We start from the raw sequence: 72,089 nt of genomic DNA on the forward strand, positions 1-72,089 counted from the left end.
TGGGTTCCTAAATCAAGAAAGTCTACAGATGCCCCATTCCTAGCCCCAAACTTGTATTTCCCAACAATACCACCTACACCATGGCAAACAAGAGTTTCCCTAACTAACACCTTGTTGAATTCATTATGCCCACACTACAGACATAGAATTCGTAGTCACTTCCTTGTTGGGAAACATGTCTAATAGCAACTTGTAGTCAACAATCACAGAATTAAAGATGGAAAGAGGGGTTTGGGGCATTGCAACCTTAACAAGCTTGTTTTGCAATCATGCCTCTTATAGGAAAAAACAATGCAACAATAATAATTGGTTTAAGTGCACACAAAATCAAGGCAACATAGATATTGAAGTAACAACATAAACTGATATCACAAGTTATGAAATGACCCTCTGTCAAGCTTACACTACACATATCCTACTTGCTCCATGTACGCTACGATTGATATCTTCGATGGTGTAAAACAAAGAATTAAGTTGTTTGGAATAGGTTATAGGCAAAGCATAATGACTAACCTTCAGTGCAAGGCCCCCTTGAGGTGAAGTTAGTTCATCCTTCCTTCTTCATGACACAGTATGCCCGATTCTGTAGTCAATGTGTTTTTCCTCCCATACTACTTGTTTCATACCTTCTTCTCCAATGCCTTCCTTCTTTCTCCAATGTTTCCTTCTTCTCTATCTATGTCCTCCTCATATGAATTCCTTTCCTTTATACTACTCTAATCAATATTTCTTTGTTAGTTAGGGTTCCTAGGTATTTAGGGCCAACCCAACCATCTCACATATAAATCTCGTAGCCAAATGAAGTCTTCAATAGCCAAGTCCAATTATCTTCTTGAAATTTACAATGGTCACACACGTATAGATATATTCATACATTCACATTAGCCAGATAAAATCCAAATGCATTCACATTATCCATGTAGAATCTAAAGTAACCAAATGCATTCACATTATAAAATCTAAAGTAACCAATTTCATACATTTTCTTGAAATAGCCATATAGGGTTTACAAAATCCAAGTACATGCCTTTATATATATTTACATTATTTCCAATTAACCACTACACATCTAAGCATGTTCATACACACATTTATGGATAAGAATGTTTATTATCGTTCCATATGTATACACTAACAACTAAATAATTACAATGACTCTACAAATGCAAGGTGGTTAAAACAATTTTTGCATTATATACATGAATGTACCATGACTAAGACCACTAACACAATCTCTACCTAGTTGCAAGATGACGGGGCTCATTACAACCTCTCCCCCTTGAGTGGAACACTGCCCTCGATGCTCTAATACCATATATAATAAAACAAAACATGCAATGCATTTGTTATAGTTTTATGGAATATTGACAATGTCTTTCACATTTTATTTATCTAACAAATAAAGATGGATAGGTTTCCTGCATTTTCTCAGTGATTTCCCACGTAGCTTCCTCGGGTCTGAAGTGTTTCCAATGTAATTTAACTTTCCCTATTGTTTGGTTCATGAGGGTGAGCTCTCCCTTCTCTAGGATGCGTAATGGCTTGAACTGGAATTCCCCCTCTGATTCCACGTGTAGAACAAACCAATCAATGACATCATTAGTATATCACACATATCTCTTAGGCAAGGACACATGGAAAACATCATGAATCTTTACTGAAGGAGGTAAAGTTAATTCGTATGCCACTGGTTCAATCCTTTCCAATACTTCTAAAGGTCTGCAAAATCATGGTGCCAACCTGGCACATGACCCAATCTTTAGGGATATTTTCTTTGGTTTAATGCATATATATACATGTTCCCCAACTTGTAACTCCTTATGCATTCTATGTTGATCCACGTAACTCTTTTTTTGGTCCTGTGCCACCTTCAAATTTTTCTTAATGGTCTGCATTTCTTGTTCCATTTCTTTCAACCTTTCACGTCCGATTAAGACCCTATTTACTGGATTTCTCCACCTAATAGGAGTGTTACAACACCTCCTCTATATTACCTCAAAATGGATCATCTTCAAGGATTCCTGGTACCCATTATTATATGTGAACTCTACCAATGGTAGGTACTCTTCCAATTTATTTGGCTGATGCATCACATACATCCTCAACATATCCTCGAGGATCCTATTTGTTCTCTCCATTTGTCCATTGGTTTGTAGATGATAAGTTGTACTGAAGGCTAACTCTGTCCCCAGACATGCAGAGAGTTCTTTCCAAAATCTTGAGGTGAACTTAGAACCTGTATTTTAGATGATTTTCTTGGGGATTCAATGCAATCTCATAATCTATCAGATGAATATTTTTGCTACTTCGCTGGATGAATTGGTGGACTTGACTGCTACAAAGTGAGCCACATTTCTCAATTTGTCAATTACCACCATAGTTTCATTGTTTTGTTTGGATGTCCTTAGCAATCTTGTAATAAAATCCATGGATATCACTTCCCATATCAATTTCATAATGGGAATATGCTATAATAATCCTACTAGGGGCTTGAATTCATCCTTTACTTGTTGGAATTCCATACATTTCACAACAAAGTTTGCTACCTCTTTCTTAAAATTAGGCTAGTAGTAAAACATTTTTTATGGTTGTGAGGGTCTTATGATATCCTGGATGGCTGGAATATGCCTTGGCATGGAATTCCTTGAGTATGAGCTCATTCAATTTATTGTTGTTGGGTACATAGATTCTATTTTTGAAGATCAAGCCCTCTTTTATGAGGTGATATTACTCACTCCTTTCCCCCTTGCCCACTTGTTGTAAATTTTCCTTTATCTGTTGATATTGTTTGTCATATTATCTTGCATTTATAATTTTTCTTCCAAATTAGTTTCATAATAACTAATGGTTGTTAGGTGGTTTTCTTGAACTTTTCTGCTAAGGGCATCGACAAAGTTGTTTTCCTTGCCCTTTATATATTTGATCTCAAGTTCAAATTCACTAAGTGTTTCCAACCACCTACCTTTCCTTGCATGCAATTTAGGTTGATCAAGCAAGTATTTCATCCCCCCATGATCTGTCATTAAGGTAAATTTCCTGCCGAGGAGATGGTGCCTCCACTTTTTAATGCATGGATAATGGAAGCTAACTCAAGGTCACGGGTCACATTATTTAGCTCATTCTCATTCAACTTTCGTGGCTCATAACAAACTAATTGACCATCTTGCATTAATACCCCATCGACCCCTTCTTTACAGACATCAATGCACAATACAAAGTCCTTGTATATATTAGTGATCCTTAAAATTGGTATCTTGGTGAGAAACTACTTCAACTGATCAAAACTTGTTGCACATTCAGCCGTCCACTCGAACTTCTTCCCCTTTTTATATAAGGCAGTGATTGGATGGCCTACCTTAGAGAAACTTTTAATAAAGCACCTATATTAGCCAACCAATCCCATGAATGATCTAACCTATAATACATTTTTTGGTATTGGACACTCCCTAATGGATTTGGTATTTTCAGGATCCATAACTATCCCATCTCCGAAACTATGTGTCCTAAATAATGGATCTGGGATTGGAAGAAATCACACTTGCTCAATTTTACATAAATCTTATGTTCCCTTAGTAGTTGTAGTACTTCTGCTAAGTCATATTCATCTTCCTCCTTATTTTTTGAATATTCCAGTATGTTGTTGACAAAGACAATCATAAATTTATCCAGATAAGGACACATCACATTGTTCATTAGGCACATAAAAGTGGTAGGGGCATTCGTAAGCCCGAATGGCACCACCACAAACTCATAATTTTCGTACCTTGTTTGAAAGGATGTCTTATTCTTTGATGCACACCTGATGATATCCTAATGTCAGATCAATTTTGGAGAAGTCTGCCGCTCCTCTCAGCTGATCGAATAAATCATCGATTCATGGAAAGGGGTATATATTTTTGATGGTTACCTTATTTAATTGCATGTAATAAATGCGCAATATAAGCATGCCATCCTTTTTCTTTAAAAATAATACTAGTGCTCCCCACAGAGACACAGTTGGTCTTATATAGCCCTTATAAAGCATCCCCTTTAATCGTAATTTTAGTTCTACCACCTAAGGAGTACTCATCCTATAGGGTTCCTTGGATTTCAGTGTTTTTCTTGGAATTAACTAGCTCAATAGAAAAGTATACCTCCCTATGAGGGGGAAAAATAGGGATGTCTAGAGGAAATACATCCCGATAACAATGTGGAACATGATATCTATCTAGGACTTCAATGTCTTCTTTTCCTTCATTGTTGTTAGCTTTTTCATTACTAGAAATGTGTACTGTAAATAGGGTACACCCTTTTCTGTGGCTATGCTTAGATTTCTTCTCCATGATTGTTCCCACTAAAGTAGGTTTTCATTTGCCTTGTAGTATTCTTCTTTCCCTAGTCTCATTTAGGCATTCACTAGCCTTCTCGTAACAATCCACTTTTGTCTGATGGGCATACAACCAATCCATACCCAGTAGCATATTATATGCACCCAAGGGAAGCATATTAAGTTTTTCTATATTTTCCATTCCATTGACTTCAAATGCACATGATTTTACCCATTGGTTTATTCTTCTTTTAGTCCCAGTGGTTAGTTGGACCAGCCATGATTTTCCATGGGTTTATTTGGCTAGTTGGCAGTGATCTACTAGCTCAGGGCTAATATAACTGTAATTGGAGCCAAGGTCAATTAGAATAGATACATTTTGATTACAAAATTTACCTTCCATTTCAATTATGGATGCCTGTTGGTTAACTTGTTTTTTGTCCACAACGACATATATTCTAGTTATACTGTGGGGTACATCCTCCACAGTGCGAGATTCTTGTATGTTGTAAATTTGTGGGTTGGAATCCTTCCACTATGAGCAATATATCTTATGGTGGTTTCTTCCACATGTCCAATATTGTAATGGTTTCTTATCATCCGATCTATTCAGTCCTCCTATAGGTTGGTCACATGCCCTTTCTCAATTGGTTCGAGCTTTGGTTGAGGTTGTCTTGTATTGGCTGAGGCTAAACCTTCCTTTTTACCTGTGGTTTGCATTTTCCTTCCTTTCTTATGCCATATTTCTTTAATCTTCCTACTATCTTCTGGCTTCCAACCACCCATGGATTCTGACCTACGTTTTGACTACTCAAATCAATGCTTCAATTTTTTGATGGAAACTTCTAATGTCTGAGGCTCGTTAAATTCAATATGATGCTTGAAAGTCTAGGGTAACCCACTGATAAACCTTTGAATTTTTTTTTCTCATCCTTAAGGTAGGGTAGATATCGCAATAGCTCAAGATATTTGGTGAAGTACTCATCATCTATCATTTATCCCATCCTAATATCATAAAATCCCTTAGCTCTGCTATCAAAATATCTCTTTGACATGTAAATTTTCTAAAATAGTTCCTTGAATTCGCCCCAAGTCAAATCGTCTTCCTGTATGTTTTTCACATATTTCATCTCTTCCCACCATATATTAGCCTTTCCCTTTAAGCTAAACGTGGCTACCCTCACCTTCATGTTCTCATAATAATTGTGAATTATGAAGAGCTTCTTCATTCCTAGCAACCAATTTTTTGCATCTTCAGATTTCCTCATTTCTCCGTTGAAGGTAGGGGGTTTAGCCTTCTTGAATTCTTCTAGAACATAACCTTCCTCCTTCCTGTTCTAAGGATGAAACCTTCTAAGGAGGGAATCAAAATGTTGTCTTTGTGTACTATCTCCCTTCTCGGGAGTACTTACTAAAGTATCTCCTCTCATTGTTTCATCACTTTTCAATCTATGTTTCTTCCTGGATTGACTTCCATCTGATCCATTTGTCTCTTCCTCCACTTCCACATGTCTCTATTTATTTATGGGACTGGCTCTCGGTCCATATTTCCCTTGCCTTTGAAATTATGAAAGGAATTGTAGAATAACAACATTGACTTCTACTTGCCTTTCTTTGGCCTTGACCAATCTTTCATTATCAGTTTTGTAGCTTCTCTATTCGACCTTCAGACTCCTCAATGTGTCTACCCAATTACGAGAGCCTCCTTCTCCTTGTTGCTTAGTTGACTTCTTCCATTCAACTGATCCTTCTTCTAGCTCATGTTGGGATCTATTGGAGTTGTACTCAACCATATTTTTTTCCATTCCCTTGTCCCGTTAGTGTCGTGATGTTTTGACATCAAGGCATGCAACTATCAATACATTAGATAGTGGCACATCGTACAACTGCCATAATTGTTAACAAAAAATAACACACACACACATATATTTTAATGCGATAACATATTTATTTATTATTCTCACCCCGAGACCCAGTGTTGGAACCTGGTCTCTAATACCACTTGTAACACACCTACTTACAAGACTAAACAAACATGGTCAATAATGTGATGCTTAGATTAGTTTGAGGCAGTTTAAGATAAGACAAACAAAAAAAATATGCTTGACATATATTAACAGTGGTTCAAGTGACATTAAAAAGCACACTAGTCCAGAACTCTCTCGTCTAGCAGGAGCGTAGAGTTATAGAATTGGGGTTGTAGTTTTATTGAAATAAAAATACACTTAATTTGTGTCATTCTTTGCTTCCACTATTGTTCTGATCTCATCTTGAAAAAAGGTAGGGAGAATGTTCATTCATATAAGCGAAAGGAACAAAATAGGTCTCAGAACTTGAGGAATAGCCCTAGGGTAATTGACTTTAAAATTTTATGTGACAAGACCCTTAAAACTTAGTGACACATGTGGTAAAGGTCACAGAGCCCAAAATATATCTTAGACAAGGATTGCCTAATGCACCAGGCCAAATGTCTATTTAATAAAAATGTTGTAGTCTTTCAAGAAGGCGATATGTACCCATATCACAACCTAGCAAATGTGTTTCTTTATGTGCACATAACCATCTTAACTTCTACTCATAAAGTTTAAAGAGGTAGATACAATTTTTGGGTCTTGGTTGTGTTTGAATTAACAACACATTTTCTAGTAGTATATAACTCTCAAACCATGCATTTAGAGTATGGTTTATGGGATTGTTGGTACACATTATTATATCCATATGCTTGTGATGAGCTTACATTTACAAATAACATTATGTTGTATTATTGTGTCATATTGTGCATTAGGTTGTCCACATGACAACATGTAGTAATAATACATTGTGTTTTTCCAACGAGATTATTCACACATATTGTATGCCTATGCATGGAGACAACACATTGCTAGATTATAAGTAGGTAACAATTCTTACAGTTATATACATCATTCTATATACTGACATTACCATACATCACGAACGAATTTCTTACAGTTATATAGTATTTAACATTCATACAAATATATCTATCTATATCTATATATATGTATGAAAGCTTGAATGAGTATCCACATAAATTATTACGAATAGGGGGAATAGTAGGCCTATGATCACATAGTACCTGTCATGAGTTTAGTTTTGATGTATGAAATAAGAAATGTTAATTAAACTTCCATTGAATAATATATAACATTCCCGTGTTTTATTCAATGGAAATTTTTTAGCTCCTCTAACACCATGATATCATATTGGAGTAATGAAATCATGCAAGTACGGGTCCTTCTAATATGTCAAATCTTCATTGTAATAATGGCCTCAAGGAATATGAAGCTTACATCATGCTTAGGAGTGATATTGTCCATCAATAGGGTCTAAATATATAATGGTTTACTTTTTCCTGGAATAACTACATAGAATTCGTAAAACACATCCATGACTCCATATTGGTATCATTAGAGGTTACACATAACACATCGATATTATGCTCATGCACATGCAAGTAAATTGTGGACAGTCCAAGTGCCCCCACTATATTTCAATCCAAATTTCATATGGCTTAAAACAAGGGATTGAATGCCAAGCAATTACTAAGAAAAAAACTCTTGAATATTTAGTCATTATTGATGGATCAGTTTTAAGACAAACGAAGATCCACATTCTTCATGGTTAACTACAAATAAACATTAGATTAATACTAATCAGAAGCATATAAATTTAGCTTGTCAGTCATGTTTACATGTTCATATTCATTAGTCCATATCATATTGACAAGCTTATATCCATTAGTCTATCAACTTTTACAATGAAATCTAAATTCACACACAACACTACAATCATGTGACCTTGTGCAGACAGGTATACATATATTGTAGGTTTTAACCCCATACAGAAATTACCTGCATATGAATTGTAAAAATAGAAAATAAATAATAGGGAGAGCATAACACATAAAACAAATATAAACAAAGATTTTCCCCTAGATCCAAAACCCAAGACTACCAGATTGATTTTTCATTATTTTCCTTTCAATGTTACAATACATATATATATATACATGCCAAAGCATCCATAAAACCTAATCCATTAAAGAATATAACATAACCCAAGCATATATGAGTATCACAATTAAATACTCAACATAGTGTGACTTAGAAATGGGTATGGAATAAGGCCAGTAATTTTCCTCCCAACCACTAACAATCTTTCAACATGTAGTTTCACCCCCTAGCTTGAAAAAATTGTCTCAATGAACAAACCAAGGAATCCAGAGGTCTATTCCACCTCCACCCTGCATAAAGGTAATCAACTACAAGCTTGTACAGGTACTCCAGAGTTAAACCTCCTACACCCATCCATCGTTAATTGGCTCCAAACGCAAAACCATCCTTCCTTAGGTTTACTGTAGTAGTAACTCCACCCTACATGTAGTAGAAACTCCACCCTACTTGTAGTGTCCAGAGTCTATTGAAGTTTGAGTACTCGTAAAGGAAGGCTAATTCAAGGTAGCCAAAGGCCTCCACCCATTAGCCAACGAGGGTTTCTATAAGTAAGGCCTCCACCCTCAATCACTTCCATGTCTACAAATCCATTGATCATAAGTTAACCAACCCTAGTTCAACAAGTTGTACTCAAACTAGGAGGTGTAGTCACTTTGATAACTAAACATTCACTCCAATAGATATGATAATGAAAATAAATCAAATTTCCTCATTTCAAATCAAAGCACATAGTAATAGCCTAATATCCCAGTTTCTACAGTAAGCATGTTATACAGTTGTCTAGCTCTACAGTTTTGTATTCCAGTGATGCCTTCAAAAGGAAACAAAAACAATGCAATAATAACTAATTTGATTACACACAAAACTAACTTAGGATTTCACATAAATCAAGAAATACTACAAATGCCCCATTCCTAGCCCCAAACTTGTATTGCCCAATAAGGCCACCCACACCATGGAAAACAGGCGCTGCCTTAACTAACACCCTATTGAATTCATTATTCCCACACTCACAGACATGGAAGTCACAATCATTTTCTTGTTGGGAAACATGTAAAATAGCAACTTGCAGACCACAATCACATAATTAAAGATGGAAAGAGGGGTTTGGGGCATTGAAACCCCGACAAGCTTGTTTTTCAATCATGCCTCCTATAGGACAAAGCAATGAAATAATAATAATTTGTTTGCGTGCCCCCAGAATCAAGGCAACATAGAGATTGAAGTAACAACATAAAATGAATCACAAGTTATGAAATGACCTTCTATCAAGCTTACTCCACACATATCCTGCCTACTTGATGCACACTAAAACTGATATCTTCGATGGTGAAGAACAAAGAATTAAGTTGTTTGGCATAGATTACAAGCAAATCATAATGAATAAACTTCAACGCAAGGCCCTGTTGAGGTGAAGCTAGTTCACCCTTCCTTCTCCGTATCATAGTACACCTGATTTTGTTGCCAATGTGTTTTCCCACTTGCACTCCTTGTTTCAATTCTTCTTCTCGAATGCCTTCCTTTTTTCTCCACTGTTTCCTTCTCTCTCTTTTTGTCCTCCTTGTCTAACTTCCTTTCCTTTCTACCAATCGAATCAAAATTTATTGGTTAGTTAAGGTTCCTACGTCGTTACGGCCAACCCAACCATCTCGCATAAAAATCCCATAACCAAATGAAGTCTTCAATAGCTAAGTGCAATTATCTTCTTGAAATTTACAATGGTAACACATGTATAGATATATTCATACATTCACATTAGCCATGTAGAATCTGAAGTAACCAAATGTATTCACATTAGCCACTTGTAAAATCTAAAGTAAACAAATGTATACATTTTCTTGAAATAGACATGTAGGGTTTACAAAATCCATGTACATGCCTTTATATATATTTACATTATTTCCAATTAAAAACTACACATTTAAGCATGTTCACACACACGTATATGGATAGGCATGTTTATTATATTTCCATATGTATACACTGAAAACTAAATAATTACAATGACTCTACAAATGAAACTTCATCAAAACAATATTTGCATTACATACATGAATGTACCATGACTATTACCATTAACACAACCCCTACCTACTTGCAATATGAATGGGGTCATTACGCACACACACACACACACACACACACACACACACACACAGAGTTGGATGGGGTGTTGTTTTGAATGAGAGAGTGAGGGAGAGAGGGAGGGAGAGAGAGAAAGAGTGATAGATAGAAAAAGTTACAAGGGGAGGGGTGAAGAGAATGGGAGATGGGGAGTGAGTGACGGAGAGTGAGAGAGAATAAGTGAGGGAGTGATGATCCTCATCATTGGGTAATTATATGGACCTTAATTCACCTCCTAGCTTAGTCAAACCAATTATTCTCATAACTTATTGCATACTTTTGATTATATTTTGTTTATGAGATGAGCTAGAGTTGGATATTTTGCTTTGTGGTCTAATGTGCATTTAATGCAAGATTAAAGGATAAAAGCAAGGAATTTTTGCAAAGACCATGGTCAAAACTCAAATGGGACAAGGGAGAGGGATTATAGGAGGTAAATCATCCTCATTTACTACCCCTCCATTCAAATATTCCTCCATCAGCTCAGAGTGCAAACAGCCAAATCAAGAGGACTAGAAGGCAGTCGAGCAAGTGAAAGACAAAGCACCAGTTTATCTCGAGTTTGGGAGCCGAGCCTCCCTAATTTTAAGGAATTCATTAGAGACTTCAGATGTATAAGTAGAGAGGCCTAGGACCTCAGTAGGATTCAGATTTTTTATTGTAAATCTCTACTCTATTTTCGAGCTGCAAGACTTGTGACTGTTTTTGATGTAATCCATTGTTTTGGTAATAAGAATGAGTTTTTCTTTGAGCCAACACTGAGTTAACTCAGAGGGCTGAAGCTCTTGGGTTAGGGCCCAACCCTAGCAGCCAAGGCTCCTCTTTATTGTACATGTATGCTAGTATAGATTCATAGTTTAATTGTTCATTTGCTTAGTAGATGCATTTCCATTACAACAGTGTAGATTAGATTGGTTGTGTGATAGTTTTCTTCCATTTGTGCCTTCTTTAAAGTAGCTGGCTAGAAAGGGGGGAAAGGGATCACCATAAGGTTGTCAGTAGGTGTCTCAGCCTCACTTCCTCCCTCTGGTATCATGACTTGAGGAAGGGACCCTTCAACAACCCCAAAAACACAGATTTCTAGTTCTTGCATGAGCTTTGGAGTCCGTTGTCTTTGATTCAGTATTTGGTTCATGTTGCAAGGCACATTTCATTGTCATCTTTTTCCAATCTCCATTTCTACAACAATATCTCACTCGTTCTTTCATCCCCTTCAACAACTTTCTTCATGCATAATATAGGAAATTGATTCATGCTTTTCTAGTTTATGAAAATGTATCTTGTTGCATAGTTCTTGGAAGACACACATGTTTTAAGAAAAGCAGGTACTTCAGGAGGAGACCCAGACTTCATCACCAGCAGCCACCTTCCACTTCATCCACCTTAGCCATCTCTTGTTCCACCATCACCCTCACTAGTTTATTTTTTATCATTTTTCATTGAAATTCCCCTAGATACATTGAGCGAATCTAGCCATCTCTTATCTTGGATATTGACTCCTGAGTGCTCCTAGACTTTCTAACACCCCATTCCACTCATCATACACCTTTCCAAAGCTTCCCAACACCTCCAACACCTCACAATTATCTCTCAGTTGTATCCTGTAGGTTTCTTGTAATTCCTACAGGATCATCTTGTAGGTTTTCCTGAAACGGCCTGTTTTGAGGCCGAATTGATGGGAAACCTCTAGGAAGTCACACAAAGCCTCCTAGGACCCTTCCACACCATCCAACCACTCCATAAACCTTCTAGCCATCCTCCATCACCTTCCATTCACCTATCACATCCACAAGAACAATTAATTTGCATACTATATTTTGCCTAAAAAACAAAAAGGTGAAAACAGATTTAGTTTAGTTTTTTGCTTACACACTAGTATGGTTTGATGCTCTTTACTTCTACAAATTAGATAGTAGCATTTGTTTAGTGTTGATTTAGCAATTCTGCTTAGCATAATTGTTTAAATGGTTAATTAAGATATGGTGTGATTTAGCATTAGTTTTCTTCATTACTGCAGTAGAGTAGCTCTCTTAGAGTAGATTTGTTGTTCTTCCATCAAATAATCAAGCTTCTTCTGACTCTATAGAAGTCTGGCTTGGAACCCCTAGGGTCTCTCGCAAGACGAACAATGATAATAGGTAGGACCTTCACTTTTACTTGTGCATACAACACTGTCACCTCCAAGTTTGTACGAACCCCGGGTTGATAAGTAAAGCTGGTAGCCCAGGAGTTGCAGCATCCTTGCTACAATACTGGCGCTCATAGGAGAGGGAGAGAGAGGAAGAGTGAGAGATAAATAAAGTGACAAGGGAAGGGGTGAATATAATGGGAGATAGGGAGGGAGTGAGGGAGAGTGAGAGAGAAGAAGAGAGGGAGTGAGATAGAGACAGAGATGGGGTAAGAGAGGGAGGTGGGGAGAAAGAGGGGTTGAGGGAGAGAGAGAGAAGGAGAGAAGGAGGGAGATAGAGACAAAGATGGAGGTAGGAGAGATGGAGAGAGACACAGGGGGAGGAGGGAGAGGGGGGGGAGAGAAGGAGAGAGGGAGGGAGATAAATATGGAGTTGGGGGGGAGAGAGAGAAGAAAATAAAAATATAGGGCGAAGAAGAGAGAGATATAGAGTGATGAGAGAGAGGGAGAGGGGGAGAAGGGTTGAGGGTGTATCTCCCTTCACTGCTCTCTCTCTCTCTCACTAAACAAAACCCCCTCTCATCCTCCCTCTCTCTTTTTCTCTCCACACACAAACATTCTTTCTCTTTACCTCTTTATCCCTCTGTCCCTTCCGTGCTCCCCCCTCTCACCTCCCTCCTTCTCTCCCCCTCCATCTCCTTCCACTCTCACTCTCTCTTTATCTCCCTCCCTTTCTCTCTCTCTTTCATGCTTACTAACTATCTCCCCAAACCCCCCCCGCCTCTCTCCATCTACCCCCCCTCTCTCTCCATCTACCCACCTCATCCCCTCCTATCTCTCTCTCTTCCTCACTCTCTCCACCCTTCCTTTATTTCTATATCCCTCCCTCCCTTAGCTACTCATTTATAACAACCATCCTCGAATTTGTCTCTCTCTCCCTCCCTTTCTCACTCTCAAAGATTATAACGATAAGAGAATGCATGTGATTTCAGGAATGTGCGCATCCTTTAAATGTTTGCACACACTTTTCAAAATACATATGCATTCTTGAAAGTGCATCCACACATTTAAAAATGCACACTTGTTCCTAAAAATTCCATTATATTAAGCACATGTGGTGATTCAGGGATCACTAAGGCTATATGATTAGGAATTCATGCACATTTTTAAGAATGCACACTCATTCCTACATTAGCACATTTATGATGGCCCAATTGCCACCTATGAGGCCATCATCATCTTGCAAGTTCCCTACCCATATTCCACTTAAAGGTAAAATATCACATTTCAAAAGGCATATGTGGTGCTTTGAGGTCCTACATTCATGGAATAGATCCTTGAAATATTTATATATGAATTGAGGCCCTTTAATTTCTCCCCTTACAATGGTCAAGACACTGATACCCATCCTTAGTCCACAAAACCTCATAATGGCTTCTATATCCCAATAAGAGGTAAACGATCCCCTAGAAATGGTATCTTTAGTGGTTTAGGGACTCAATCATGACTTCATCTAGGTCATAACACCCTTTAAAATATTTATTTATATTCTACAACCCTTTTTCCCTTCATCCACCATGGTAAAGGCCTCCATACCCATGTTTGGTACGTAAATTATCTTAATGATGCTCATATCCCACCAATAGGCCAATAATATAGGTTTGTGTGGTGACTTTCAAGCCTATTTAAGGAACTGGCACCATTGAAGCTTTATTTTGGGCCAAAATCCTAAGAGCCATCACTTACGTACAAAACATCCTAATGGTACTCATACCCTACTCAAAGAAAAAAATAAAGTTATTAAATGTTTTTTTTTTTTTATGGTGGTTTGTGGAATATTTCATGTTCAATGAGACATATAACATTCATTTATATATTGAGGACTTTATTCCCCCCTCAAATCATGGTTAAGTCCTTGAGACCAATCACTATTGCACAAACACACCTAATGTCACCATTATCCTACTTGTACACAAATGATATCTTTTAGTGGGGCCATGTTGCAATTCAAGGTCTTAAACACTGCATATTAGCCCAATAATATTCATTTAGGATATAATTCCTTAAACTTCTCTTCCATCCATGGTTAAGGCCTTGATACCCATCCTTAGTGCATAAAATGTCATAATGGTACCCATATCTCACTCGAAGGACAATGATTCGCTATAAAGGACATGTAATGTGTTTTATGGGGTTTTGTACTTTCCTTTAACATAAAGGCTTCATATAGGTATAAAGGTCTCATTTTCATCCCTTAACCATGACCAATTCCTTAAGATCCATCTCTAGCATGCAAGGCCTCATAATGGTACCCATGTTCCACTGGGATGCCAAAGATCAACTCTAAAGGTCATATGTTGTGGTTTGAGGCTTTGTTTATCCTTCATGGCTAATCATCCCTAGAAATCCATTTATGATGTAAGGTCCTCCTTTTCCTTCCTTGACTATGGTTAAGGCCTTAAGACCCATACCCACTACACAAAAACTATTGGTCACTTCAATATCCCACCTATATGACATATATCCACTTTAATGAGTCTATGATATGGTTTGAGGCCTTGATCATGGCCCAATAGCTCAATAATATTAATTTAGAGCCTAATCCCCTCAATTTCTCCCAAAACCATGGTTTAAGACCCATCCCTAGAGCATCAAAAGGTCATGTTAACACCCATATCCCACTCTAAGGAAAATGGTCTCCTATATAGGGATTCTTTTGTGGTTTATGACTCTATTCATAGAAATTGGTCCTTAGATTCTCCGTTTAGAACCTAAGGGCCTTACATTTTCTCTTTTGCCTATTAGCAAAGCCTTGATAACCATCCCTACTATCTCAGGAATTAAGAAAACAACCATATTCCACTTGGAGGCAAAATATCCTATTTAGAGGGAATTTGTGGTATTTTGAAGACTTGCTCATGGCCCATGAACCCTAAAATTACAATTAGGGCATAATTCCATTATTTTCCTCCCCTCACAATGGTAAAGTCCCCAAACCCATCCCTCATGAGTGAAACCTCTTAAGAGCACCATATTACCATTAGAGGTCAAGTCTCCTTGTTAGAGGGGCTATGTGGTGGTTAAAGGTATTGATCATGGGCTAGACATAAACAAAAACAAGATCATAACATAAACATTTTAGAGATTAAGTTCTTCACCAAGTAGAACAATTGTTTCATAAAGGCCACAAGGGCTAGCTTCCAACATGTCTTCGGAGACTTGAACCCACTCAGTTGGGTTTTGAAACATGTGTCATACCACTCAAGCTAAGTTCCTATATATTTCTCCCTATGCAAATTCCAAATATATGATTTTAAAATAATAATAATAATAATATTTATTGGTTTTTTTTAAGGAATAAAGTTCTAAAATATTTATAAGTTAAAAGATAAAAAAAGCGAGAAATTTAATATAAAAAAGAAAATCTAATAAAAGAACATTAAGCATTTATTAATATATATACACACCAAGGTAAATTTATATTAACTTAAATCATTTAACATGAAGTTTGTATCTTAATTTCTTTCTTATCTATTTGGATGTTTAATAAATATAGAGTTAATATGAATCTATGCTAATAGGTTAATGGAGAAAAAAATCATTTTAACAACATTCTAATGACATAAACTTACATATGAAAAGATCAAATACAACTGCTCATCCATTGTTAATAATGAAAATTCAATGCTAACCATTAAAACATCAAACATGTATTTCTATATTAAAATTTGTTAAGGCTTCTAATAAAAAGGAAAAATTCATTGCTCCAAAATTCTCCATAAAACAACTCTTCAACTGACCCTTCAATTGAAGGTACCTTATTTTAGCTTCCTTACTATATCCTCCAGTGACAAGGTTATTACTTCTACATAGTTGTTATTTCCCTTTACCCTTTCTAAATTATCCATTACATTTATACAACTATAAATTCTTTTTCTTTGAAGTGTTTTCAAAGTGAAAACAATCTTTGGCAATATATTCAATTCCTGGAATTCCATAATTGTAAATACGGTAAGAGAAGACATTGTTGTGTTCTTTGTTTTTGAAAATTCCTCTAAATTTTGTAATTCAACAAGTGAAAGTATTCCTAATGAAGAGAATGGTCCTTTATCACCAAATTACTCATAGAACTTTCTTAACTTGGAACTTTTAAATATATGTAACTCTCTTAAATGTTTGAGTTTTTTAAAATGTGAAAGTTCTTCTAACATTTCACACTTGAATAATTTAAGAAAAATAATGTTTTGAATTTTACAAAAAGTGTTACCTATTTTGACCAACTGAGAACATTCTAAGGAAAACCTTTTAAACTTTAACATATTTGTCATATCATGTGGGAGACTTTTCATATTTGTGAGTGTCAAGTCCAGGAAGTCCATTTGAGTCATAGCCCCAAGATTCCCTAAGCTTAAGTCATTGTGGATCCTAGAATATTCCAGGAATTTGCAAATGACCCAAGGATGCTCCTGAATATGCCCTCAAGAAAAGTGTCCTCATTGTTTGTTAGCAGTAATTTTTTAAGTTGTTTCAAACTGGCCAAATTGTTAATGGAGGAAATTATTTTGGATATTTTGTTCTCTGTTTCTCTTTTACAGAGAGTTTCACTTCCACACATCAACAAATACTCTCAATAAGTAAGCCTTACTATGGTGCTGTAGATACTGTAAATATTCAAAATGGTTGAGACATAGAAACTTCATGGATCTCAACTTATAAAGGTTAGATGTTAATTCTCTCATGCTAAAAAAACTGAGATCAAGGATCTCTAGGTTTATAAGAGATGTTGGAAGTCTCTTGATGGGCATGTTTCTTAACCTAAGGCATACGAGTTGTTTCAAACACCCCACTCTCTCTGAAATTGACATCATTGACGTACAATGAGAAAATTTTTGGAGCTTTGAATGAGAAAGGAAGTGAACTCACTTGGTTGGTCATCAAGAAAATACAAGTGCACGCAGAGCATTAATTTTTGTTTAAGTCTTTCAAACTAGATCCCACATGACAGTAGAAATTTTCTTCCTCCTCTGCAATTCAGATTCCCATATCATGTAGGACATCATGATTCTTGAACAAGTAGACATGGCCATCAATGTCCCGCCTTATGGGTTCAGTCAAAAAATGATTGGCCAAAAGATAGACATAAATCCTTGCCATCTCAAATGGGTCGTAAGGAATTTGATGGTGACGTTGCATCATGTTCTTGGCAAATAGTATTTATCCTACCCACAAAGGAACCACCCACTCAAGGTGAATAATTTGATATTCTAAGAAGGTTGCAACTATGTAGAGAAAGAAAAATCACATATGAATGTCCTCGTTCTAGAGTGGATCATAACTTAACCTTAGGAAATCATGGACATTGTCAACATTTGGTGGGCTCTGTGTAGCCCATTCCCATTGTTGCTGATAAGTACTACCCGTCGTGGCATTGCCTACAACTTTGATTGCAAGGGGAAGTCCTCCACACTTGTGATAGGAAAACGTGGCCTTTTCCTCATCAATGTTTGAGGGAAAATTCTCATTATTATAGGAAAAATCATGACAAACATCTGTAATATGTAGGGTTGCTACTTAGTACCTACCTCTTATGTAGAAAGTAATTGATAACATAAGTTATTGTAATTAAGATAAAAATAATACTACTATTGGTGCTCATTGTTGGTATTTTAAAGCACTAGTGCATATTAGTACCTTACTCACTTGTGCGTTAATATAAACATAAGTACTACCAATTGAAGCACACTATGGAAAAAACCTCTGCTAGAATTTGCTTAGATTTTCTAGTTATAGTAAAAATCAGTAAAACTTTTAGTATCAATGGTGGGGTTATTTTGGATCATTTTGTCCAATCTTTTAAGAGTATAAATATTTAAAAAAGCCTCTCTTAGAATGTGTTTTCCTTATATTTTTTATTTAATATTTATTATCTCACATAAAGTTTAGAAGGTAAATAAGTGAGATTGAAATTGACAAAATGAACAACATAGCAATAATTATCACCTTCGACACTTTCACTTAATAGCCATGAATTTTTGTGAAGGTCAACTATCTAGATACAACTTTAATTCAAACATGTTTAACCAGAGTGATTTCCCCTAGAGTAAAGTCCTCTGAACTTGTTACCATATTTACAAAACGTTGATAAGTACTATTCCTTGCTATGCTTAGACAACAAAGGCATTTCATAAACAACTCTTCCATATTATAAAAATAAATAACTTTAATAACATACCTACTAAACTAATAAACATTATAAATTAGTATAAGTAATGTTTATAAAAAATGAAAATTTTCATTTATTTTAAATATATATCATTTTTAAAATAAATGCATGTGCCTGTCTATGCAAACAAAATTCTCATTTATTGTGTGTGTGTGTGTATGCAACCAACTCACAAAATAGAAGAAAAGATAGATCAACGAATCAAAAATTAGCCTCTTCGAGGGGGCAACCTCCTTTACGTTACATACATGAAAAATTATTGGATGATAAAAATGATAAGACCTCCTTGGTATTTATAGGAGTCTAATGGGTCACAATATAATCAGAGCCTACCTAACAATAATAACATAAGGCCACAACAATAACAATAATGGGCTTCTATGGGGCACAACAATAACAACATGGGGGATACATGGGAACACCAATAACAATAGGGGGCTACACTAATAATAACAATAAGGGGAATACAATAGTATTATAAGGACCTAAAATTCCCATCTCCTTCAAAAAAGTGTTGTCCTCAACACTTGAGTAGTTTTGGATGCTTTTGTATAAAATTTTCATCCTCATGTGGAATCTTCAGTAGGTAAGTTCTTCCACTTAATGAGACACTCATAAATTATTCGATTACATAGCTGTCAGGTTCTTGTTTTCGTGACTGCTTCAAGCTCAAATATGGCTTTTCCTTCTTTGTCACGTTATGGAAACACACTTTGAACTAAGATCTTGTCACTGATAAACTTCGTTAAACATGAAACATAGAAAACTGGGTGTACTAGCGAAGATGCAGGAAACTCTAATTTGTATGCAATAGTACCAATATTTTGCAACACATTGTAAGGACCATAGTACTTGGGTGATAATTTATTATCCTTCTTAGCGTGCTTGAGGGAAATTTATTTGTATGGTTGTAGCTATAAAAATACCCAGTTGCCTATGTCAAAATTTCTTTCACTACGATGTTGATCTTCTTGTTGTTCCATTCGATTTTGTGCCAAAGTGAGGTTATCCTTTAAGAGTTGGATAACTTGTTGTCGATGCTTGATGTGATCTTCTACTTCTTCAACTATAGAATTTTCTCTTAAATATGATGTGATGGATGGCGGATGATATCCATAAAGTGCCATAAATGGGGTCATTTTTGATGCAGTATGGAAGGAAGTGTTATACCTCCATTCAACTAGAGGTAACCACTCGACCCATTGTGTTTGTTTATAAAATACAAAGCAACGAAGATATCCTTCCAAACATTTGTTCACTATCTCAGTTTTCCCCTGAAATTGAAGATGATAAGATGAGATATGAGCTAATTGAGTACCAAGACAAGAAAATAATTCCATCCAAAAATTTCCAGTGAAAATGGAATCTCCATCACTTACAATTATATTTGGGTTTCCATAGCTTTTTAATTATTTCCATAAATGTAGTAGCAACTGTACTGACTTTAAAAGGACGAGATAATTCACAAAAGTGTGCATACTTGGTAATTCTATCAACTACCACCATGATGCCACTCTTTCCTTCAGACTTGGGTAAACCTTTGATAAAATCCATTGAGACATCCTCCCAACACTAACTTGGAATATCTAAAGTTTGTAACAGGCCTAGGGTTTTGATTGTCTCAACTTTATTTTGTTGGCAAAACAAACATTCTGCCAAAAACTCCTAAATATCATATTTAAGGCCATCCCAAAAAAAATCCTTCTTGACCCTATGGTAAGTTTTAAAAAATCTTGAGTGCCCTCCTAAGGGGGAGGTGTGAAATTCCAAAAGAATCTTTTGCTTGAGTTAGGAATTCTTACAAAGATATAAGCGATATTTGTACCATAATGAATCATTTTTCCAGCTAAATGTATCAGATGTACTACAATCTTTCTGCAACTTTTGAATGAGTGTCCACACTTCTTCATCATTCTTGCATTCATCCCTAGCTTTGGTTATCTAATCAGGTTGGATAATAGAAATGGAAAAAAGAAATGCTTCCACATCCCCATCCTTTCTTGAGAATGCACCTGCAAAAACATTTTGTTTCCCTTCTCTGTAGATGATTTCAAAGTCATAACCCAACATCTTTGTGACCCATTTTTGTTGTTCTTCTAAAGATAATATTTTTTCCAAAAAGTATTTAAGACTATCATGATCTATTTTTACCTTGAAGTTTCTTCCCATTAGGTAAGGTATCCATTTCTTTAGTGCATGTAGTATTTCCGACATTTACTTCTCATAAATAGGTTTGTGTAAATACTTTCCTTTGATTGGATGACTTTCAAAAGAAATGGGTCTTCCTTCTTGCATTAAAAAAACACCAATTCCATTTCTTGAGGAATCACATTTCACTATAAAAGTTTTTGTGAAGTTTGACATAACTAATAATGGTGCTTGGCACATTGCCTCTTTAAGATGTTCAAAGGCCTTAGTTGCTTATGGAGTCTAGGAAAATGCATCTTTCTTCAATAATGTTATTAGAGGTGTTGTTATTCTCCCATAATTCTTAAAAACTTTGTGATAATACCCTATCAACCCAAGAAATCTTCAAAGATGATTTATGGTTGTGGGGATTTTCCATTCTATAATGGCTTTAATTCTGTTAGGGTCTACCTTAACACCCTCATGAGATATAATATGACCCAAATATTCCACCTCCTATACTCCAAAGAAACATTTGGAGGTTTTTGCATATAATTGTTTGTCCTCCAATAGTTTGAGCACCTTGTCAACACGTTGAAGATGATCCTTCCAAGACTCGATGTAGATTAGTATATCATCAAAAAATACTAACACAATTTTTCTAAGTGTTTGAAAATAGAATTCATCAAACCTTGAAATGTGGAAGGTGCATTAGTAAGGCCAAAAGGCATGACCAAGAATTCATAATGACCCCCATGAGTTCTGAATGTTGTTTTCGAAATGTATTCAGTATTCATTCTAATTTGATGATATCCGGAACGAAGATCCAACTTGGTGAAGTAAATTTCTCCATGTAATTCATTAATGACAAGAATGGGAAATTTATCTTTAATAGTGAACTTTTTGAGTTCCCTATAATCCGGACACATACAACTGATATATCCTTTTTGTGCACCAATACTACTGGAGCAGAGAAATAAATTTGACTAGGTTAAATTATACTAGCCTCTAGCATTTCTACAACCATATGTTCAATTTCACGTTTTTTGGCATAGGGATATCTATAAGGTCTGATGTTTGGAGGCACACTTCCTGGATTCAGATGAATAGCATGATCATGATCACAAATAGTGGGAGGCCTTTGGGAGTCTCAAATACCTCTCATGAGCATAATTGTGCAATTATGCCCCATTGTTCTTTCTTCAAAAGATTTTTCATGCTATTAGAGATGATTATATTTCCCGGTTTCCATGCGATACCCAATAATTCAACTTCCTTTCCTTCCCCAAACAATTTCAAGAAAAGTTCTTGAAAATTAAAATCTATCTTCCCCAAATATTGTAACCATTGGATTCTTCATACAACATCAACACCATCCATTAGAATGGAAAGAATTGGACTATTCAATACATATTCCCTCATGGTCAACTTGATATTATGGCACTTTCCAAAGCAATTTATAGTTCCTCCATTTGAAACCATCACTTGACACTCTGGTGCTAGATATAGGAAGAAATTCAATTCCTTGGCTATCTTACAATGAATAAAATTATGGGTACTACCCGATCAATCATCACTATTACCTTTTTATTCTTGATATATCCTTAAATTTTGAGATTTTGAGGAGTGGTAATTCCTACCAATGCATTACACGATATGGTTTGATTCATTTATTTTTTCTTTGGGGTTGCCTCCTAGTGTATATCCTCCTCTTTTGATGTTTCTTGTCCCTTTTCTTCCTCATCTTCACAATCTATGTAGAATAATTTCTTCTCACAACACTTATAACCTTTAGTGTACTTTATATCACAACTGTAACAAAGCCATTTTGCTCCTTTTTCCTCCAATTTTTGTGGTGTTAACGTTGTAGGTTGTTGATCAGGTGCTCAAAATTATGCTAAAAAAAATCAAAGTGTCAGAATCTTTTCAAACTCAGCTTCAGATTGAAGAGCTCGTCATTATGAATCCAACGGTGAAAATGACACTCAAATCCGAGTTTGTATGTAGAAGATAGAGTACGTCAAAGTTCAAGTTTGACATGTCTATGTGGCAGGATTGGAGGACATGGCAAGGGTCCCAGCGAAAGGGGAAGCACCAAGTGGAAGGTTGCCAATGGGTCCCACATATCGCATGTCAGGAAAAAACCAAGGATGCAAGTCAAAGGCGGTCCCGACCCCGACAAGGTTAGGAGATGCAATACGATCGCATATCGTAATCGCCACGACAACAAGAATCGACCTTGACACAGTTTGGTTTCCGAAATGCAATAGACCCCAGACACGATGGTTTTTTATGATACAATTTAATGTACCAACGGTTCCGTCTTATCGCACTAGTTATGTTTCCACAGCCGATTGTCGATTGCAATAAGACCCAGACGTGGGAACTTTATATATCACAATTTATTACCCCTGCAGATCCGCAATACCGCAATCCTAGTGTTTCTATGTTAAAAAAACATTCAACCGTTGAACTTCACCGATTGCGATGAGCGGGAGGTTCCGGATGTGATACTCTTATATGTTGCAGTTTAATACCCCAGTGGGTTCGCAATACCACAATCGCAACATTTTGTTGTGTTGAGAGCCCGCAGAACTTGCCGATTGCGATTGTGATAAGGCCGACAAGATATAGCCCACCGAATGGAAAATTTCTCGCTCCATTAGCGATTTTGGAGCAGAAATGGGGTTTTTGGTCGGTTTTAGAGCAATTTGTGGAACAAATAGTGGAGGAACTGGGAGAAGTCATAACTTCTTCAGTTATTATCCAAATTGGATGCAAAAAGAGGCTAGATGGCCATTTTGGGCATTCTGAACTCATTCAGACAGGTTTCAGAGGCATTTGAGCATTGTAAACACACTTTTGTTGTAATTTGAGCATAATAGGGAGGCCCAAGCCATTGGAAGTTGGACCAAGGAGATGTAGCCCAAGAGGGTGAACTCCTTTATCATGTGCTTGTTGTGTGTTATATTTTGATGTTCTTTGTTGTTATTTTGCTGCTATTCAGTATATATTTTTATGTTAAATTGTTTATAACATTTACATAAGAAACTATCATGGGAATCAGTTAACTAAGAAAAAATATTGAATCCTAAAGCACTTTATAAGAAAATGATAAGAATATTGGGTTTTATTCTAAATGGGGAATTAGCACAACATTACTAATTTTCTCCATTTCATATCAAGTTCGTATCATAGCAGTAGTTTTTGCTTATTAGATTTTCTTAGTGAAAGAAGGATTTAATTGTTTGCAAGTTTCTGTCATGCTTACAAGGTTAAAACTCAAAAGAGGATAAGGGAAGCTGGTTGAAAGCCCTGAAATTGGGTAAAGGGGAAGAAGCGCAAGGTTGCCAAAGTCTTCTACACTAGTACATCCTAAAGTTGCAGAAGTTGTAGTTGAGTCTCCAGAGATTATGTCCCATGAAGGATAACCTATCATGACAGAAGATGAGAAGACCTTCAGAAAGGCTTTGTTTGATATGACAGAGATGGTTAAGGTCCTCTGTGAAGAGAGGAATAGTAGGTTGCAAGGAGGAAGTTCCAAACCTCCCAATGGAGAAGACTCTTCAGGGTTCAGGAGGTAATGGAAAAGAGGATAAAGGAAAAGGAGGTAATGGGAATGGAGGCAAGCCTCCACCATCTCCACCATCTACTTCATCTTCTTCTTTGAAAGCATCTTCACCCTCTTCCACTAATACCACCACTACTCACCACTAATCATACTCATAATCATTCTTTGAAAGGAACTAGTAAATCACCTTTTTTAAATCTTGATGCTAAATTCGAGTTTCCTATGTACAATGGTGAAGTTAATGCAGAGAAGATGGATAACTGGATTCGTCAGTTGGAGTTGTATTGTATAATTTAGAACCTTAAAGAGGATGATATCAAAATTCAGTTGGCTTCATTGAGAATGGAGGGTGCAACACTTGTATGGTGGGAATCAAGGGCTCAAGATGAGATCAAAAAACATGGTAAGATCTCTATTTCTTGGAATGATCTCATTACTGCTATAAAAAGAAAGTTCTACCCTTTAGCCCATATGCAAAAAGCTATCATGAATTGGCAAAATTTTAGACAGTTAAAAGGTCAAAATGTGCAAGAGTATACTCAAGAGTTTACGAAAATAGCTCTTATGCTAGGAGTACACTTACAGTCACAAGATACCTTATTGAAATACATAGTAGATTTTCATAGCTATCTTTGACATATCATTCTTATGTTTAGTCCCACGAATCTTGATGAAGTTTGTGTTTAAACAACACACCTCGAAGCAAGAGGGAAAAATGTACAAGAAGAAGGTAAAAAGAAGCCATTTCAGAGTAGTGAAAAAGGGAAGAAATTTAAAGGAAACAAGAAGAAAAATGCTCCTGTTAAGAAAGAAGGGGAGAAACCCATGTGCAAGAATTGTTCCAAAGAGGGCCATGATGAAGCGCATTGCTAGAAGATTCATCCAGAATTAAGACCAAAGAAATTTAACAATAAAGCGAAATAGAGGACAAATGGTGTTGCACAACAAGAATTAGGTTCTGACTTAGGAGATGAAACCAAGATTGTAGCCACAGTCACTACGGGAAAATTCATGGCAAAAGCAAGAAAAGAGGAAGCCGTGGCAAGCACTAGCGTATAAAATAACTCCAATAATGCTTCAAATGAGGAAAATAGAATTGAGTTGTTCCATATCAGAGTTATTTCCAAACACACTGAGATTGATATGCTGTTTGACAATGGATCTCAGGAAAATTCAATTTCTACAGACTTGGTCAAGAAGTTGAATATGGAAACCATGCCTCATCATAAACCATATCCATTGGGTTGGATAAATAAGGATACCAATTTGCAGGTCACATGGAAATGTGTTTTTAGTTTTGCGATCACTGCCAATTTCATTGATGAAGTTGAATTAGACGTTGTGCCATTGGATATTTTTGGGATTGTATTGGGAAACCCATATCTGTATGATAGGAAAGCCGTTTTCCACCGATTTGAGAAAAATATCATTTTTCCAGAGATGGAGTGGGGAATATTGTGAGAGCCCATCGTAGAAAACTTAGTTTGACTTTAGCAAGTGCAGGGAAAATAAAGCGACTGGTCAACTCCAGCAAGAGTCTTATGCTCCTTATGATCAAGCAGAAGAATGGCACGGAGCAGGAACCCTTTGCAGGCTGTGATATGAAGCTGAAAGCTGAATTGGTTGATGTGGTCAATTAATATGGAGACATGTTTAAAGAACCAAAAGGATTGCCATCAAAAAGAGGAATTCAACACAGAATTCAGCTACAATGGGATTGTCCACTCCCAAACATCAGTATGTGTCGAATGTCAATTATGGAAAGTTTAGAAATTAAGAAACAAGTCCAAGAATTGTTAGGTAAAGGAGTACTTCATCCCTCTACTTCACCATGTGGTTCACCAATTGTTTTGGTACCCAAGAAATATGTAACCTGGCACATGTGTGTAGATTATCAAGCTTTGAATAATATTACAATAAAGAATCGATACCCACTGCCCAGAATAGATGATTTGCTAGATCAATTAAAAAATGAAAAATATTTCACTAAATTATACTTGAGAAGTGGATATCATCAAGTAAGAATAGATGAGGAGGATATTTGGAAGACTTTTTTTAAAACCAAACAAGGATTGTTGGAGTGGCTGGTTATGCCTTTCGGTCTTTGCAATGCTCCAGCTACATTCATGAGAGTTATGAATGATGTTTTAAAATCATTTCTTGATGAGTTTGTAATTGTCTATTTAGATGATATTTTGATAATCAGCAAATCATGAGAAGAGCATGTCAATCATGTTACGAAAGTGTTGGATGTCTTGAGAAAATAACAATTATTTCTAAAGATGTCTAAATGTGAATTCGAGAAAACTTCCTTAGTGTATTTGGGCCACATAGTTGGAGGAGGTGAGCTGAAGATTGAGCCCTCTAAAGTTTTGGTCATTGTGAATTGGCCAATACCAAAATCAGTCACAAAAGTAAGGAATTTTCTGGGAGAAACGCAGTACGGGAGGAATTTTATTGCTAATTTCTCTTCCATAGCAGCTCCACTACATGCTTTGACTAGCGTGAAGGTTGTCTTCTAGTGGGGAGGAAAAAAACAAAAAGCATTCGATGCTTTGAAACAAAAGATCAGTTCAGCCCCAATTTTAGCATTGCTAGATTTGAAAAAACCATTTGAAATACAAACATATGCAAGTGACTACGCCATTGGTGCAGTTCTTTTACAACATGGTAAGCCCATTTCATTTCATTCTGAGATTTTTAATGGTGTTGTTATTAATTATCCTATGTATGATAAATAGCTTTATGCATTGGTACAAAGTGTGAAGAAATGGAAGCATTATTTGATGGGAAAAGAAACCAATATTCACACTGATCATCACCCTTTGCAATATCTACCATCTCAAGGTAAATTGCAGTAGTCAAGGCACTTTCGTTGGATGGGATTTTTACATCAATTCCACATGGTAATTGTTACATAGCATTTTGTCACTGTCCCTATACTCCCCATTCATTGATCCTAGAGGACCTCTACAGTGAACCCTTTATGTTTTCCCATCATGAAGAAACTCCCATTGTGTCCCTCTTCATGAGTAGAAAAATTCCCCTTTGAATAATTTTCCCAAAATCTTCTGTTTTTCCCAGTTTACAAGACCGACGCTAATGACCTGTGTCCTCCCCGTGCCGATATGCAGGGATTACAACTATCCCTCGTGCCGATAGGAGTGAATGAGCCTTTTCTCAGGCACACCAATCCTCTTTTGGAAAGTTTTTTTAAATTTGGAGCCAAAGCTTCCAGCTCTAGAAGCTTCGTAACAGAATTCTGGTAAATGGTTAGGCTAGATGGAGCCGAGGAGGTCAAATTGGGCTCCTTTCCCCTATTAGGATGTAACTACCTCAAGAGATAAGACCTTCTCCCATGAGAAGAGGAACCATATCCCATCCATTCAAGCTATATAAACCTCCACGTTTTCCAAGCACAAGTGAGTGTGTGTGTGTTAGTGCTAATTAATGTCTGTTTGGAGTAATCGACAAGTTATCCATACTTTGTAGCTCTCTAGTTTGTGTTTAAGGGAGAATTGTGAGTTATTTTGGTGTGGAGCCTAAAGAGAAGAGCCTTGAGACCATCATTGTTGGGGCCATCCATGGAATGCTAGCAGAAGTGTGCGAGAACCCAGATTTGTCAGAGGAGAACAAGAACGTCAAGGCACTGGTTGTAATCTCTTCTTAATTTAATAAAGATGCAACTATCGATTGATTTCCTACATAAGATGTCATTTCACATGTTTATGGCTTAATGTTTCTTGACTTGTTAAGTAGGATGAATACAATTTGTATATTATCATGGTTGTTGTCTGTTGTTGTCTACTTGTTTCAGGTGTTCACAAGAAGAAATGGAAGATAGCTGGAGCAAGGAAGCAATGTCAACATCAAACAGATAGCGCACTAAGAGGTAGGCCCTCTTAATTGGTTCTAACCTAAGTAAATCCTCCATATAATGTCTTGTTTGTGGCTAGGCCCGCTCTCAGGCTAGAGTAATTGTTTGTGTCCGCACTTAGAATTTTGCCTTCACGACAGTAATTAGGTACAAGAAAGGTATTTAAAACAAAGTTGTTGATATGATTTATAGACCAGTTATTAATGTAGCCATTCTACTTGAGAACCATTCTGTTATGCCTAAAAGCTATGTTGAACAATACGCACAGGATGTTGACTTTCAAGAGGTATATTTAAACTTGAGTCAAGGCCACCAAGTAGAGGAATTAGACTACCATGTTCATGATAATCCGTTGTATCATTTGGGAAAACTTTGTATTCCATAGGAAGAGAGAGTAAATGTCACAAGGGAAGCGCACACTTCTCTTATTGATGTACATTTCAGTGTAAGTAAAATAGTGGAAAATCTTTAGAGGTATTTTTATTGGCCTCGTATGCTTGAAAGTGTGTCATGTTTTATCATAGGTTGTTCATTGTGTGTAGTCAGTAAGCCTAGAAATAGAAAACTAGGATTGTACACACCACTTCCAGTGCCTTCATGGCCATGGGAAAGTGTTTCTATGGATTTTGTAGGAGGTCTTCCTTTTATCAAGGAAACGTCATGATTATTTGTATGTAGTTGTGGATAGGTTCAACAAGATGGGTATATTAATGTCTTGTAAAAGCAAAATTACAGCTGAACAATTAGCTCAACTTTTCTTTCAAAATGTATGGTTTCATTTTGGATTGCCCACTTCTATTGTAAGTGACCGTGATTCTCGATTTGTTGGGAATTTTTGGTCAAGTTTATGGAACTCGATGGACACCAAGTTGAAGAAAAGTACAACCTTTCATCCGGAAATAGATAGTCAAACTGAAGTGGTTAATAGGACAATTATTCATTTTTTAAGAGGATATTGCTGCAAACATCCTAAGTTGTGGGATGAACAGTTGCATTATATTCAGCATGCTTACAACCAAGGAAAACACTCTTCTACTCTAACTTCACCTTTGGAGGCATGTCTTAGTTATTTGCCTAAATCACCTTTGGATTTCATCTTTGAGAAAGATGTCGCTGTAGATGGGCATAATGACATAGACATAGCAAAGAAATTCATTGAACAAATTCAGTTGATTCACCAAACAGTTCAACAACAACTAGAAAAGAGTCAATGCAAGTATAAGGCAAGGCATGATAAGCATCGTGTGGATCATAAGTTTCAAGAAGCTGATGAAGTTTGGCTATACATTAGCAAGGAAAGGCTTAAAGGTGAAGGTAAAAAGTTGAAACCAATTCGTTACAGTCCATTTAAAATTCTGGCAAAGATTGGTAATAATGCTTTCAAGCTTGATTTTCCTTCATATATGAAAATCTATTCCATTGTTAATGTTGAAAATTTGAGATTGTATGAACCTCATTTGATTCAAGATCAAGGAGAAAATTTTCAAATTCCATCTATTGAAGACTTTTCTCCAGAATTCATTGATGTGCTTCAGCAAGACACTATACTTGACAGAAGGACAAGGATAACTAAAATGGGAAGTATTGACTATGTTTAGGTGGGTCTCAAAGGTACACATCCATCAAAGTCCAAATGGATTGAAGTGGGGAAGGTGAGGGAATGATACCCTCATTTGTTCAATAACTTAATATAAATCTTTTGGGGTCCAAAAGGCTTCCAGCGGGGAGGAGTGATCAGGTGCTCAGAATTATGCTAAAAATTTAAAAGTGCCATAATCTTGTCAAACTTAGCTTCAGATTGAAGATCTCGTCATTCTGAATCCAATGGTGTAAATGGCATTCAAATCCAAGTTTGTATGCAGAAGATAATGCAAGACAAAGTTCAAGTTTGACTTGTCTATGTGGCAAGATTGGATGACATGGAAAGGGTCCCAGCGAATGGGGAAGCACCAAGTGGCAGGTTTCCACTGGCTCCCGCATATCGCATATCGGGGAAAAACTAAGGATGCAGGTCAGTTCGGTTCCGGCCCCGACAAGGTTAGGAGATGCAATGCAATTGCTTATCGCAATCGCAGCAGCAACAAGAATCGGTGTCAACGCAATTTGGTTTCCAAAATGTGATAGACCCTGGATCTGATGTTTTTTTATGCTACAGTTTAATGTACTGGTGGGTCCATCATATCACACTAGTTATGTTTCCGTAGCCGATTGCCGATTGCGATAAGACTTGGATGCGGTAACTTTATATATCACAGTTTATTACCCCAACGGGTCCGCAATGCTGCAATCACAGTGTTTTCGTGTTAACAAAACCTTCAATCATTGAACTTCACCGATTGCGATAAGAGGGAGGTTTTGGACACGATACTCTTATACGTCATAGCTTAATACCCCAACGGGTCTGCAATACCGCAATCGCAACATTTTGTTGTGTTGAGAGCCCACAAAACTTGACAATTGCGATAAGGCCAACAAGATATACCCCACCAAACGGTGAATTTCTTGCTCCATTAGTAGATTTTGGAGCAGAAATGGGGTTTTTGGTTGGTTTTAGAGCAATTTGTGGAACAAATAGTGGAGGAACTGGGAGAAGTCATAACTTCTTTAGTTCTTATCCAAATTGGATGCAAAATGAGGCTAGATGGCCATTTTTAGGTATTCTGAACTCATTGAGACAAGTTGCAGAGGCATTTGAGCATTATAAACACACTTTTGTTGTAGTTTGAGCATAATAGAGAAGCCCAAGCAATTAGAAGCTTGACCAAGGAGACGTAGCCCAGGAAGGGTGAACTTCTTTATCATGTGTTTGTCGTGTGTTATATTTTGATGTTTTTTTTAATTCTTTTGTTATTGTTCAGTATATATTTTTATGTTAAATTGTTTATAACATTTACATAAGAAACTCATTGGAATCGATTAATTAAACAAAATTATTGAATCCTTAAGCACTTTATAAGAAAATTATAAGCATATTGGGTTTTATTCTGAATGGGGAATTAACCCAAAATTATTAATCTTCTCCATTTCAGATCAGTTGTGGAAGAACAGGAGCAACAACACTTCCATCTTTATAGTTGTGAGTGGTAGACTTCCTTGTTTCCATAATTCCGCTTTCAAATTTTCTTGCCACCTTGAATGCCTTCTCTAGGTTCCCCAAGGCGAACCTTATGTTGGATGTTATCCTTCAAATTCCATATGAAGACATCAATCATATGCTCCTATGGAATAGAAGTTACCTTGATATTCAATTTTTGGAAGTCCTCAATGTGTTCCGCCATTGAACCCTTTTGTTTGAGATTTATCAATTGGCTAAAGAAGGTGTTTCTCTTGGTATCCTCATAATGTGCTATCATTTCCTCTGTAAAAATTGATTAAGTGGCAAGTGTTTTACGAGAAAAAAGTCATCGATACCATACAAAATAATTGGGTTCTAAATGTAAAGATGCAATGTGTACTTTTTATGTTTGTTGCACATCATGGAGATCAAAATATTGCTCCATTTGTGGTATCCATGATACCAGATCCTTGCCATCAAAATTCCTCATATCGATATTTGGAATGTGGTTGGTATTCAATCCAAAGTAAGAGTCTCTAAAATCATGATTAACATTCCTTTTGTTCTCATCATGAGTTTCATGGAATATATTTTTTCCATTAGGGAGCATTTCTTGTAGCAACTTTGTCAAACCTTCCTTCAAACCTTGCATGCCTGTTTTCAAACTATCCATATTAACTTCCATGTCTATTTTTAATCCATCCTTCAAACCTTCCATGTCTGATTTTAAATCATTACTCAAACCATCCATCTTAGCTTCCATTTCATTTTTGGAAACTCTTTGCGAGAGTGAAATTTATTTCACTTGGTTGCGTAATTTTGATATATCATGTTGCATTTCTTCCTCTTCTTCATGAGTCATAGTAGAGATTTCTCGCTGCTTACTAGGTGTGTCCATTTTTTTTCTTCGAGGAATTTTGGAATCAAACAATAATATCTATATTTCACTATGCCCTTTTAATCACTTCAAACTGATTTTTCAAACAAAAGTTGTGCAATTTTTTTAAAAAATACACACATTTTTCTTGCTTTTTAGGAGCTCGATATTGTAACTATTATATCTATGTAATTTTAGATCTTTGATGTCTGAAATTTAGTCTTATGGTATCCCTCTAAGTATTTTTTCTAACCCCACAAGTCATAATGAGATTGGATTCTTCAAGAAAGATTTATTCCCAATCTCCCACGATGACCTAATTATAGATTAGTTCAGTATAGTGAACTTGTACAAAGTGCCATGTGTCATTGTTTAAACCTTTGGCCCTAAAAGTGATACCCAAAAAACTACAGTCCGCCCAATTTCAGTCATGTTTTATGAAATTCAAATATGATGCTCAGAGAGAAAGTTATGACAACGTCCCTAGGTCACCTGTTTGAGATGGAATTATGGATCCTGCAAAAACCATAACGTCCTTGGATCATATCTTTGAAAACTATAGCGAACCGAGATATGGAATTCAAACACAAAGTTCATCAATATTTTGTCTCCATGTGGTTTCAATTTCAACTTCTAAAGCCTCATATAAAAAACTTTATAGTGAAAATGCCAAGATGACCTGTTTGAAGAAGAAAACCCTAGAATCCAAAGCTCTGATACCAAAGTCTATGCAACCAACTCACAAAATAAAAGGAAAGATAAATCAACGACTTTAAAATTAGCCTCTTTGAGGGGGAAACCTATTTTACATAAATGAACAAATATTGGATGATACATATGATAATACCTCCTTGGTATATATAGGAGTCTAAGGGGTCACAATATAATCAGAGCCTACATAACAATAATAATGTAAGGGAACAACAATAACACTAGTGGGCTTGTATGGCGCACAACAATAACAACACAGGGGATGCATGGGCACAACAATAACAATAGACGGCTACACCAACAATAACAATAAGGGGAATACACTAGTATTATAGGGACCTAACACACACACACACACATACACACATATTTATATGACTGTTAGCCCTAATTTTTTAAAGAATATTTGGTCATTTCAAATTTTCATTCTAATATTCCTTGTTGAAATGTATACAACATATGCTATTAAAAACCGATAACACTAGGGTTTGGTAAGAAATAGTGAAGATTTGGGGTTTAAAATTCATGGACGGTATTAGTAGCAATTAGATGGGAAAAATGTTGTATTCCATATTCATGTGGCATGTGGTTCATTTCTCTTCATAAATTTAAAAATATTTGTTAATTTTTTGCCCACAAAGTTCACTAACATAACACATGTCGCTGTCTATTATATGCTCATGAGCATGTAGGTGATAATTTTAATTAACTGAATGTTCCATGCTTTTTTAATATAGTAACTCTATATTATACTACCCTATATATTATCCATTATGCACATGTGAAAGAGATTATGGAAATAATTTAAAATATATTTTATTATTAATAAATTTTAAAAGGATATTGTAATTAATATTATTTTATTTAAACCTTAGATGTAGGTGGCATCTATCAACGATTGTCTTGATTGCATTAATGGCCTTCATTCAAGCACACTACAAGTGGTTATCCGACGCCTTTGATTCCCCCTCCTAACTTGCATATCCATCGACCCCAATGAAGTTTGATCCAATGCTCCATATCCTCTGCGCGATCTCCCTTTACTTGGAGCTCACACCTCATTTACTCTGCAATGCCCTTCCATGATGATGACAAACATTTTTGATATCTGACTCCTTCTTGGCCAAATTTTTCATGATACGCCTCTATCTCTTATACAACTACACTCGATTATCCTACCTGGAGAACCATTGTCATTCCCTTGTGACTTTGCTTTTCCCTTCCTCATTCTCCAACCCGCTACTATGGTTCACAAGCACATATGTGTCAGGTGTAGAGGTTGTGGATGTGGTAGTGGGCACCCCCCTCGTGCTACAAGTTTTGATGAGAACTCTATTATTTCCAACCTAAATATTCCAATGAGAATTTGACACAATGTGGCTTATCTGGAAGTTGATGAAAGCATGCGCCTTGTAAATGGGCACTAGGCCCTCAAAAATTTACTAGCTAGAGACTTATGGAAGTATCAATAGGCCAAATAGGTTGCCACGAGGAAGGTTTCTGAGGCCAATGCCTAGGTCAACCACCTCCACCAGTCCCTACATCAACTATCCCACTACTTCAGTGTCTCCTTCTCGCCTATCCCAGCGCTCCCCTTCCTCTTCCAAATCTGAATATGGCAATGGATCCCTCCCCATCTTTTTGGGTAGAAGATGCACAAAAACATGGTCAAGCAAGCGGGGAAGCAAAACAAGCTCTGACTCAAAAAGTTTCAAGTCCATATGGATGTCTCATCATTGAGGAACAACTCGAAGACATTGTTTCTCAAAGGAAAACTAACAATGTGTTAGATGGCTTTGTGACCTACAAAGGCAAGAAAATTGTTTAATCTGTCTTTCTTAATGGCTCCTATGCTCAACTCTTAGGAAAATCATAACAATAATTTTTGTATTTTCGTCACTAATTATGTTTGTTACTTTCTTTGGCTCTGTATAAGGACTAAGTTTTCTTGGACTCCTGTTTTCACTCATGGACCTTCTGGTTTCCCCATGATGGGCACTTGGTCCCAAACTTGATCACACCAACATCACAATGGCTCTGTAAATTATGTATATCATTCTTGCTAATATGAAGTTCTTGAGTTGCATACTATATATATATATATATATATATATATATATATATGCTTTTATTTTATTTTAAAATTTATATATTATTTTAGCCCATTTTTATTGAAATGTGTTAATTAATGATTTTTTTTATCATAATTATTTATTTGGTGATAAATTTATATATTTTTGAAAAAAAAATTGATGTAATTCTTCATAGATTCAAAAAAATATGCAACATTTCTACTTTGTACCTTCCTATTATGCAAAAAGTAATATATATATATATATATATATATATATATATATATATATATATATATATATATATATATATATATATATATATATATATATATATCATTTTCAACTAATATAATATTAAAAACTAGAAGCTTCAAAGCAAATTATGATGAGTTTTGGAGGAGCTCCGACGATTTTCGAAAATCGTCGCGGGTTTCGAAGTTGGGTCTAGGGTTTCTTAATGTTTTTTCTTTGTAGGGCTATGTCAGGATGGAGGCTTCCATGGAGAGTAGCTCTTTGCTTCCTCATGCTCACATAGGGTTTTTATAAGGGAGCTATGGTGAGGTTTGGTTTAACCTGACAAATCATCTGATAGTTTTCTAATATTTTTCAGTTTCGTTTTGAGTGTGGTTTGAACAACCCTCATCTTTTTTGGGGTCTCTGAGGTTATCCGTGGTTGTTTCAGACTATTTACCAGAGGTGGTCTCATTGTTTTCACAAGAATCAACAAGGGTCTTTTACAGTGGGGTTTTGACCCGGGTTCTTCGAAGCTACCCACGGCAACATGACGTCGTTTCATGTGTTAGTTTGTTTTATGTATGGAGGGGGAGGAGTTAATTGATTATTCCTCAAACAGCTTGACCCGTTCAGACATTTGGGTGGAATATAGACCCATGTCATGTTCTGGGCACAAACTGGAAACACCTCCTTTATCGAAAGTGCAAAATATTGTTCTCTCGTCAATAATGGATGACATGGAGGTGACATTGCAGGGTTTAGGTCTTTCTCAACTAGCATTGGTGGTGACAAAGGGGTTTTTAAACCTGGTTGAATTCTCGGGCTCACCTTTCCTTTCTATTTTCTCGCCTTTTGACCTTTAGACCTGGACAAGCCCACCAACAGAGCAGAGGAGATTCTGGGAAGTACGAAGGTTTCAATTGCGGGGACAAGTGGAATGCTTCTGGGCCTTGAGGACTCCTTGAACAATCCCTTCAGAGATTCAGAGGCTTACACAAAAGGTTTTCGAAACTTGGTTTCTGCCTGCAATACTTACCTCTCGAGGTTTTTTAATGGCATTGCGTGAAGGGATTCAGAGCCGGAAGAAATAAGGGTTTCTGACTCAAATGAGAACCCATTGGTGGAATGTACTCAACAAAGTGAAGCTCTGCACTCTGGCCTTAGGGAGGGAAATAAGTCAAATACATCAAAGACAAGGGAACGTGGTAGGCCGCTGCTTTTTGGGGTAGGCATAGGTATGGAGCAAGCAACCCTAATTGAAAGAACGATGCTAGTGGGCAGGGTCCGTGGTAGGAACTACTCCTCGGGGCGATAGAAAGAATGGATAGTAGAGGTTTGGGGAAATGTTATGGAGCAACTTCCAGCAATTCTAAGCATGTCCTGGGCTGGTTTGCACTTATTTTTCCCTTGCCGGCACCAATGGACTGGGTGTTGACACGATATTGGCACATAAAGATGACTCTCGTACTGCTAAAGCAATGGTTGCCTCTTTTTGATCTAGAAAAGGAAAATTTGGGGGCCATGCTGATATGGGTATGCCTTCTTAGACTCCCGCTTCAGTTCTAAGCAGAGGACATTTTCAGGTGTATTAGGGACAACTTGGGAGTTTACCTGGATCACAATAGATCATACCAAGACACTCATTGCCTGGCAATGGACAAAATCCTTAAGCATTTGGATACCTGAGAAGGATTAGTTGAGAGCTACCACTTTCAAATGGGTGAGATCATCAGATGGCAGGATTTGGACTATGAAGGTATCCTGTTCAGGTGTAGGCATTGTCACGAGGTTGGCCATCTATTAAAAAAATTCTCCCTGATAATTGGTTGGCGGCCGAGTTCCCCGAAATCATTTTCTTCGGAAGGCACCAAAACGGTGGAGATGGAGGTATCCTCACAACCAACCCTTCTTGTTGCGGCATTACATGACCAAGTTGTTGCTGGAGGGGCGCTTCCTAGGACGGACTCTGGGACCTCTGCAGCACCAGTCACCAGATCTCGCTCCAGAGACTCTACTTTGTTCTCGGGTACAATTCATCCATCTCCTATGTTTTTAAATGATTGTCAGTTTTCTGTTGCATCTAATTCTATGTGTTTTTTAGGTCTAGGTTCTGGGTTGTGTTGATGCCTCGAAAATCGCTGCAACAACAATGGGGGATAACTACCCGGTCTGGACCTTAAAGCAGCTCCTTTTCCGTTTGGTGTGGTGGCTCCGACTGGTTTAACTAGGTCCAGTTACCTTCTCCCTGTTGTTATTGGTTTATGATGTATCTTAACCTACCAATAGACATGGATATTAGATCACTTTTTCTTGCTGATCAGGCAAGAGAATGACCCTTAAGCCGATTTGGGTTCAGCCAAGCCACAACTAAAATTTTGCCTCTTTGAGGAGAGGACTTAAAAGAATGTAGAATTTACTCTAAATGCAAGCTTATTCTATGATGCAAGCAAAAGAAACTAATCTAAATCCTATCTTAATTAGGCAGATATAGATCTAACCCAACTAAGAGCAAGATAATTAAAGTATTGGGATTTAAATATGTCTTGTTTATAATGAATATCAAGTTAATGAAGTAGTTCAATTAACTGATATTATGGTTACCAAAACACATCCTATTGAGACCTCTTAACTGAAATAATAAACCAACAACATTCAGGAAGTAGTTCACAAAAATGATATTAATTATCAAATCAGTAAATCCAATAATTGAATAATGATATGTGAAAATAGTTCACAACACATTACCATTCAGTAAATCAGTTTTATAAGACAGATTCCTGAGTAAGTAGTTACTCAAAAATGAGAAATTAATCCATAAAAATAGAGATACATAATAACAAGATTGAGACAAATTACCCATATTGACAATAGTGCACAAACATTAATAAAATGAGACATTCCTGTTACCATAAAAATAAAACTGATATTTGAAACAATAGTATTAGAAATACCAATTTATTGCATCCATCTCTCTATCCCTGGTCTCCAACAACTCTTTACATTGCTTGAACTTCTACTTTCAAAGCTAAAGCCACAATAGTGCAAACTTTGCCCTTCATGTATAATTCAAGATACAAAGGGAAAATCCTCAATAATCCCCAGATCTGAGATTTTCTCTCCTCTCTCCTACCACTCTAAATTCCTATTACAGTAGTGCTTTTAGAAGTCTAGAATTGCAGAGGAGAGCAACCCTTTATTACATTCTCCAATCTATTATTTATACTATTTGCAAAGGAATTTTGGAGAGGAGAGTTTGTTGAAGAGAAATCTGCCAAATACAATTTTATTTGTTCAAAATTCTAATCTTTAATTGTTGGAGCATTCTCATTGATTAAAATCATTTTCTTCATATCTCTTCTACTGTTTTTCTGCAAGAAGAAATCAAAATAAATTAAAATGCAACAATAAAATCAAAATGGCATTGCTGGCATTTAAATCAAATCCGATCGAATTCTATTTAAATCAATAATCTTTCTATTGATGCATGGGATGGTTTGATTGGCCAAGGATATTATCGACGAATGGATCTGCATTGAGAAGAGGCTTGAACAAATGAAATTGCAGAAAATAAAACTCAGAAAATTGATTTTGTTTTAGAAATTCGTAGCTTGATCTTCTGCTTGATTTTTGACCCAATAAATGACCAAATCTGATAGTGAAACCCCCTCAGAAATATTCTTCTTGATTTTATCTTTCCAATGAGCCGTCTTGGGCCTCATTTGGCCAAGTATAACTCAATCTATGAGCCTCCAAAGTTGATGGATCAAATCTGGCATAAATCTGGAAATTCTGTTGCTGGACTAAAAATCAGAATTTTAGTTAAAAATCTAATCCTAAATTAGAATTTTAATTAATCCTAATTTAATTATTAATCATAAACTAAACTAATTAATTAATTAATTAATATTAATCTCACTAACTAATATATAATTAATTATTTACAAACTATATAATATTAATCTTAAATAATAATTATATTTTAATTTATTTAAATTAATTATATTACATATATTAATTAATTTAAATATTAATATTTAAAATAATAAATATTATTTACAATATTAAATTAACCTTACACTATTTTACTTCACTTACCTTTCCTCACTTATTCACTCATCGTATGAGTGAGTTTTGAAATTCAAACAAATGCATGTTATAATACTTATGCCTTAATGCCCCTTTGGTTAATGCACCATGGTTTGACTTTTCGCAATCGGAGAATCGGGGGTATGGAGGCTCTCAAACTTGTCACAATGCCAAAGTCCCCGATGCGATGTAAAGCAAATCGGCAATCGGCGTCGGGAGGGTATCGAGGTTCTTAAACTTGTCACAATACAAAATCCCCGATGCGATGTAAACTCCCGATGCGATTATATATATATATTAATTTTATATATTAAATTTTAATTTAATTAAATTAATTATATTTTATATAATAATTAATTTAATTAATTTGAGATTTAATATATAAAATTAATGTTTTGTTTTAATTTTATTTTAATGAAATTTAGTTGTGAAATTATCTAAACTACAACCACTTGGAAAATAAATAAAAAGAATAAAAATAAACTACAGCCATTTGGATATTGTGGGTTTTTTAAGATTAGTTATTGTTTTGAAAATTAGAGTAAATTTCTTAAATCCCGATGCTTAATAATTTGGCTGCTTAAGTAAAAATGGAAAATGAAAAATGTTAGTAAAAACTCACTAAGTGTTGGTATTTAAAATAAATGCATTATTGAACTAATTTATTTACAAAATGATATATTGTACATTTTATGCATTTTTAGCCCATGCTAGATAAATGATGAGACTTCAAAAGAGTACCATTTTCAAACCAGTTGACCAAATGAGACAAAACAAGCATCAATGGAAAGCTTATAAAAATTGATTTTAACGAAGAAATCAAAACAATAATAAAGAAAAAATGAAAAATTAACCAAAAGCATAGGGTAATCAACTAAATAAAAATCCAAAAAGGTGTTTAGCCAAATTTTTATAGAAAGGGTCCCCATTATTTGAGTTGAGCAAGTCAAAAAATGGGGGGTTGTGTTTTTACCACAACAATGGCGACACACGGGAGAAGAACCAGTTATCTCTGTTTGATATAAATAAGACTTTCCTAAAATCAAAGTAAAAATAATTAAAGAAGAGAGAATTATGCTTGAAATGCTTGACTAGGTTCATTAATCTGAATAAAAACAAGAATCATCTAACTGTAATTTTTCTCAAAATTTCTCATGAATTAAAATATTTCAAAACTCTATATCAATCCTTAATTAGTTGTAGAGATAAAGCAGGGGTCACTTTACAGCTTAGCTTTTAAAATATACTCATTTGTCACAGGTAGAGCCACTACTGCCGGCAAACATCTATAGTCTCGACAGGGTTACCTTTTAATCATCAATGATTCAGAATCCCATCTTTTTTAAGAATTATTGACCTAGAGATAAATCCATTATATATGTTTATTATTATTTTTTATTTTTATTTTTTTATTTTATTTTTTTAGTTCTTAAAAGCCATTATCCTGGTTTGGTAGCCAGATAGTTGACAATGCCATTCACTGGTTATAATTGGATTGAACAAGTTGGCTCGTGATGAGACCCCTTGTCTTATAATTGTTGGAAATAATAAGCCATTACCCTGGTTTGTTTAGCAGTGTTGGTAATGTCAGCGTATTTTTCCCCTATGATCATGGTAAGCAGGCTCATGATGAGACCTCTTATCTTTTAAGTTTAAATATATTTCTGGATTATATTCTAGAAAAATAAGACTCTTTGGGACAAGGAGAATCATTGACTCCTTAAGAGTTAAGAGTGACAATTTTAGAGTTAAAGGTGTTTTGCTATAAAGTGTCTTTACTTGGTTAAAAATAACTTTTCTTGATTGATAATAGAACTTTGAAAGATCCTAATGAAATTTTGAAATCTCAAAATGATTACAATTTGATAAAAAAAAAAAAAAATCAGATTTTATGATACTTTGCCAACTTCTCTTGATTGGTAATCTCTTCCTTAAATATGTCTACTTTTTTAATAAAAAAATTAAACATTACTAAGATATTTAAGAAAAAACTAATAGGTGACTATTAACTATCCTTCTCTATGTATGCTGACCATTGTTAGGTAACAAGTAGACATTCCATATAAATCATGGCAAAGTCACCAAAATCAACACTGAAAACCAAAAGAAAAGAATTCTTATGCTAAAGTGAAAAAGAAATCAACAAAAATAAAGATGAAGAAATTTGAAAAATGAAGGAAAATCGAAGTTTCAAAAGATAAACTCCAACAAGAATGTTTATACCAATCTCTTCAACAATATGAAGAAAAAGAAAATAAGCATGTAATCATTCCTTCTTATGTTGAGATTTAGAAAAATCATATCTTGCAGGATTGTAAGTGTTTTAGGCTTTTTGGATAGCAGTGATGATAAAACTCAGCCACAATGAAAACTTTCTGTCTGATATCAATCTTCTTGTTTCAAAGCATCATCTTGATCATTTTCTAATAAAATGAATGCTTAAATAAACAAACTAAAAATTCAGAAACTTCCTGATGTAGCTGTTTCAATGAAGATTATCACTGCTTCTTGAAATAAAGTCAAGAAAAGAGTATAGGACTTTGAAAATATGATCCAGCAGAAGGTTGGAAGCTTTTTATGAAGAGCATTGGATAATTGCTTTTAATCTTACCTGAAAGGTATCAGTTTCTCCAAGCTAGCTGACTTCTTATTTTAATTAACAATTAAAAACATAAAGAAGTCAAACTAACCAAAATCTTGTAACCCAAAATCATTATTTATTTTATTTACACTAAAGCAAGCAGTAAAATGTAAAAAGGGAATGCTTTATGTTCAAGGGAATCAAAATTAAAACAAATGCATCAGAAATGAGAATGAGAATTTGCAGTAATGACTGTTTCTCAAAATATTATAAGTTTCATATAAACCCCATGATTTTATAAATTGTCTAAAATCAAGACCAAATCCAAGATAATAAAATTTAAATATGAAGATAGAGAAGTCTTGAATTCCATTTTTAATTATGGAATTATATATTTAAAACTAAAATATATGAAAAATTGAAATGATTTTTGTATGCTGCAAATTTGTCATCAATTGTTTTTTTCCCATAGTGGTTACCCAAGCTCGCTTTTAAAATAACACATCGCCGTATCGGATGATTCACATAACATGTTTCTTCACCATGCTTCAAGTTTAATTTGCAAGACTTCACCTTTGTTGCTATGCCATATATCAATTAAATGTTAATGGCTCAAAGGCATGCATTGGAAGCTATTGCATCGGTGGTTGAAATATCAAATTGTAGATATGAGATCATGCGAAGAAAATATGTGCGATGAGATGTAGTGATCACACTATTGAAGAGTTGTTATATTGCGAATCGGGGACAGTCATGCTGCAATTCTTATATCGCACATCGCATCTCGCGATTTGTATTTTGTACATTGCGCATCGCAGATTCGGAATAATGGTATGGCTATAAATAAAAATGCGAGGAGACAATTGCGATATTGGTGATGCGATGAATGACATAACTAATCAGCGATCGACAATCTTAAGCATATGATGTAACAAATATGTTTCTTGCAATGCCGATATGCGATGAAGAGTGGACCCAATAATTTTATGATGAAAATTTAATAATATATCCGATCTAAGACATCGACCCTATAAAATTATGCCCCTACTTTTATTGCGATTGAACAGACGCGATATTTTTTATGAATTTGATTTGAATTTCGTATCAGGTCCGGAATTATGTGGTCATCGCAATATCTGTAAAGTCGATTATCAGAGATCGGTGATTCACGATAATGGAAATATACTTCAATTGCAAAGCTCCGATATGCGAAATGTGATATGGCATATGAGTAAGATAATACATCGGAGGTCTTTGTTGAACAATTTGTTATCAAAAGAAATTCTAAGAACTACTTCCGATGAAATCTTATGATGCGAATGGTCTTATGATATTCCTTGAAATTTCAATTGGGTTTTCTAAGTGAATAAAAGCAAAGTTAAAAAATGCTTAAATTCTAATAAAACACAAACAAAATTTCCCTGAACTTGTTGCAAATTTGAAATGGGTTTACTGCTTACTTTATGTTTTGAAAAGAAATAAAAACATGCAAATAAAACAGAGCACGAATCAAAAATAAACTAAGAAAAATAGAAACTAATAAGAGATGAGAATGAACTTGTAAATGCGTACCTGGAAGGAAATTGTCTGCAGATTTTACCTCATAAATCTTCGAATCCTTCCTTCGATTAAAATTTTAACTTTGTTCAAAATCGTCTCATTATTTATTCTAAATTAGAGTGGGCAATCAAGCTGAAGGAAATCAATTATTCATGTTCAGGGAATATATAATTTATCAGAAATAAATATAAAAATAGACTTCCCTTTTGAATTGAAACAACAATTTATTACCCCCGTTTATTATGAATAATTTTGAGAAAAATCTGTGTTGTTATAGTCACTGTTCAATAATGCCTTCAGTAAATAAATATGAGGTGTTTTGCAGCGTCAAATAATAAACTAAAGATTAGAATGGGATAAAGCCACTAATTGTAGAAAAATATCAACACAGATTTAAATGTGTGCCAGGTGCATATTCAATTAAATTTTGTTAATACATTATTCGAAATAGGCAGAGATGTATCCATGGGTAGAGGCATTGCTGTAAGAAATTTTGATTTAAAAAGGAAAACAAAAATAAAACTTTTTTATAGGAAGAAAATGTTTTCACTGAACATGAATGAGAAAGGCTGATTGCTTTGTTTTATTTATATCTACAAAACTATTGAAAATAAATTAACTACATAAAACAAACTAACTAAAATTTATTGTACTCTTATTCTAACCATATACATGAACATGATTAGGTATAGTCATATTTCCAGTGTAACCATTTTCTCATTTTAATTCCTGCATGTATGTACAGTTCAAATGTTAGTAATAAAAATAGAAATCTTATTGAACTAAGAAAATTAAATATGAAATCAGAATGTACAGTTATTGTTATTGTTAGTAACTTATTTAAAATCTTTTTCTCTTGAATTTTCCTTTCCAATTGGATACCAATTGGATCATAGAAATCTGGATGGATTTCTATTAATAATTCAGAAATGTTTAAAAGAGGAGATAATATGTCAGATTGTGAAGACGATCTTTTCAATTCAAAGGCCTGGAAAAAATTGTTAGCGTTATGTACAAATGTTAAATTATTAACAATCTTCTTTAAAGGAAAAACTTCTAAATATTTTTCAAATGAGTCAACGAAAAATGAATGGAAATCTTTCAAATGAAATGGAAAATTATTAATTGAATTGGATTGATGACCAAATTGTAAAAATACATTCTCTTGTTGATATTTCCTTTGAAAAGATAGAAGCTTTTGATGAAACATTATCATTGATTGAAATTGAAGTTGAAATAGCTTTTGATGCTCATCATTATAATATGAAATTTCAATTTTCCAATAGGACAATGCATCAATTGAATGTTTGATAGTAAAGTGTTCAATATGCCAGCGTAAAGTATCAAAAATCTTAAAAATAACATTAGAAATAAAATCTGATTTCAAACAAAAGAAGTAAGGAAACCAAAATAAAATGAAATCACTATTTTTACAACTAATGTTACAGCACAATTGGGATCGTTTTGAAATGATTTCTTTTTCACAAGGATTGGCCAAAATTATGGAATTTGAGTAATTTCGAATTCCAACTTGTGAATTAGAAAACGAATTATAATTATGAGTAGGAATGAGAGCTTGATCATGATATGAATCATAAACTGGAATGTTTTCTTGAATGGTGAAATCATGAAGATAATTTGCTACTCTAAAATGAGGATAGGTTGGAATAATTTCTAAATTGAAACGTTCCTCATTCATAGAGGTTATTTGAATTTTCTCATGAGGATTCTCTTGAGAAGAATAGAAATCAAAATCCTCAATGTCAGAGTAATTATCATAAATGACTTTACAAGATTCTTTAAAATTCCCTTCAATCTCATCCAATATATCCAAACAAGGAGGAACAAGAATTTCATGTTCATTAATAACAAAAGAATGATCATTAATTGCTTCTCTATCTTGATAAAAACTTAATGGTAATTTATTTAGATCAGCCTTTTTAATTTCTGAAATATCATTAATACCAAGAGGGAGAAAATTACGATCATTAAAAATATCAGGACAAAGGGAAACATGTGAACCTGAAACAATGTATCTAAAATTGTCGTTGTTTGAGAACTCTTGTGCATTATGCTTATTGTAAATTTCAGATTCTAAATCATTCCTTTGTATGCTCATGCTTTCTTGAAGAAGGCTGCTTTGCTGCTATGATTTCGACATTTACTCGTCATGATGAAATTCAGAAATTTGTACAGCAGTTTGCATTTTATTTACTTTGATTGCTGCTTGTACTTGTTGATTTGCAATCTGATTTTTTGAATTGACTGCAGAGTAATTTTCAGATTCCAAGGTAGCTCTTTCTTCAAAATTGTTGTTGTTGTCTTCTTGCATTTGATTAGAAATATCTTCTAAGCTTTGTGAAACCACTTTATCACAATTTATTTGCACATCCAAATTGGGATTCTCATTTATATTGGAAGGGAATGGAACAAAGCTTGAATTAATTTCATATGGATTGGAAATGGTTGAAAGAGAACAAATATATTCAAACCAATCTAATAATTCTTCTATTCAAGCGAAATCAAATATTAAAATCATTAACAGATTCATTTCCAAACCTTCGTAGATATTCAATTTCATCACATACCTATTCATAATCATAGCCGTCAAATTTAGAAATGAAAATTGTAACAAATTGATCCCAGGTATGAATTGAAGCAACTGGAAGAATTCTACACCAGTTTTGGCTTTTGCCGCAAATGTTAGAGTAAAAATTTTGAATAAGATGTCTTTATCAATTCCTTGAAAATCATAATTTGAAACATTTTGAATAAATTGAAGGACATGATTAAAAACAGAGGAATTTCTCTTACCATTGAATTTTACCTGAGACAAGAGTCTTACCACTTCGGGTGGAGTATTGGAAGATGCACGTCCATGAATACAACTCCAAATTGGAAGCTTAAGAGGAGCCATCACAATAAATAAAATGTTAAAATTGAAAAAACTCCAACAGAAAAAAGTCTCAGGCCCTCCTTCTAGCGCCAAAAATGTTGATGCCTCGAAAATTGTTGCAACAACAATGGAGGATAACCACCTGGTCCGGACCTTAAAGCAACTCCTTTTCCGTTTGGTGTGGTGGCTCCGACTGGTCCAGTTACCTTCTCCCTATTGTTATTGGTTTATGATGTATCATTTCCTACCAATAGACAGGGATATTAGATCACTTCTTCTTGCTGATCAGGCAAGAGAATGACCCTTAAGCTGATTTGGGTTCAGCCAAGCCACAACTAAAATTTTGCCTCTTTCAGGAGAGGACTTAAAAGAATGTAGAATTTACTCTAAATGCAAGCTTATTCTATGATGAAAGCAAAAGGAACTAATCTAAATCCTATCTTAATTAGACAGATATAGATCTAACCCAACTAAGAGCAAAATAATTAAAGTATTGAGATTCAAATATGTCTTGTTTATAATAAATATCAAGTTAATAAATTAGTTCAATTAACTGATATTATGGTTACCAAAACACACCCTATTGAGACATCTTAACTGAAATAATAAACCAACAACATTCAGGAAGTAGTTCACAAAAATGATATTAATTATCAAATCAGTAAATCCAATAATTGAATAATGATATGTGGAAATAGTTCACAACACATTATCATTCAATAAATCAGTTTTATAAGACAGATTTCTGAGTAAGTGGTTACTAAAAAATGGGAAATTAATCCATAAAAACAGAGATACATAATAACAAGATTGAGACAAATTACCCATATTGACAATAGTGCACAAACATGAATAAAATGACACACTCTTGTTACCATAAAAATAAAACTGATATTTGAAATAGTAGTATTAGAAATACCAATTTATTGCATCCATCTCTCTGTCCCTGGTCTCCAACAACTCTTTACATTACTTGAACTTCTACTTTCAAAGCTAAAGCCACAATAGTGCAAACTTTGCTCTTCATGTATAATTCAAGATAAAAAGGAAAAATCCTCAATAATCCCTAGATCTTAGATTTTCTTTCCTCTCTCCTACCACTCTAAATTCCTATTACAGCAGTGCTTTTAGAAGTCTAGAATTGTAGAGGAGAGCAGCCCTTTATTACATTCTGCAATCTATTATTTATATTATTTGCAAAGGAATTTTGGAGAGGAGAGTTTGTTGAAGAGAAATCTGCCAAATACAATTTTATTTGTTCAAAATTCCAATCTTTAATTGTTGGAGCATTCCCATTGATTGAAATCATTTTCTCCATATCTCTTCTACTGTTATTCTGCAAGAAGAAATCAAAATAAATTAAAATGCAACGATAAAATCAAAATGGCATTGTTGGCATTTAAATCAAATCCAATCGAATTCTATTTAAATCAATAATTGAAAATAAAATATAAGCTTTCTATTGATGCATGGGATGGTTTGATTGGCCAAGGATATTATTGACGAATGGATCTGCATTGAGAAGAGGCTTGAACAAATGAAAATGCAGAAAATAAAACTCAGAAAATTGATTTTGTTTTAGAAATTCGTAGCTTGATCTTCTGCTTGATTTTTGACCCAATAAATGACCAAATCTGTTAGTGAAACCTCCTCAAAAATATTTTCCTTGATTTTATCTTTCCAATGAGCCGTCCTGGGCTTCATTTGGCCAAGTATAACTCAATCTATGAGCCTCTAAAGTTGATGGATCAAATCTAGCATAAATCTGGAAATTCTATCGCTGGGCTAAAAATCAGAATTTTAGTTAAAAATCTAATCCTAAATTAGAATTTTAATTAATCCTAATTTAATTATTAATCATAAACTAAACTAATTAATTAATTAATATTAATCTCACTAACTAATATATAATTAATTATTTACAAACTATATAATATTAATTTTAAATAATAATTATATTTTAATTTATTTAAATTAATTATATTACATATATTAATTAATTTAAATATTAATATTTAAACTAATAAATATTATTTATAATATTAAATTAACCCTACACTATCTTACTTCACTTACCTTTCCTCACTCATTCACTCATCGTATGAGTGAGTTTTGAAATTCAAACAAATGCATGTTATAATACTTATGCCTTAATGCCCCTTTGGTTAATGCACCATGGTTTGACTTTTGCAATCGGAGAATCGGGGTATGGAGGCTCTCAAACTTGTCACAATGCCAAAGTTCCCGATGCGATGTAAAGCAAATCGGCAATCGGCGTCGGGAGGGTATCGAGGTTCTTAAACTTGTCACAATACAAAATCCCTGATGCGATTAAATTTATTTTATATATATATTAATTTTATATATTAAATTTTAATTTAATTTAATTAATTATATTTTATATAATAATTAATTTAATTAATTTGAGATTTAATATATAAAATTAATGTTTTGTTTTAATTTTATTTTAATGAAATTTAGTTATGAAATTATCTAAACTACAGCCACTTGGAAAATAAATAAAAAGAATAAAAATAAACTACAACCACTTGGATATTATGGGTTTTTTAAGATTAGTAATTGTTTTGGAAATTGGAGTAAATTTCTTAAATCCCGATGCTTAATAATTTGGCTGCTTAAGTAAAAATGGAAAATGAAAAATGTTAGTAAAAACTCACTAAGTGTTGGTATTTAAAATAAATGCATTATTGAACTAATTTATTTACAAAATGATATATTGTACATTTTATGCATTTTTAGCCCATGCTAGATAAATGATGAGACTTCAAAAGAGTACCATTTTCAAACCAGTTGACCAAATGAGGCAAAACAAGCGTCAATGGAAAGCTTATAAAAAATCGATTTTAACGAAGAAATCAAAACAAGAATCCAAAGAAAATGAAAAATTAACCAAAAGCATAGGGTAATCAACTAAATAAAAATCCAAAAAGGTGTTTAGCCAAATTTTTATAGAAAGGGTCCCCATTATTTGAGTTGAGCAAGTCAAAAAATGGGGGGTTGTGTTTTTACCACAACAGGTTGGAAAACTGTGTCCTGTGGCATCTGCTCCTTCTCCTTCCCTCTCCACCCTCCAAGCCATTGATCAGGATGTCCATTCCCTGGACTCCAGGGAGAGTCCTTCCTCTGGTGCAGCTCACCGGTACAACTTGCGTTCTCTACCCCCTTCCTTGCACTCTTCCTTCAGCCTGGATGAGGACCCTCACCCATCCTTACACCTGAAGCCCCCCAGGGGTAGACAATCTCACCTGTCAAAATCCATTAAGAGGGATATCATTGAAGTGGCTTCGGGCATCCAGACTCCCATCGATCAGGTCCTTAGAGCAAGAGGGAACCCTACAAAGGTTGCCATGAAGTGTCATTCTTTTAGTTGCAGGGGTTTGGCCAACCTAAATAAAAAAATTGCGCTTCAAAGATTGTGCAAGTCGGAGAGATTGGATGTTATTTTTCTACAAGAAACTCTAGGAGATGGGAACTGTTAACACCAAAATAGGTCCCTGATAGGCTGCTGATTAGACTATCTCAGTGTAACTATTTCAAACCAATCTTTTGGCTGAGGCTTAGCCTCCTCAACCTGAGAGGGCTCTCTCAAAGGGTTAATGATATTGATTAAAGATATGGATAGATGGCTAGCTCTATCTTGGTTTTGTGTGTTTGTAGGTTGAAAAGATGAAGGCTTGCTACCATTAGGCTATGGATTCAACAAGTCAATAAATTTAGTGGCAAGGTTTCTTGACATGAAAGCTGAGACAAATAAGGTTCTTAAACAAAGACAATTCACTCAATAACATAGGTCAAAAGATTCATTCCATTACTAAAGGAAGTCAGAGCATAGGATTATGAATTCTGAGTAATAGTAATGAAATCTACTGCTGATGGTTCAAAGGTGTGGTTCCTCACAAGATTATGAAAAGACACAGTCATCTCATTACTAAAGGAAGTCAGAGCATAAGATTATGAATTCTGAGTAATAGCAATGAGATCTACTGCTCAACACAATCATTCCATTACTAAAAGAAATCAAAGCACATGCTTGTGAATTCTGAACAATAGCAATGTAATCTAGTGCTCGTGGTTCAAATATAAAACACAGTCATCTTATTGTTAAAGGAAATCAGAGCATTAGATTATGAATTCTAAGTATTAACAATTAGATCTACTACAAAAAATTAAAATAACGTATAGATCAAGAAAGGATTAAACTCTATCTAAACTCAGTTTTGTTCAAGAAAACCTCTCTGCATTACTGATTGTATATCTTCACATAAAGTAGCAGCTGGGTCAAAAAGTCTCCAACCCTTTACTAATTCGACCTCTTACTTTATATATAGCATTTACAACATGTATTCTTCATCCCTCATCAATAGAATTCGAATTTGCTATGAGTGACACCTATTCTAACCATAAAACAAACCATTAATTAGAACTAACTGTTAACTAGCAGTGCTAGTGACCTAATACAACTAGGTGTAACTCCTTATTATGATTACAACAACCTTATCTAAAAATTGAAAGCATTATTTGACAGCTGCAACCTCATGAGGTCGAATTTGATGAAGCCTCCCACATTGTCACCTTACTGCTGATGATAAACCCTAGAAATTAGGGAACATGTTTCCCTGTTTTTAGGTTTAAGATCCTTGAAAATTGGCACGTAGGATAGAGCCTTTATCTTCTCATCCATGACATATTTTACAACAATGAAGGAGGTTTTTGTATTCCATGTTGTCTAGAACAAAAACCTCTCTTGGTTTTTTAAAACACTTCTCCAACTATCCAAAATCTATCCTTGAAAAACACGTGTAAAACAGGAAAAATTTGTTCTCTGAAATTAGAGTTTCAAAAAAAGCTTATTATCTCCCAAGTGAAAACACTTATGAAGAAAGTGAGATAGGTTATCGTATCTGGAGAGTTTATGAATAGAAACCTCCTTCAAAATTCCAAAATAGCTTTTCCTATGACCAGAAACTGATCTTGAAAAAGACTGCTCAAACCAGAAGACAAAGCTTGAATTTCAGCAGTTTCGTAGCGCAAGTTTAACAATAAATTCCTCCAACCTCAGAATGTTTTTGAAGAAACTGAAAGAGTTTTTTGTATTTCAGTATGTTAGGAAGAAAAGCCTCTTTAAGTTTTCAAAATTTAGTTCTCCGCTGCTCAAAAACCCTTCTAGAAGTTGACTAGTAAAAGTAGAAAACAGAGTTTTTTATGCTGAAACAGGCTTTTTCAGCGGTTTCGTAGCTCGCTACAAAAACTCCTAGTTCAGTGATTTCGTAGTGAAAAATAGGCTTTTTACACTGTCTGCGCTACGAAAATGTGGATTCGTAGCTAATTTCAAAATTTCTTCAAAATGGTGTGAGATATGACATTTAAACACATGGTGAGGCTTCTAGGACATGGAATGAGGTTGTCAAACTTTATTTGGAAAAGAGAATGACACTATTGATATGAGATGATTCAAAACCTATGATAAGACTATGACTAGAAACAAGGTGAACTTTGCAAAGTTTAGAAGCAAAAATTTTAGGGTGATAACAGGAACCATATCAACAAAGTACTCAAGAATTTTATTCCGAATTGAGATTTCTTATTTCTAGATGTTAGAGGGAGATCAAATGGTTGTGCTCTAGGGTTTAACAATAGATCGATAAGATTGGAAAATTCATGGGGTGGTGAGGGTTTCTTGGAGGCAGATATTACCTCATCAGACATCGACATCCCCTTGACGATCATAAACATTTATGGGCCTTGCCATAACAGAGGGATTTGTTGGGAAAACCTTCTGCAAACCGATTTTATGCAATCTAAGAATTTAATTATTGGAGGAGATCTTAACTTCTCACTTGGGCTAGCGGAATCTTGGGGTCACAGAGCCCAGACAGACAGTTTAACTGGTTTCTTTGAAGGTTTGTTGGATGATCATAACCTGCTAAACATTGACTCGGAAAGAATCATGCCGACATGGAGGAATCGTAGGACTGGGGTGGATGCATTGGCTAGAAGGTTGGATCGTTTCCTCATTAGAGCTCCCCTCCTAGCCTTGATGGGCCACATTTGTCAATAGGTGGGATCGGGGGGTTAGTCTGATCATTCCCCAATCTTCTTGGAGATTAAGGATTCCAACCACAAACCCCACTTGCCCTTCAAGTTCAATGCGACATGGCTTGCTGAAGTCGATTTCCATGAATTTGTCAGAGAGAATTGGAATCACTACAGCCTGGACATTCATCCCTCGTCGGTCATTGTTATTTCCAATAACCTACATTGTTTAAAGTTGAAAACCATCATCTGGGCTAGGATCAAACATAATAAATACAGGGAGGAGTTAAAAAGGATTGAAGGGGTTGTCAAATAATTGGAAGAAACTGGGCTATCCAGCTATGCATCCTCGGATACAAAGGACCAATTAATTCAATTGGAAAGAGAGAAGATCAGGATTTTGTGACAAAAAGAGGAGACATGGCACTTGAAAAGTAGATCGACTTGGCTAAAGGCGGGTGATGAGAAAACAAAATTCTTTTAGCATTATGCCAAGGGAAGGAAATATATTAATACCATTTGGGAGTTGAGAGACCATTCTGGTAGGGAGGCCAGTTATTTCAATCAACTAGCTGACATGGGAATGCAACACTTCTCAAATATTTACAAGGCTCCGAGGGGGACCTCCGTCACCGAGAGTCTCCGCATTGTTGAGGTCCTTCCTAGATTTGTTGAGGAGGAAGAAGTGGAGGTTCTAAACATGCCAGTTTCAATGGGGAATTGGAAGCTGCTCTAAAATGTTTTAGCAGGGACAAGAACCTAGGGCCGGATGGTTGGCTTATGGAATTCCACATCTTCTTCTTTGACCTCATTGGGTCGAATCTTCTTTTGGCCATTGAAGAGTGCAAAACTTCTGGAAATATGTATGAGGGTTTCAACTCAACTTTCCTAGCTCTCATCCCAAAGGTTGACAAGCTCCTTTCCTTTGATGGTTTTTGTCCCATCTCACTCTACAATTGTATTTACAAACTCATTTCAAAAATTATAGCCTTTCATATTAAGCCTATCATATCCAGGATGATTTCCAAGGAGCAATTTTCCTTCCTCCATCACCGTCAGATCCATGAAGCCATTGGAATCGCTCAAGAAGGCCTACACTCGATCAAATCTCTCTCCAAAAAGGATATTATCCTCAAGATTGACCTATCCAAAGCATATGACCGTGCGAGTTGGTCCTACCTTCAACTCATTCTCACACATATTGGTTTCCCCCATTTCTTCATAAATTGGATCATGTGTTGTTTCACCTCTGCCTCCTTTAGTATTCTCATAAATGGGGCTGCATCTAGTTTCTTCCATGCGGAACGTGGGATGAGCTAGGGATGCCCTATATCCCCATTTCTTTTTATTTTGATCATGGAAGTTTTAAGTAGATTGTTCAAAAATGCTCGCTCAACTGGAGCCCTGGGAGGGGTCTCGATTTCTGACAGGACCGCCCTCTCACATCTATTATTTGTAGATGATGTACTTATTTTTTAAAATGGTTCATATCATGATTCCTCTTGTTTCAAGATCATTATATCACTGTTTTATAAAGCGGCAGGTATGGAGCCAAATTATGACAAATCTACCATTAGATTCAATTTATCTTTCGTCAGGAAAGAGCTGGATTCTGGACTCAAATATCTAGGATTCAGGTTGAAGCCGAATGGTTACCATATTGTAGACTGGTCATGGCTTATAGAAAAAATTGAAAGTTGAATTAACATCTGGCAGCAAATATGGCTCTCTAGAGCTGGTAGGCTCACTCTGATAAAAACAATGCTAGAGGCCATCCCGGTATATTGGATGTCCCTTGCCTGGATCCCAAAGGGTATTCTCAGCAAGATTCAACAGATTTGTTTCCACTTCCTTTGGCGGGGTCAAAACACAAGGCGTACTTTTGCTTGGGTTCACTGGGACAAGATTGCAAAACCAAAAAAGTGGGGTGGATGGGGGCTAAAGGAACCTAGGTTTTTGCTAAAGCCCTGGCGGCTAAGATGGGTTGGCAAGTCATCATCTCTGAGAGTCTCTGGAAGGAGGTGATTTATAATAAGTACATCCACCCCTTATCTGTTATAGATTGGATCCGAAGACCCTGTCAAAATATACCAAGCACATCAATCATTTGGAAAGCCATCTCCAAATCCCTAAGCATTATCAAGGATGGATTAGCCTGACAGATTGGAAATGGCAAGTAGGTTAGAATTGGCATGGATTCTTGGGCTGGAAGAAAATGCACATATTCTCCTACGGGAAATGTTTCTTTTCTTGTCAGAGGCTGGCTTCACCTAGATAGCGCACATTTCGGCTGTGGGGCGCCCTAATTGGCCTAGGCCGCAATGGTTGGAATTTGGGACTCTGGGTTTAGCAAAAAGACGGTGCAGGGTCTGGCATAGGTTCGTTGGGGCCCTGGAGGTAGCCAACATCAGAATCTCAGACCGGGAGGATGACCTCATCTGGGCCAATGCAGCTAAAGGTAGGTACACCCCAAAAGAATGTTTTTCTGCCATCATGGAGGCTCTAGCATTGGGTTTGGGATGTTAGTGGTGGTGTCACTTATGGAAACTAAAAGCCCCGCACAAGACTCAGCTCTTCATGTGGTGCATCCTCTCAAATAAAGTCCCTACAGAAGTAAATCTAAGTAAACGTACTTTCCAGGGTCCCTCCAGATGTTGTCTCTGTAAATCTAAAGCCGAGGATATAGACCAATTATTTCTCCAATTCTCAGTTTTGGCCGAAGTTTGGTCTTTCATTACAACACCTCTCAACATAGACAAAAATGGGACAGCCAAAATATAGGTGAAGCCTGGCTACGTTGGTGGATGGTGGAAGCCTCCAAAAAACACATGAATCTGCCACTGGGTCCCGCATATCGCATATAGGGGAAAAACTAAGGATGTAGGTCAGTTCGGTTTTGGCCCCAACAAGGTTAGGAGATGTGATGCGATCGCTTATCGCAATCACAACAGCAACAAGAATCGACCCCAACGCAATTTGGTTTCCGAAATGTGATAGACCCTGGATGCGATAGTTTTTTATGCTACAGTTTAATGTACTGGTGGGTCCATCATATCACACTGGTTATGTTTCCGCAGTCGATTGCGATAAGACTCGAACACGGGAACTTTATATATCACAGTTTATTACCCCGACGGGTCTGCAATACCGCAATCACAGTGTTTCCGTGTTAACAAAACCTTCAATTGTTGAACTTCGCCGATTACAATAAGAGGGAGGTTCCAAACGTGATACTCTTATACGTTGCAATTTAATACCCCAACGGGTCCGCAATACTGCAATCGCAACACTTTGCTGTATTGAGAGCTCGCAAAAGTTGACGATTGTGATTGCGATAAGGCCAACAGGATATAGTCCGCCAAACGGTGAATTCCTTGCTCCATTAGCATATTTTGGAGCGGAAATGGGGTTTTCGGTTGGTTTTAGAGCAATTTGTGGAACAAATAGTGGAGGAATTGGGAGAAGTCATAACTTCTTCAGTTCTTATCCAAATTGGATGAAAAATGAGGCTAGATGGCCATTTTTAGGTATTCTGAACTCATTGAGACAGGTTGCACAGGGATTTGAGCATTATAAAAACACTTTTGTTGTAATTTGAGCATAATAGAGAGGCCCAAGAAATTAGAAGTTGGACCAAGGAGACGTAGCCCAGGAGGGGTGAATTCCTTTATCATGTGCTTGTTGTGTGTTATATTTTGATGTTTTTTTTTATTCTTTTGCTATTTTTTAAGTATATATTTCTATTTTAAATTTTTTATAACATTTACATAAGAAACTCATAGGAATCAATTAATTAACCAAAAGTATTGAATCCTCAAGCACTTTATAAGAAAATTATAAGCATCTTGAGTTTTATTCTGAATGGGGAATTAGCAAAACATTACTAATCTTCTCCATTTCAGATCAGTTGTGGAAGAATAAGAGAAACAACACTTCCATCTTTATAGTTGTGAGTGGTAGACTTCCTTGTTTCCATAATTTCGCTTTCAAATTTTCTTGCCACCCTGAATGCCTTCTCTAGTGAATCAGGTTCCCAAAGGCGAACCTCATGTTGGATGTTATCCTTCAAAGTCCCTATGAAGACATAAATTCTATGCTCCTATGGAATAGAAGTTACCTTGATATTCAATTTTTGGAAGTCCTCAATGTGCTCCACCATTGAACCCTTTTGTTTGAGATTTATGAATTGGCTAAAGAAGGTGTTTCTCTTGGTATCATCATAATGTGCTATCATTTCCTCTGTAAAAATTGACTAAGTGACAAGTGTTTTACGAGAAATAATTCATCGATACCATACAAAATAATTGGGTTATAAATGTAAATATGTAATGTGTACCTTTTATGTTTGTTGCACATCATGGAGATCAAAATATTGCTCCATCTGTGGTATCCATGATACCAGATCCTTGCTATCAAACTTCCTCATATCGATATTTGGAACGTGGTTGGTATTCAATCCAGATTCAGAGTCTCTAAAATCATGATTAACATTCCTTTTGTTCTCCTCATGAGTTTCATGGAATATATTTTTTCCATTAGGGAGCATATCTTGTAGCAACTTTGTTAAACCTTCCTTCAAACCTCGCATGTATACTTTCAAACCATCCATATTAGCTTCCGTGTTTGTTTTTATCCATCCTTAAAACCTTCCATGTTTGATTTTAAATCATTCTTCAAACCATCCATCTTAGCTTTTGTTTCATTTTTGGATACTCTTTGCGAGAGTGAAATTTGTTGCATTTCTTCCTCTTCTTCATGCGTCATAGTAGAGATTTTTGGCTTCTTACTAGGTGTGTCCATTTTTTTTCTTAGAGGAATTTTGAAATCAAAAAATAATATCTATACTTCACTATGCCCTTTGAATCACTTCAAACTGATTTTTCAAATAAAAGTTGTGCAATTTAAAAAAAAAAAATACACACATTTTTCTTGCTTTTTAGGAGCTTGATATTATAACTATTATATCTATGTAATTTTAGATCTTTGATGTCTGAAATTTAGTCTTATGGTATCCCTCTAAGTCTTATTTCTAACCCCACAAGTCAGACTGAGATTGGATTCTTCAAGAAAGATTTATTCCCAATCTCCCAGGATGACTTGATTATAGACTATTTCAGTAGAGTGAACTTGTGTGAACTGCCATGTGTCACTGTTTAAACCTTTGGCCCTAAAAGTGATACTCGAAAAACTATAGTCCGCACAATTTTAGTCATGTTTTATGAAATTCAAATATGATTCTTAGAGAGAAAGTTATGAGAATGTCCCTAGGTCACTTGTTTGAGATGTAATTATGGAGCCTGCAAAAACCATAACGTCCTTGGATCATATCTCCGAAAAATATAGCAAACCGAGATATGAAATTCAAACAAAAATTTCATCAATATTTTGTCTCCACGTGGTTGAAATTTAAACTTCTAAAGCCTCATATGAAAAAATTTATAGCGAAAATGCCAAGATGGCCTGTTTGAAGAAGAAAAACCCTAGAATCCAAAGCTCTAATACCAAATTCTATGCAACCAACTCAAAAAATAAAAGGAAATATAGATAAACGACTTAAAAATTAGCCTCTTCGAGGGGGAAACCTCTTTTACATTACATAAATGAAAAAATCTTGGACGATACATATGATAATACCTCCTTGGTATATATAGGATTCGAAGGGGTCACAATATAATCAGAGCCTACATAACAATAATAATGTAAGGGAACAACAATAACACTAGTGGGATTGTATGTGGCACAAAAGTAACAACACAGGGGATGCATGGGCACAACAATAATAGTAGGGGGCTGCACCAATGATAACAATAAGGGGAACACACTAGTATTATAGGGACCTAACGCACACACGCACGCGCACACACACACACACACATATATGACTGTTAGCCCTCATTTTTTAAAGAATATTTGGTCATTTCAAATTCTCATTCTAATATTCCTTGTTGAAATGTATACAACATATGCTATGAAGAACCAATAACACTAGGGTTTGGTAAGAAATAGTGAAGATTTGGGGTTTAAAATTCATGGACGGTATTAGTAGAAATTAGATGGGAAAAATGTTGTATTCCATATTCATGTGGCATGTGGTTCATTTCTATTCATAAATTAAAAAGAACACATGTCACTGTCTATTATATGCCCATGAGCATGTAGGTGATAATTTTAATTAACTAAATGTTCCATGCTTTTTTAATATAGTAACTCTATATTATACTACCCTATATATTATCCATTATGTACGTGTGAAAGAGATTATCGAAATAATTTAAAAGAAATTTTATTATTAATAAATTTTATAAGGATATTGTAATTAATATTATTTTATTTAAACCTCAGATGTAGGTGGCATCTATCAATGACTATCTTGATTGCATTGATGGCCTTCATTCAAGTGCACCACAAGTGGTTATCCAATGCCTTTGATTCTCCCTCCTAATTTTCATATCCATCGAACCCGATGAAGTTTGATCTGGTGCTTCATATCCTCTATGCGATATCCTTGTACTTGGAGCTCACACCTCATTTACTCTACAATCCCCTTCCCCGATGATGACAAACATTTTGGCTATCTGACTCCTTCCTGGCCAAATTCTTCATGATATGCCTCTATCTCTTATACAACTACACTCTACTCGCCTACCTGGAGAACCATTGTCATTCCCCCTGTGACTCTGCTTTTCCCTTCCTCATTCTCCAACTCGCTAGTATGGTTCACAAGCACGTATGTGTCAGGTGTGGAGGTTGTGGATGTGGTAGTGGGCGCCCCCCTCGTGCTATAGGTTTTGATGAGAACTCTATTATTTCCAACCTAAATATTCCAATGAGAATTTGACACAATGTGGTTTATCTGGAAGTTGATGAAAGCATGCGCCTTGGAAATGGGCACTAGGCCCTCAAAAATTTACTAGCTAGAGACTTATGGAAGTATCAATAGGCCAAATACGTTGAAACGAGGAAGGTTTCTGAGGCCAATGCCTAGGTCAACCACCTCCACCAGTCCCTACATCAACTATCCCACTACTTCAGTGTCTCCTTCTCGCCTGTCCTAGCGCTCCCCTTCCTCTTACAAATCTGAAGATGGAAATGGATCCCTATCCATCTTGCCCACCTCTCCCTCCCCATCTTTCTGGGTAGAAGATGCACAAAAACATGGTCAAGCGAGCGGGGAAGAAGAACAGGCTCCGACATAGCAAGTTTCAAGTCCATATGGATGTCTCATTATTGAGGAACAACTGGAAGACATTGTTTCTCAAAGGCAGACTAGCAATGTGTTAGATGGCTCTGTGACCTATAGAGGCAAGAAAATTGTTTAATCTATCTTTCTTAATGGCTTCTGTGCTCAACTCTTAGGAAAATCATAACAATATTTTTTGTATTTTGGTCACTAATTATGTTTGTTACTTTCTTTGGCTCTGTATAAGGAGTAAGTTTTCTTGGACTCATGTTTTCACTCATGGACCTTCTGGTTTCCCCATGATGGGCACTTGGTCCCAAACTTGATCACACCAACATCACTATGGCTCTGTAAATTCTGTATATCATTTTTGCTAATATGAAGTTCTTAACTTGCATACTATATATATATATATATATATATTATTTTAAAATTTATATATTATTTTAGCCCATTTTTATTGTAATGTGTTTATTAATTATTTTTTTATCATAATTATTTATTTGGTGATAAATATAATTTTTAAAAAAATTGATGTAATTCTTCATAGATTCAAAAAAATATGCAACATTCCTACTTAGAACCTTCCTCTTATGCAAAAAGTAATTAATAATTTTAAATATATATATATATATATATATATATATATATATATATATATATATATATATATATATATATATATATATATATATATATATATATAATTTTGAACTAATATAATATTAAAAACTAGAAGCTTCAAAGCAAATTACGATGAGTTATGGAGGAGCTTCAACGATTTTCGAAAATGGTCGCAGGTTTGGAAGTTGGGTCTAGGGTTTCTTAACGGTTTTTCTTTGAAGTGTTGTGTCAGGATGGAGGCTTCCACAGAGAGTAACTCTTTGCTTCCTCGTGCTCACATGGGGTTTTTAGAATGGAGCTTGTTGTGTGTGGAGCATGATTGTTCAAAGGTCTTTGTTTCAGCCGGATGTATACCCCAGGAAGTCTTGTACACCCCTCCACGCGGGGGGGTGCGGGGGGGACTTGTCCCCCCGCGGGGGTCTGGGGGGGCCGATCCCCCCGGCTGGGGGGTCCGAGGGCCAGCGGTCCCCCGGCGGGGGCTTGGGGGCAGCACCCCCGGAGCTAAAAACAAATGTAAAATTGCCTTGTAAAAGTATAGTAATTTCTAGTCAATCTGGGCCGTTCATTAGCGGATGATCTGACGGTAGAACTTATGTTCAAGGATAATTTTAGGGGCGAATGTTCGCCCTTTGGCGAAATTAAGGGGTTTTAAATTTTTAGTGGGCGAATATTTTGTATCATAGTACATTTTTACAAATCACCTCAAATAGCCCACCTTATTTTAAGGGAGAGGGTAAAAAAGGTAAATTTAGCCCTTGAAATTAGGACTTACAACCTTCCATTCGCCAATTTTCAAGAATAGGTTTTATTTAAGTGAATCCATTCGCCCATTTTCAAGAATAGGTTTTATTTAAGTGAATCCTATGGGCCAAATACCATATTTATAAAAGAGGTATGGTAAATTAATAAAAATATAAATAAATGAGAGGTATGGTAAATAAATAAAACAGTTTTTATATTTACTCCATAAGTCACCTTATATACATGTAAGGGTGTAAACAAATAAAAATATAAGTAAAGTGGATGTATGGTAAATAAATAAAACGTTTTTTATATTTACTCCATAAGTCACCTTATATACATGTAAGGGTGTAAACAAATAAAAATATAAGTAAAGTGGAGGTATGGTAAATAAATAAAACGTCTTTTTATACTTACTCAAAAGGTATGGTAAATAAATAAAAATATAAATAAACTAGACGTATCGTAAATAAATAAAACCTCTTTTTATATTTAGTCCATAACCCTCGTTCTATTTATGGTAAACAAATAAAACATTTTTTTATATTTACTCCATAAGTCACCTTATATTTACGAACACTCAAAAAATGGGTTATATTTAAGTGAAACCTATGGCCAAAATACTATGGGACAAATACCATGGACTAGATTGTTATTAATACCATGCAAAAAACCATTATTAACCCTAATATTAGAATTAATAAAAACAAAAATGGCACATGGTATTGACCCATGGTATTCACCAAAATGGCACATGGTATTGACCCATGGTATTCACCTGGAATGTAGCCTATTTAAATGGGGGAATTAAACCCGCATGTAGCCTATGCTAAGATTCACTAGGAATTTGCAAAGTTTTATTATTTAGTGAAAGACTCGCCAAGATCTTACAAGATTTTATAATTGAGTAAAATATTCGCCATGCCTGGTGAGAGATTCGCCAAAAAATTATATATACATATTACATTATTCATAAAATCGCCTTCCATTTTTCCTATATACCATGGAGATTCGCCCATTTATTATATTTATAAATTTAGGGGGGGTTCTTAAAATTTTCCCTGCTTATGTTTATTTTAGGGTTTTTGGCCCTAGAAGGCAACCCCTCTGTTTGTATGAGGGTATTGTATTTGAGGCTGTGAAATAGATGTGTATTCTGTGAGCGAGAGACAGAGAGGTGAGACTGTGAGAGAAAACAGAGGATATTACAGTGGATTTGTTATAGGTTGTGTCTCTTCATTTTGTTGGATAATAGAAAGGAAGGACTGGCTGTTCGGGGTGGATGTAGCCCAAACTGGGTGAACCACGTATATCTGTGTCTCTCTTGTTTTGTGTGTTTTCTGTGTTTATATTTCTGCAATATTTTATGTGTTCCATTGCTCCGTAATATATAATTTTCTAACAGAGCTATGGTGAAGTTTGGTTTAACCTGAAAAATCGTCTGGCAGTTTTCTAATATTTTCCGGTTTCATTTTGGGTGTGGTTTGAACGACCCTCATCTTTCTTGGGGTCTCTGAGGTTATCCATGGCGGTTTTAGACAGTTTATCAGAGGTGGTATCATTGTTTTCACAAGAATCAACAAGGGTCAGTTACGGTGGGGTTTTGACCGGGGTTCTTGGGAACTACCCACGGCATCATGATGTCATTTCCTGTGTTAGTTTGTTTTATGTATGGAGGGGGAGGAATTAATTTATTATTCCTTAAACAGCTTGACTCGTTCAGACATTTGGGTGGAATATAGACCCATGTCATGTTCTGGGCACAAACTAGAAACACCTCCTTTGCCGGAAGTGCAGGTTGTTGTTCTCTCGTCAATAATGGATGACATGGAGGTGACATTGCAGGGTTTATGTCTTTCTCAACCAGCATCGGTGGTGACGGAGGGGTTGTTAAACATTGGTGAAGGGTCGGCCTCACCTTTCCTTTCTATTTTGTTGCCTTCTGACCTTCAGACCTGGACAAACCACTAACAGAGTGCAGAGGAGATTCTAGGAAGTACGGAGGTCTCGATTGAGGGGACAAGTGGAATGGTTTTGGGCCTTGAGGACTCCTCGAACAATCCCTTCAGAGATTTAGAGGCTTACACAAAAGGTTTCCCAAACTCGGTTTCCACCTGCAATACTTACCTCTCGGGGTTTTTTAATGGCATTGCGCTAAGGGATTCAGAGCCGAAAGAGATAAGGGTTTTTGACTCAAATGAGAACCCACTAGTAGAAGGTCCTCAACAAAGTGAAGCTCTGCACTCTGGCCCTAGGGAGGGAAAGAAGTCAAAGATATCAAAGACAAGGGAATGTGGTAGGCTGTTGGTTTTTGGGGCAGGCATAGGTGTGGAGCAAGCAACCCTAGCAGAAAGCACGGTGCTAGTGGGCAGGGTTCGTGGTAGGAACTACTCCCTGGGGCGATTGAAAAAATGGAAAGTAGAGGTTTGGGGAAATGTTATGGAGAAACGTCCAGCAATTCTAACCATGTCTCAGAGCTGGTTTGCACTTATTTTTCCCTTGCCGGTGTCGGTGGACTGTTGACGTGATATTGTTACATAGAGATGACTCTCGTACTACTAAAGCATTGGTTGCCTCTTTTTGATCCAGAAAAGGAAAATTTGGGTGTCGGGTTGATATGGGTATGCCTCCTTAGACTCCTGCTTCAGTTCTGAGTGGAGGAAATTTTTAGGTGTATTGGGGATGACTTGGGAGTTTACCTGGATCACGATATATCATACTAGGACACTGGCTGCCTGGCAATGGCCAGAATCCTTCTGCATTTGGATACCCAAGAAGGATTAGTTGAGAGCTACCACTTTCAAATGGGTGAGATCATCAGATGGCAGGATTTGGACTATGAAGGTATCCCGTTTAGGTGTAGGCATTGTCATGAGGTTGGCCATCTATTCAAAAATTTCCCCCTAATAATTGGTCGGCGGCCGAGTCCCCCGAAATCCTTTGCTTCAACAAGCACCCAAACGGTGGAGATGGAGGTATCCTCACAACCAGCCCTTCCTGTTGCGGCAGTACATGACCAGGGTGTTGCTGGGGGGGAGCTTCCTAGGACGGACTCCGGGACCTCTACGGCACTGGTCACCAGATCTCGCTCCAGAGACTCTGCTCTGTTCTCGGGTACAATTCCTCCCTCTCCTATGTTTTCAAATGATTGTCAGTTTTCTGTAGCATCTACTTCTGTGTGTTTTTCGGGTCTGGGTTATGGGGTTGGAAAAATGTGTCCCATAATCTGTCATGTGGCATCCGCTCCTTCTCCTTCCCTCTGCACTCCCCACCCAGCCATTGATCAGGATGTCCATTCCTTGGTTTCTAGGGAGATTCCTGCCTCTAGTGCAGCTCACTGGTACAACTTGCGTTCTCTACCCCCTTCCTTGCACTCTTCCTTTAGCGTAGATGAGTACCCTCACCCATCCTTACATCTAAAGCCCCCCAAGGGCAGACAATCTCACTTGTCAAAATCCATTAATAGGGCTACCATTCAAGTGGCTTCGAGCATCTAGACTCCAAGCGATCAGGTCCTTAGAGCAAAGGGGAACCCTGCAAAGGTTGCCATGAAGTACCTTTCGTTTAACTACAGAGGTCTGGCCAACTCGGATAAAAAAATTGGCGCTTCAAAGATTGTGCAAGCCGGAGAGATTGGATTTTATTTTTCCGCAATAAATCTAGGAGATGGGAACCATATCAATAAAGTACTCAATAATTTTAATCCGAATTGGGATTTCTTATTTTTGGATGTTAGAGGGAGATCGGGTGGTTGTGCACTGGGGTTTAACAATAGATTGATAATATTGGAAAATGCATGGGGTGGTGAGGGTTTCTTGGGGGCGAATATTACCTCATCGGACATCGACATCCCCTTGAGGATCATAAACATTTATGGGCGTTGCCATAACAAAGAGATTTATTGGGAAAACCTTCTGCAAGCCGATTTTATGCAATCTAAGAATTTGATTATTGGAGGAGATCTTAACTTCTCACTTGGGTTAGAAGAATCTTGGGGTCAGAGAGCCCAGACAGACAGTTTAAGTGGTTCCTTTGAGGGTTTGTTGGACGATCATAACCTGCTAAACATTGACTCTCAAAAAGAATCATGTCGACATGGAGGAATCGTAGGACTGGGGTGGATGCATTAGCTAGAAGGTTGGATCGTTTCCTCATTAGAGCTCCCCTGCTAGCCTTGATGGACCACATTCGTTAATAGGTGGGATCGGGGGGTTACTCTGATCATTCCCCAATCTTCTTGGAGATTAAGGATTCCAACCACAAACCCCACTTTCCCTTCAAGTTCAATGTGACATGGCTTGTTGAAGTCGATTTCCATGAAATTATCAGAGAGAATTGGAATCATTGCAGCCTGGACATTCATCCCTCATCGGTCGTTGTTATTGCCAATAACCTAGTGTGTTTAAAGTCGAAAACCATCATCTGGGCTAGGATCAAACATAATAAATACGGGGAGGAGTTAAAAAGGATTGAAGGGGTTCTCAAATAGTTGGAAGAAACTGGGCTATCCAGTTATGCATCCTCGGATACAAAGGACCAATTAATTCAATTGGAAAGAGAGAAGATCAGGCTTTTGTGACAGAAAGAGGAGACATGGTGCTTGAAAAGTAGAGCGACTTGGCTAAAGGCGGGTGATGAGAACACAAAATTCTTTTAGCATTATGCCAGGGGAAGGAAATATATTAATACCATTTGGGAGCTGAGAGACCATTCGGGCAGGGAGGCCAGTTCTTTCAATCAACTAGCTGACATGGGAATGCGACACTTCTCAAACATTTACAAGGCTCTGAGGGGGACCTCCATCACTGAGATTCTCTGCATTGTTGAGGTCCTTCCTAGATTTGTTGAGGAGGAAGAAGTGGAGGTTCTAAACATGCCAGTTTCAATGGGGGAATTGGAAGCAGCTATGAAATGTTTCAGCACGGACAATAAACCAGGGCCGGATGGTTGGCCCATGGAATTCTACATCTTCTTCTTTGACCTCATTGGGTTGGATCTTCTTTTGGCCATTGAAGAGTACAGAACTTCTAGCAAGACGTATGAGGGTTTCAACTCAACTTTCCTGGCCCTCATCCCAAAGGTTGACAAGCTCCTTTCCTTTGATGTTTTTTTCCCCATATCACTCTGCAATTGTATTTATAAGCTCATTTCAAAAATTATAGCCTTACATATTAAGCCTATCCTATCCAGGATTATTTCCAAGGAGCAATTTTCCTTCCTCCGTCGCCGTCGGATCCATGAAGCCATTGGAACCGCTCAAGAAGGCTTACACTCGATCAAATCTCTCTTCAAAAATGATACTGTCCTCAAGATTGACCTATTCAAAGCGTATGACCGTGCGAGTTGGTCCTACCTTCAACTCATTCTCACACATATTGGTTTCCCCCATCTCTTCATAAATTGGATCATGTGTTGTTTCACCTCTGCCTCCTTTAGTATTCTCATAAATGGGGTTGCATCTAGTTTCTTCCATGCAGAACGTGGGCTGAGATAGGGATGCCCTCTATCCCCATTGCTTTTTCTTTTGATCATGGAAGGTTTAAGTAGATTGTTAAAAAATGCTCGCTCAACTGGAGCCCTGGGAGGGGTCTCGATTTCTGACAAGACCACCCTCTCACATCTATTGTTTGTAGATGATGTACTTATTTTTTTAAATGGTTCATACCGTGATTCCTCTTGTTTCAAGATCATTCTATCACTGTTTTGTAAAGTGACAGGTATGGAGCCAAATTATGACAAATCTACCATCATATTCAATTCATGTCTACAAAATGAGCAAAGATATGCTTCACAAAATTTCTCTTTCATCAAGAAAGAGCTAGATTCTGGATTCAAATATCTAGGATTTAGGTTGAAGCAAAATGGTTACCATATTGTAGATTGGTCATAGCTTATAGAAAAAATTGAAAGACAAATTAACATCTGGTAGCAAATATGGCTCTCCAGAGCTGGTAGGCTCACTCCGATAAAAGCAACGCTGGAGACCATCCTTGTATATTGGATGTCCCTTGCCTAGATCCCAAAGGGTATTCTTAGCAGGATTCAACATATTTGTTTCCACTTCCTTTGGTGGGTTCAAAACACGAGGTGTACTTTTGCCTGGGTTCGTTGGGACAAGATTGCAAAACCAAAAAAGTGGGGTGGATGGGGGCTAAAGGAACCCCAAGTTTTTGCTAAAGCCCTAGAGGCTAAGATGGGTTGTCAAACCATCATCTTTGAGATTCTCTAGAAGGAGGTGATCTATAATAATTACATCCACCCCTTATCTATTATAGATTGGATCTGAAGGCCCTATCAAAATATACCAAGTGCATTGATCATTTGAAAAGCCATCTCCCAATCCCTAACCATTATCAAGTATGGATTAGTTTGGCAAATTGGAAATGGCGAGTAGGTTAGAATTGGCATGGATTCTTGGGCTAGAAGCGAATGCGCATATTCTCCCATGGAAATGTGTCTTTGCTTGTCGGAGGCTGGCTTCACCCAGATAGCACACATTTCGGCTGTGGGGCGCCCTAACTAGCCTAGGCTGCAATGGTTGGAATTTGGGACTCTAAGTTTAGCAGAAAAATGGCGCAGGTTCTAGCATAGGTTTGTTGGGACCCTGGAGGTAGCCAACATCAGAATCTTAGACCGGGAGGATGAGTTCATCTAGGCCAATGCACCTAAAGGCAGGTACACCCCAAAAGAAGTTTTTTCTACCATCATGGAGGCTCTGGCATTGGGTGTGGGATGTTGGTGGTGGTGTCACTTATGGAAACTAAAAGCCCCACACAAGACTCGGCTCTTCATGTGGTGCATCCTCTCAAATAAAGTCCCTACAGAAGCAAATCTAAGCAAACGTACTTTCCAGGGTCCCTCCAGATGTTGTCTCTGTAAATCTGAAGCAGAGGATACAGACCACTTATTTCTCCAATGCTCGGTTTTGGCCAAAGTTTGGTCTTTCATTACAGCACCTCTCAACATAGATAAAAATGGGAGGGCCAAAATATAGGTGAAGCCTGGCTATGTTGGTGGATGGTGGCAGCCTCCCAAAAAGTCAGGAATCTGCCTCTGATCGTTTGCTGGGGAATCTGGCTGAACAAGAACCACCTTATTTTTCATGAGACCTCGATTCACTGGTCTGTCACATGTAACCACATTCTTGCCATTTACAACCTGATTCTTGAGGATTATGCCCGCCACAGCAACAGGCTCATCTCTCCTAACGTTATTGACAAAAGCATCCCCTCAGCTTACTTTGATGGTTTGGTGTAAGCAGAGGGCTGTGGGGGGGTGTTTTTCTCCACGTTAATGAATCCCTTTGTTTCAAAATCAAAGTGGGTCTTGGGAGGGGCACTAACAACTTTGCAGAGTTAAACAGCTTAAGACGCCTTCTCATTTTTTCTCTGGAACAAAACTGCCACAAGATTCAAATATTTAGGGACTCACAACTTGTCATAAATTGGATCAATGTTGTTTATCACTGTCACTTGCACACACTCAGGGATTTATTGGAGGATGCCCTCTCTTTAAAATCACAATTTGATTTTATTGTATGCTCTCACATATACAGGGAAAGGAATGAAGTCGTTGATCTTCTATCCAAAGAGGTCGCGCAACTGAACAGAGGACATTGGTTGATTCAGGAATTCAAGGATGGGGTTTTCTTCTAGTTCTTCCATCGTCCTTTCATCGATTGGGATGGAAACCTCTCAGAATGATCTTTATGATCATTCCTTTTTTTTGCTTTTTGCAATTATAGTTATTATGGACTATATGGTTTATTATAGTTATGACAATTTTTGTAATATCAAGTTGATATCTGTAAATAGTGTATCTGAACATTGTCTGTTATGACTACAAGTGAATGCATCTCATACATGCTAGAGATTCAACATGTAATTTTCTTAATTTATTTAATGAAAATTACGCTTTTTTCCTGGGAAAAAAATATTAAAAACTAATATAAAAATTCAATATAATAAGAGCTTAATAAACTTCATATTACACTTTTTTAGATCTTCTTCCTATCCATTTTTTATGTAACTACTTGCTTAAATTATGGTTGGAAGCTATCCATATGGCATTGTTTTGTGCAAAGAATGCAATAACAATCATTATTATGACACTTGACAAATAGAAACGTTTTTTAGACTTTTTTTTAATATAATTTTTATATCTCACAATTAAATTTCAGACCACCTAAAATTAGTCATCAACCAATTAGAAAAAAGTAGTTTACATTTTGGAAAAAAAAATAGTTTTCAAAATATTGATCTTAATATTTATTTTTTGCAAAAGTTTATTAAAATTCATAGAATCTGCTTAAATTTTTTAGAATTAATAGAAAGTCAAAAAATTTTGACCAAAATAAAAAACAATATAACCTTCCTTCGATGGGTATAATAAATAACTTCCAATCACCATCTTCAATTAAGTCCTCCATTGTTGTTGTGCCTAACCACCACTTTTATTTTTAATAGTGCACTCTGATTCCTGGAACTCACAATAACTTTGGAATCGGAGTGATTTCCTAAAGGCCATAGTATGCCTAACCCCTCCAACAATTTTGCAGCATTCCCTTTCCATACATGATCTAAAAATAATTTAAAACTTCTACTCTACTAAACCATTTCATTCAACCATATTTTCAAATCTTCTTCATCCATATTTCGCCCCAAATTTACATTCTTTTGTATGGTTATTTGTGCACGGAGTTCCTCCCTAATACTTGTAAGGAACAAATTTTGAGAGACAGTGAGCCAAAGAAATAAAGTGTGGCTGAAATGATTGCGTAGCTTTTGGCCGTTGAAGAGTTTTCTGAGAAGAAAAGTTTTTCTAGATCCACCCTTACTAAGAACTCCAATGTTCCTGGCCTCTACATTTTTTATAACCAACTTGTCTAGATTTGCAACGACCTTATATTATCCCACTATAAGGGGTTCCTCGATCAACTTCATCCTTACAGTGCCCCTTGGAGCATGAGCACCAGATTAGGCTGTGGTTGCAGGACCCATTGATGTTGAAGCCAAGTGAGCTTCCACCGTTGTTGTCATCTGCTCGAAATTAGTGACTAGATCTTGAATTTGGGCAATGACAAAGAGTATTGTAGATGTTGAGTGATGAAATCAAAACAATGATCATTTTTCTCATACTATAATGAAGAATAATGTTATGTGATTGTACATGCATGGTGTTATAGATTCCTCCTTGGATGCATGCATGGGCATGCATGGCTCTGTGGCTGAGAGTGCATGTGGGGCCTCATAAAATTAAAACCTCATCATATATACATCGTCAACATAATCAATAGTAGAGGAATCAAAGTCCTCTCCTATGTTTTCAAAAGAAGTATCTCATCTATAGTAGAATCTTCATCACTAGTGGAGGAAGAGATTTCCTCATGTGTAACATCTTCATTATTGGACAATATAAAATTTCCATCTGCAAAAACCTCATCAACAATAGAAGAAGAAAAGTATTCATGTTCAACATTGTCTCGATATTATTTGTCCACGTTGTTGAAGAATTATTCATTGGTTTCTTGACGACTATGATAGATAGAGCTCTCTGTCTCCAAATGGTGTTCTTCTAGATCACCTTCATCACCACAATCCTTTCAATGTAGTAGATATTTCATGTGGAAATTCAATATCTATGATCTGATAAAGAATATGAGGAGACATAGATAGACGCAATCATCCATAAGCCATGACATATTTGTTAATCCAATCAAACTTTTCGTCCTCTGACATTGGTTTCATTGCAATTCCCATGACTATATAGTTTGCTCCTAAGATGAAGCAAAGTCATCGGATTCCATTCATAGTTATTGAATGGAGTGAGAAAGATGGAAGTTGGGAATTCCATTCTTTCACCAATTCAATTCTCCAACAATTTTCGACACTTTCAATTTGTGGAAAATTCTGGCACTTTCAATATCCTAATAATTTCCAATGCTTTGATCTTAAAATATGAAAAAAAATATTCATGCACCTTCTCTAGGCCCCTCGCTACTTTGATACCATGTTAAATTATTAGGGTCTGCATAGGTAAGGACTTAGCTAGAGAATAATTGCATAAAATTGCAAGAATTAAAAAAAAATGGAAGAGGGAATGAAGTATGCCATATTTACTAGTGAGAAAATAATCAATACATAAAGCAACTAAGTTAAGTTTAACTACATGAAAGCACTAGAGCTAACTAAAGCTAACTAAACCTAAGTGTGATTTATGCTATGTTAGTGTGCATGTACACCACATGAAAGAACTAAATCGACTAAAGCTAAGTGTGATTTATGTTGTGTTAATGTGCATATACACCAACACAATTCAACCAAAATTTGAAAGAGGGTTATTGTAAGTATGATCTCTCTTAAGGTTTTGGATTTGAGTTGCACGCCAATGTATTCAATTCTAGAGAGCATTGTGTATTTGAAACAACCTTTTTTCCTTAGGTTAAGAAGCATGCCCATCAAGAGACTAACTGCATCTCTTATAAAACTTATAAACCTAGAGATCCTTGATCTTGGTTGTTCTAGCATTAACAAAATTACCATCTGATCTTTATAAGTTGAGATCCATGAAGTTTCTATGCCTCGACCATTGTGAAGATTTACAATACCTACCCTACACTATCTCAAGGCTTACTTCTTTGCAATATTTGTTGATGTATGGAAGTGAAACTCTTTGTAAAAGAGAATGAATGCACAAAATATCCAAAAAATTGGCCTCCATTAACAATTTTTCCAATTTAAAGCAACCTAAAATATTACTACTCACAAACAATCAAGAAATTTTTCCTAAGGGCAAATTGGGGACATTGACTCAAATGGACTTCCTTGACTTAACACTCACAAAGATGCAAAGTCTCCCACGTGATATGACTAATATGTTAAAGTTGAGAAGGCTGTCATTGGAATGTTCTCAGTTGGTTAAAATAGAGAATACTTTTTGTAATTTCAAAAATATCATTGTTCTTAAATTCTTCAAGTGTGAATTGTTAGAAGAACTTTCACATTTACACCAACTCAAGAGTCTAAGACATTACAGATATTTAAAAGTTCCAAGTTTAGATTTTTTCTGAGGAAATTGGAAATATAG

Source organism: Pinus tabuliformis, chromosome 3_1 (assembly GCF_031772625.1).
Source record: "Pinus tabuliformis cultivar Carrire ecotype Pingquan chromosome 3_1, CPIR1, whole genome shotgun sequence".
Classification (NCBI taxonomy): domain Eukaryota; kingdom Viridiplantae; phylum Streptophyta; class Pinopsida; order Pinales; family Pinaceae; genus Pinus; species Pinus tabuliformis.